The following is a 67,732-nucleotide window of genomic DNA, read 5'->3' on the forward strand; positions in this document are numbered from 1 at the left end:
CCCTAGCCACCGCCGCGGGCCAATCCAACAGAGTGCGCTCGGCCGGCGGCCCGCTCCGCGGTCTCCCCCTCCTCCAGTCGCGACCCGCACGTGCGCCGCGCGCAGGGGCTCCCGCGGAGGAGGCGCTCGCAGGGCCCCGTCCTCCCGCCCGTCCTCTCCCATCCTCGCAGGGGCTCTCCGCGCAGGGGCTGGGTCGCTGCCGCCCGCCACTCTCGTCGCCCGGACCCGCCCCCTCCGCCCGTCCCTGGAATCGGCGGCGCTCCCTGGAATCGGTGGCTCAGGACCTGCTTGCCTGCAGAGCTGCGCCACTCCCTAGATATGGTCTGAGGGAAACCAGCCTGTGTGATCTGAATTTCTAGTTGATTCAGTTCATTTAGTGTGGCGCTTCCTATTTTGCTTGGTGCTTTAACAAAACCAAAGCTACTGTTATTTTGTTGGGCTTATGTGAACTATTAGGTGCTGTTACTTTCCCTGTATGGCTGCTTGTATGGACAGCAAAGGCTGATGGCAATGATGCTTGTATGAACATCAATGGCTACTTGTATGGACAAAAATGATGCTTGACATCAATGTTTGCTTGTATGGCTGCTTGTCTATGGATGCTTATCATGTGGAGACGTATGGACATCACAACTTGCAATGATCAGTAAATGTGTTTTAATTTTGTTTGTCTATGCATATGTATTGGTACAGATTTGTGTTCTTGCTTGCAATGGCGTAGAAGGGATAGTAAGGGAATGTTTCATCTTTGCTACTAGGGGTAACATTGTCTTTTCAGCAGTCACTTAACATCCATCTAACAGTTCTGTGAGAATAATGGCACGTAGGGGATGGAGTTAAATTTTTAGTGGTACTGATAGGATGGACTAAATTTTGATGGCACGTAAGTTAAATTTCCAATGGCATATAGGGAATTTACTCAAGAAAATTTAGCTAGGCATGCGTCGCCGGGCAAGATAAGTGAGGTTTGGGATTCCATTTACTGAGAGAGAAGATATACTACAGAGTATAAGAGGCAGCTAGATAGCTCATCTAATGATAAAAAAAATTGTGGTAGGATTAGTTGAGTGATTAGTGCGCATCAGGGCTTCTTTTAAACTAGCACGTTTCACTCCTGTCAAAAAAAGAAAAACAAACAAACAAAGCTTGGATCACTCGCGCACTTTAAAGAAAAGCCATGAATCTACCTATATATACACTATACTGCATTATTACCCATGAACATTATTATGTATATGGCTGCATTCGACCAATGAATTTAGAAGTATAGCTCATTTTCAGACGGGCGCATAAGATTTTCAGACAGGACAACACACATCACGACCGAATCAACAGTAGACTTTGCTTAATTAATCAGGCATCCGAGCCAGGAATAAACTGTAGTGTATGTCTTGGGAGAAACGCGGGGAGACCCAAAAATATGGAGGTTTAATTAGTTGCATGGCGTGTTATTCTTTTCGCCGCGTCGTAGTGCTTATAAACTAATGCCCGCTCACTGTCAGTTCCGATCAGGAGCTAGGGCTTCTAGGCTATAGGCTAGCCATGTTCCGGATGCAACGAAGCCACGCAAGCCCTGCAGGCTTCGCTACGGGATCTTGCATCGTTAGGCCGGCCGCCGAGGAAAGCTGGCTAGCAGTGGCAAGAAGCGATGCAGAGTCAAACTCAAAAGGCCCCAGTAGGGGATTCCCTGATCATTGGCGCCTGAAAAGACAAGACTGATCGTTGGGTGTTTGTGTTTAAACTGGTCATGGAACTGCACCATCTTCATCTGCAAGCTGGTCCAGTCGGAGCCGGCGTCAACGCGGCGGCAAGACGTGTAAAGCGCAATTTTCCTTTTTGAGAGCTCGTAGTACAATTGTACATCCACAATAACGTTGGTATCCTGTTATATCTTGACGATTTTTTTTTCTGAGTTTCGATATGAATGTTGGCGATACTTTTCTGCCAGTACTTATCATCTCAACAAAAACCGAAATAAATAAGAAGCTGGTACATGGATCCATGGAACAGCTCGCTAAAGACTGATCTCTTGAAATCAGGAGCGTAATCGCACGATTTATGTACTAGTTAGTACGATCGTATGATCGCCCGTGTGAGCCACGACCAAATTAACAAGTAGATCTTTGGTGGATTTGAATCCCGAGTCGGTACTAAAATACTGTACGGTCAGATTTGATTCCCTCCTCTATGTTGCAAACCAATCCAACACACATCATCACTGCATGATTGGCTTCGATATCTAAAGTGAACACAGAAATTAGCGCTACTGGGAAATGATAAGACAAGCAGGGTAGGAAAGATTTGAGATGTGCCATCAAATGATAACTAGGATGACACTAAATTTTAGTACAGAAGTAACAAAACATAAAAAAAAATTAGATCAACTTGGGGGTGTTTGAACACTAATTAGGAGTATTAAACCTAAACTAATTACACAACCCCTAGGCTAAATCGTGAGACAAATCTATTAAGCCTAATTAGTCCATAATTTGACAATGTGGTGCTACAGTAACCATTCGCTAATGATGGATTAATTAGGCTCAATAGATTTGTCTCGTGATTTAGCCTAGGGGTTCTGCTATTAGTTTTGTAATTAACTCATATTTAGTCCTCCTAATTAGCATCCGAACATCCGATGTGATAGAGCTAAAGTTTAGCCCATGTCTCCCAAACACCCCCTTAGAAAGAATTAGGCGATTTTTCATTAAGAAGAAGAAATAGGCATCCAAATTCGAGCTAGAGTGGACTCAAACTTGGATGGTTAGGGTGCACAACTACACCTTCCACCCTAACCAGTTGAGTTAGGCTCACTTCCTCAAAACAAAGCATATCAAGTGGAAGGTCGGAGCAGAGTAGATCTCCTGTTTAGAGCGCAGGTGTGAACAATGTGGATCCAGGGGAAATTTTTTTTTGAGCAAAGCCTTGTAAAAAAAACTTACTTTAATGAGTTTTTTTCTTCTAAAACTTATTTGAGCAATTGTTTCTTGAGGAAGGTGTACCAACATGAAAAGTTTTTAAAATAAAAAGTTGTGGAGGGAAACATCATTGAAAAAGAAAGTCAGGAGGAAGGGAACACCAGGAAGCGCGCATGCATCGACTAGTAAGCATATAAAAATATGAGATTTTATAAGGCTTAAGATTATTTTATCATACATGTTGTAAGTTGAAAAAACACGTACATTCATTCACCGATTCGGTTCGATTCAGTCAAAATTAAATCTTCCTTTTTACTTGCACGGCCACATTGCAAAGTTTGAATTAGCGAGTGTGTCATGTGTGGATGAATCCAATTCCGGGCATCCGTCCAGACGGTCGGTTTGGAAGTCTCGTTGGAGGCTGCTCGCCTTTCGGCCCTTTACACGCACAAGTACATGGCTTGGGCTGTAAGTTTATGACCTGCCTCTCGACCGACTGCTGCGTTGACCGGGCCGGTCAAAGGTCAGAACCCTGAAAGGCTTCCGAGTTCCGAGTCTAGAAGATGGAGTAAGAAAAATGCTTTGACTCACCCAAAAACCAACCACCTACGGGCTACGGCCGTGGTAGGTCCGCTGACTCACCCGCGGTGCGCAACCGTGCAGCGGCGCCGGCGCGGCATCCGTGGCCTTTCCGGGTGAAAACGATGCCTGTCAGGCCGTCACACTCACATCGATCAGGCCCCTCCTGTGCTAATGTAATGATCCATTATTAGTGCATATCCCATTTTGTTATCGGTTTGGTGTGCGTCGACTTTGATTAAACGAGAACACCCCTGTTCTGATGAGCTCGTCTGATGGCAACTCGGCAACTCCTCGTCGGTTGACTGGACGCGCTTCCGTCAGGCTATAATTCCTGTGTGAACAGGGCCTGACGTCCTTTGTTTTGTCACGCAACGAATTGCAGTCAGAATTCAGAATCAAGCGAGGAGGATCATTTCCTACCTACTACTCGTATTTTTCAGGAAAAAAAAAAGATCTTACCAACTTCCACGGCCAGCTCCCAAACGATCCCCGATCCTCATGATGTACCCTGTTAGATTCGGCAGATGCCTGATGCCCTGATCTGATGCCGGGGCATTAGCACGGCCCGTGCGACGCCAAAAGGCTAGCGAGCGCAGCTAGCAGAGCAGCGCAACTGGGCTCTAATCAACGTCCTGTCTTACAGCGCAGCTAATCAGACGCTCAGAAAGCGCTGCGGCCGGCCTTATCCTGGCTTAAACCTACAACCCACTAGACCCACTTGCGCGGCTGCAGAAAAGCTAGCGACGCTGTTGTTATCCAGGAAGCGGAAATGGCGCTGTCGCGGGGGGAGAACAGGAGATCTTTGCGAGTTGGGTTGGGCCAAAGAACCAGCGGCCTCGACAGGTAAAGCTAGCGAAGCGACAGCAACTTGGGAGCCAACACAATGCCGCGATGCAAAAGGGGAGGGAGATCAGCCGGCGCGCACGGCTCGCGCTGCTGGCAGTGGCGCAGTGCAGCTGGGGAAGGACGCATGGATGCCCTGGGGCGCTGCATTATTCGAGGCTGATTTGACAGGCGATGACTACTTTCCAGTATTCCAGGACGGAACGAGGCATGGATGAACGGCTTCCAGGAACGCTGCCAGGCCGGGCTGGTTGCAGGCGGAACCTGGGTGTGTGCAATAACATCAACAATTCCCCGATCCTCATGATGCATGGCGGCTGACCTGTTCTTTGCGAGACATCGATGGTAATGCGAGGCCGTGAGCTGCTTCATCCGCAAGCAACCGTGGTTCGCTCATCACGCGAGCACAGTGGCAGATGGCGCGTTAGTGCTAGCAAGTGCCGCTTTACACAGTTCCGTTCGAATGCGGTTGCCATTTTGCTGGACAGTCGAATCAGGCGTCCGTGAGAGTGTGAGACCGAGAGTACGTCCAGGTCCAAGTAAGCAGCACATCCGGTGGAAACGCCTGGTCAGTCAGTCAGGCACCCTACAGCCTCTCAGCTGAGCTCACGGCTACTATACCCTACACTTTTGACGCGGTAGAAAGTCGATTCACCACGTCATCCAATTCCCGTAACACGACGCAGAAGTTTTTTTTTGTTTCACTCGTCGACAGCTGTTTGATTGTTAGCCGTTGCTTTTTCTCGTTTTTTTTCCGGATTACATAATCCCCGAAGACTATATCTTTGTAATTTTCCCCTGCTACTACATCGATAGAAACGGACACCGTGTGCCGATCCGTTCTCAAAAACAAGCAAATTAAAGGTTGAACACTTGAACTCAAGCAGACCGGAATTGCAGCAGAACGGAGATGCGTGCAGGTCCTGGACAAGCGCGCAGAAAATTAAACAAAGTCGCATACTCCTACATGTCCACACGAACCGCCGACCCATGCAAAATGCATGACTCTCGCATGCAGTAGACACTAGAGGGCGGTTTCTCCACTAGAATCCCTTCAGGATTTCAGGAACATACACTCCAGGTACGGAAGTACGGTGGGTGCCTGTAAAACCGTAAGTAATTCACCACTAGAGGGGGAAAAAAAGAGAGAAGTAGCAATGGTTGGCTACACCTATTAGATTTTGCTGATGACTGATTTGATGATGAATGCTAACAAATATTGTGCTCTCTCCGTTCCAAATTATTATTTATTTTAGCTTGATTTTCGCTATATATCTAGACATACATATAACTAGATGTATCGCAAAAATTATAAATTTAAAAAGTTAAAATAAATAGTAATTTAGGATGGAGTGAGTAGTCTCGTGTAATTCCACCACTCAAACACAGCAAGTAACACTCAAAACCACTGCCGCGCGGCCTTATCCCAGCTTAAAATTACAGAGCCACTAGACCCACTTGCCTGCAGAGGCTACAGCTGCATGCAGAACGCGACGCTTACGCCGTCCTTTTCCGGTAAGCGGAAGTGGCGCTGTCAGGGCGATCAGCACATTTTTGGGCTCTCCAAGCTAACGGCTCCGACAGCTATAGCTACGAAGATTAAAGCAGAGCAGCCGCCCATTTTTTTTAGGGAATTACGCAGAGCAACTTGCATTGCATTGGGCGGCAAGCTCCAAACCACGCGATGCATGGGATCCAGTCCAGGTGAGGATCTCAGAAACGATAAACAGCCACAGCTGCTCTCTGACCGCCGTTGTTCAGGGATCAGGCAGGGCTTACGTGGCGTGCTTATTCCGACCTGGAGATAAAACAAATCCAAACAATCCAGGGAATCAGGATGCATGGATGGATTTGGCAATGGACAGCCTCCGGGAACACTTGAACTCCACTTGGGCTGCTAGATGCATGCACAGATGCCCTGCGATTGCAAGTGTAGCCAGCCACGAATTCTGATTCAGTAGCCCCCGTTCAAAGTAATTTATCTGCTGTGGCATTCTTGTTCGAGGATCGAGATCGCTGAATCACCCAGGGGTAGCCGGATAAAAACAACTAACAACTGCTTTGTTTGGGGGCAAACGCCTGGTAAGCCAGGCAGCCTACACATACACGCAGACTCTAAACTCTAAAGACTAGCACTCTAGCAGCCTTTTGATGCAGTAAAAAGTTGGACTCGTGCTGATGGTTTTGTGAGCGAAGAACTTGCGTCATTGAAACGAAGATGGAGTGCTTCAAACTTCTAAGGAGGACTGGAGGACACGTTTTGCTCGGTTTTACACGTGGGATTTTCTTCGGTTCTTTGACTTTGCTAAAGCATAGGAACGAACGAGAATGAGGCCGGCAAAACACTAAGAAAATTGAGGCTGGAAGGGCGAAAGTAGTTGGAACAAAGCCAAAACTTCATACAGCAAGGGACTGATTCAAACGCAATTGTTTCTCGCACAACTGACACAAGTGCCGAACACCATTGATGCACTCATGCACGTGTTTCAGGCTTTCAGCAACCTCATCTGCAATCGGGTTGGACAAGGCCACTATTTGGCCCAGTATTATTACACCACGGAGCGTAGGCCCATTTATTCGGCGTACACCGCGACGGCCCATTTATTCGCCGTACACCGACTTTTGATCCGGGGCCCGAGCGAGAGAACTCATCATCAGAAGAAAACCGATCCAGACAGGGAAAACACGCTCTCGTCCCCGTTCCAGAATTTCCCGGCCCGAAACCGAAACCACCCGCGCTCGTCTCTGCCCTCCCCCGTCTTCGTCTTGGGCGGCGCGGCGGCGGCAGCAGCGGAGGAGGAGGAGGAGATGTTGTCCGGCGACATCCCCCCGAACCAGACCATCTACCTCAACAACCTTAACGAGAAGGTCAAGAAAGAAGGTACCGCTCTCCTCCGCCTCCACGCGCCGAATTCCTCCTAAAACCCTAGGTTCCCGATCTGGGTATTTGCTCGTCGTCGCGCCGCTGAAGGTTCGGTTGGCGCCCTCGTGTGTCCTCTAGATGAACGAGCTTTGAATGCTTTGGAATTTTGGCTGTAGCAGAGTATGAAATTTGCTAGGTTTTGAGCTCTTTTCGTGCTTTAGCTAGAGCTCACTGGGCGAAGTCCCTTTTAACCATTACGGAAATATACTCCCCTGCTGTGTGACATAGAAATATAAGTGGCGTATTCTGGTGCGATTTGATTCAGACTCTGAGAAATTTGATAAAGTATTGCCACCTTTCGCAACACATCATCATGGCACAGTGACCCTACTCAAAGGTCGGGTTGTAGTGTTGATTGTACTGGGAATTGTATGTGTGGCTGAGTAATATATTTGCAGAGAGTCCAAGACCTCCTAATTGTGTTCAGGAATGCCACATCTTAATGTTGTTTTTTTTTGTTAAAGACTGATCCTATGCAGTTATAGTTCGCATGGCCATAGTTTTATTTTGTTAAATTTATGCATGTTCGTGCATCATTTTGACCGTTCCGTACTGCAATGTATGATTATATTCGCTGCAGAGTTGAAGAGGTCACTTTATGCCCTGTGCTCACAGTATGGAAGGATACTGGATGTGGTGGCCTTGAAAACTCAAAAACTGAGGGGGCAAGCATGGGTTGTGTTTAGTGAAATTACAGCTGCTACCAATGCTTTCCGAGGATTGCAAGACTTTGATTTCTACGGCAAAAAAATGGTATTGCACGTTCATTTTAGTTGATATTTTTTCCGCTCCTTTTATCGTGTCATTTTTTTCATGTCATGAGATGCATAAATAGATATATTGTTCCTGGTCATTTGGTTTGTATTTTAGTACATGCTATAGGCCTAAACATGTTTTAAGTTTTGCAATTTGCTCAGGGATTATTGCACAGCTTTTGTCTGATCGACGTGTGGTCCCAGCACCCATATGTTCTCGAGACATGTGGCACATCATAAATGTCCATTGTTGAAGCGAAAAGGCTAGCATATCTCAATACTCTTAGTGAATGTTGAGTTTCATGGAGTGATGTGGATAGGCATGCATTTTTCTTATTATTAGGCCAGCACACCTCTTTGTTTTGATTCTATATGAAATATACTCGCTTCATACAATGTATTATCTAAATGCTAAACAACTAAAGGACAAATCCTTGTCTATTACTCCTGTAGTCCTGTTACTTATTTACTTTATAGGCGAAATGAATCTCTCTCTTACCCAGTAGTTACACCATTTTAAGAAGAAATCAGGCATGGAGGCCTAATAGTGGTGTCCTGTCATGTATATTGTTTCAGAACTAACTTTTAATTTTTCCTTCCCCCGTGCAGCGAGTCCAATACGCAAAAACAAAATCTGACTGTATTGCAAAAGAAGATGGTACTTATGCTCCTAAGGAGAAAAGAAAGAAGCAGGAGGAGAAAGGTAATTCTAATTGCATGCTTCAGCTTTCATGTGCTTGATTATGGTCTATGTGGCAAGTCCTGATGTTTTTCAGAAGTGAGATGTTATACGTGATCAGCAATCCTAGTGCATACATTAGCAATTAGCTCATCACAGGAATGAATTCTACACTAGTTCAATCTGTCACTATGTTTATCTTCAACGTTAGATTATGTTCATTTTAAACATATAGTGGCCAGGGGGTTTAAATTTTTTACATATACTTCCCTTGTATGAGATTGCTAGCTGCTAAGATGCTTTGTATTGTCTCGAGAAGTCAGGAGAGTATACGATGTTCTTTAATCGATTTTGTATCTGTGGCCTGCGCATAAAAAAAACTTGATCAGGGGAGAGATGTCCCCTTGACTTTGTCTTAAGATAGGGGCCCACCAAACCGTGGAAAGCAGGCAGGAACCTCACGCATGCTTGCTTCATCGGCGGCTGTGGACTCATCTGCGCTGTTACAGTCCAGGGAGGTGGGCGCACGACATGCAGCGCAAGGGCTTGAACCTCGGCGGGGAGCGCCACACCTGGGCGCTCTACCATCGCACTATTAGTGCGTCTGCGTGGCCTACACATAAATTTGACCTTTTTTCTTTATTTGAGAGAGCGAGAGTAAACTAAGCCGAATGTCCTTGAAGTTACACATTTATCTGTTTCACTGTCTAAACTTGAGAGCCCTCCATTTTAGTCCCTAACTTGCAAAAGCAATTAACTTAGGTCCCATCTCGTCATTGCAACTATGTAAGTCATAGGAGTTTATGCCAAATAGCCTTCAATACCGTATTGAGCTTTAGGGAATAGGGACCTTAATACTCAAGGATGACCTCTGTTGTTTCGTATATTGGAGCTTGTTCTTAACTTCTTATCCCATAGGCACGTGGTCGGACAACTAGCTACTAGTTGGGCAAAATGAAGCAGTCCTATTGCATCCTACTTCTGTTATTATCCTTCAAATATCAAACTTGTTTCATCCGTTTGGCGTGGCTCTACTTTTGAGTTACGGGTGCAGGACTAAATTTTATTCTCTTCTATTTTTTTTTTTGCATTTTGGAGTTTTGGAAAATGTGCACTCACTATTTTTTTCCCTCTTGTCTCTTGTTTCCTTTTTAGCTGCTGAGAAAAAACGACGAGCAGAAGAGGCACAACAATCTGGTCCTAATGCTTCTGCTGCCCAAAGCAATGGAACTGTAAGCTTGCTCCTGCTTTACAAGCCCTATTCCTTTATCTGCTAATTTGTTATTTGATCAGGCTGTCTCAGTGCTTGTACAAGAGTTGTGTGACTGCAATACAGAATTTTGCCTATCCTACCAGGCTACCAGCCTATGCTTATCTCATGTATTTGGTGTGCTTTTGAATATAAAGGCTGCATACAAATTTTTCATAAGTCCGCTATTGCTCACTGTTCTTTTTAAATACTCCCTCCGTCCCAAATTATTATTCGTTTTGGCTTTTCTAGATACATAACTTCTACTATGTATCTAGACTGGTATATATCTAGATGCATATTAAAAGCTATGTACCTTGGGACGGAGGGAGTATCTGCTAGTGACTTGGGCTAGGACTACTATTTCTGACAGCGATAATAATGGCTTTTCAACATACCTGAATGGATTTACTAGACTTTATGAATTGCTTTTAGTGACTAAGTGCAACTCTAAAACTTAGATGCAGCATCTGACTATGTTCAAGTATTTCTTAGTCATGGAGCTGGTCACTGTAATGGTCATATGTCAACTTTCTTTGAATTTGACCTTGAGGATTGTTTGTTGTCGCTTCCTTGTCTACAATACTTATATTCTAGAATCCAGAAAGGTTCTTTGACAATACATAAAACTCAGACACTCTGTAGTGTTTGAGCCGAACTGACCCAACAAGCAATTTACCTGCTTTGCACTTGGTTGTACTTGACAGCTAAGATACTTATTTATTATTTATTACTGCTGTGGTTGCCATTCTGTTTGCAGTAGAACTTTTTGTCCTGCTGGCTTTGATATTTGTTCTTTTGAAAAAGAAAACAAAATGGAGCAATATCCCTTTTTAACAGGTTAGCAGTACTTTATACTTCCAGAATCTTTGTAGTCCTAACTTCTGCCACCTGGAAGTGCTCGTGAGGACACACTTGCTACTGATTTTCCATGATTAGGTTTTAGTTTAAATAAGCAGGCATACCTGATAGGCTCAGAACTGTAAATAAAGTTTTCAAACATCATGATAGTGGGGATGTTAGATAGGATTTCTAGGGTGAAAAAGATTGGAGTAGGAAGGAGCACATTCAAGGTCAATTTAGCTTCAGGAGTGAGCCAGTGACAATGCCAATACCAATGGTACTAGAAACAGTGGTATCTTTGAAAGATTCAAAGGCATCATTGTAAGTTTATGAATTATAAGTCCACATTCCAATTTTTTCTTTGAGTTTGATTGGTCTACTCTACGTGGTCAATTCGAGCAATGGACGGTGGAAAATAAACTATCACCTGCTCTTAAAACCGAAGTGTTTGATACATAGGGCCTGCTTGCTTCCCAGCCACAGGCTGCCACGCCACAGCCTGTGGCGGGGTTCCCAGGCGCCACACCTAGCAGCTGCAAATGTTGTTGACTGTGCTGTGGCGAACTGTGCTGTGGTGCGGAGGGCTGTGCTGTGGCAGCCTGTGGCTGACAATCAAGCAGCTTCATATTCTTAGGGTGGGACTCTAGTCTAAGAAGGCTTTTTCGTTCCCATATTTAATTCTGTTGGGTATGTTAGCTCACCAGTGTCCCAATTCAAGGATTTCTCCCATCTAGCCCACAAGAATGAACTATCAAGCTCATGCTAATGACCCTTCATCTTACATGATGTGGATTTTATGGGAGATTAGTTAGTGAGATATCATATCCTTGTATTGGTCCAATAATCTTCCTGAGTGATTTGTCATTCTTATGTTTAATGTATCAATGTATATATTCAAACAGGCCCTAGTGTACTCAGTAGCTTTAGATTACCATCTCTCCCGCATGAAATTTCAACTAATGAAATGTTGATGGTGATGTCAATGCTTATTCTAGAGTTTATATAATCTTTACCTCAATGCTAGTTTCTTCTTGTGCCTAGTAATGGTTGATTGAGCTGCTTTGACAACTTGCTTGCAGGGTTACCAAGCCTCTCGCCTGGGCAAGGTTTCACAAGAGCAGCTCCCTCCTAACAACATCCTCTTCATCCAGAACTTGCCGGACCAGACCACAAGCATGATGCTCCAGATCCTGTTCCAGCAGTACCCTGGCTTCCGGGAGGTCCGGATGATCGAGGCCAAGCCAGGCATCGCTTTCGTGGAGTTCGAGGACGACAGCCAGTCCAATGTCGCGATGCTGGCCCTCCAGGGCTTCAAGATCACCCCAGAGAACCCCATGGCTATATCCTACGCCAAAAAATGAGAACCGTTCAAAACCCCCCTGTACTCGTAAGATCTTTTCCGCGCTCCCGCCTTTCGAAATCAAGCTGCAGTACCAGCTTTCCGACCGTGTATTTTTGGAAACAACTCGCTTAATCTAGAAGTTAAACCCTTGCCACTTTTAAGTCAGGTTTGGCCATCGATCTTTACGTTCATTCACCCTGCCTTTTGCCCTTGTCGTGTCTGGTATCGTGCTGCCTATATAGGCGGCGCCTTCATCATCTGCTGCCTGCAGTGGTAGAAGAAGTTGGCCGGGTCATGGGCGTACCCCTCGCTTAACGGCGAAGAGAAAATGATGCCCCTATGCTCCCTGGTCAAGGTGAACGAGCTGTACGTGCCATAGTATATTTGCCAGAATCGGAGGTGTCGCCCCCAAGTAGTTGCGGGCATGATTGTTGAACAAGTATTTCAGTAGTGGGGTGGTAGGTTTCGTGGCGCCCTTTTTTCTAATGGGAGGCGTGCGGCCTTCTACGCCTACTATTTGGCCATTATGGGGGTTGCTGTTGCCTTCGTGGCCCTCATTTAGCTAGCCCCGTTAGGTGTTGTGCGTATGAGTAGCTTTGAAGTCCATGAACGTACGTGCGCGCGTGCGTGCGTGTCCGATCTATGCGAAGCCATGCATCGGCATGGCGTGTTCGTTCGTTGCGCGGGCGGTCGGCCAAGGGAGTAGGCTGATGAGGAGGCCTTTCTGTAGCTGCGTCGTGCTTGTAGAGTCGGAGTCGGAGTACTTGGTCCGTTGCTTTTCGGGATGGGTGTGCGTCTCTGTTGGTGCTCGTCAGTGCTCGCCCGTGTGAGGCCATGTTTAGTTACTCCCAACTCCCAACTTTGACACTATGCAAAAAGAAGATTCCCCATCACATCAAACTTGCGGTACATGCATGGAGTACTAAATGTAGATGAAATTAAAAACTAATTGCACAGTTTTGTTGTACTTTGCGAGACGAATCTTTTGAGCCTAATTAGTCAATATTTGGACAATAATTCACAAATACAAACGAAACGCTACAGTGTGCTACAGTGCTGTAACAGTAATTTGGCACCTCCCAAATTCCCTAACTAAACAAGGCCTGAGCTATGCTACCTGTGCGGTCTGATCTGGTCGGAATAGGTGGACCGTGGGGTTGGGTTGGGTTTTCGTAGGGGGGCTCTGTCGATGGTCCTGTGAGCGCCGTATCGTTGTGGCAAATCAGGCGGGAGATCTTGTAGCCTTGTGTTGAATAGTGATCCTGTTGTCATGGTATGGAGGGGTGAAATCATGTGAGTATGTGACTGTAGGGTGGTATCTCGTGCCTCGGAGGTTTTGGCGATTTGCTTCTTGACCAGAGACGGGTTGGGTAATTTGGAGTTACTTATGTTCTATTCTTCACGTCAACAGTTAGCACGGTAGTAAAAGAGTTTTCACAGTCATACCATGTAGGAGTTTCAGGTAAATGCTCCAAATAAAAAAAGAGTAAATGCCGCGCCCTCCAAAGAAAAAAAAAGAGTAAATGCCGCGCCCTCCAAAGAAAAAAAGAGAGTAAATGCCGCACAGTATGATGTCATGGCGAAGATGTGCATGGAAAGATCGGGATGGGTAGTTATAACTGCTCGCTTGTTAGACCCCCTCTGGAGGATGGGTATGTTCCTTGATAAAATAGTGAGGTGTGTCTACTAAGAGACAAGCGCAACGTAAGCAATTTCCGCCGGAAAAAAGAAAGAGGAGATAAACGTAAGCAGCTTCTTGGCCGTATCCTCGTCCGTGACATTGGAAAGGCGTATGGAAGAAGGTGGGGGAAGATATAAAAAAGAGCACGATGTTGCCGCTGCTGCAAATATGATGGAGCGATGATGACACCTGCCATTTTGCTACGGTTACACAATCCTGTTCCGTTTCACTTGAATCATTCATGATAGTTGAAAAGAGAACAGCCCGGTCAGTTCACTTTGCAGCGGTTCATAGGACCATTCATGAGAATTTACCTTGCGATTCGAATCAAGTCCATTACCCGACGCACGTACGCACGGGCGCGGCAGTAAATGGGCGCGCGATCACAGGCTTCGTTAACGAGTTCACATGCACTCCGCCGTAGGAATGTGGGCCCCGGCGTTCGGTGGGGGCATTCTCCTCGTGGGTCCCACTCGACGCGACCACGGACCACCCCAGCCAAGGAAGGACGAAGCGAGCACAAACAAATTCGAGAGACAGCACGACTATTGCCAAAGCCTCTTCCCCTCCCCCCTCTCCTCTCTCTCTGCTTGCCTGCCTCGTGTGTTGACGCCCCCCCGCAAGTACGAGACAGCGAGCGGGCGGGAGGAGGAAGAAACAAAAGGCAGGCCGTCCTGCCGCCGCGAGCTCGCGGCAACACCACCACCACCAAGGCGCCAACCACCACGTCAATCTGTCGAGACTTCAATTGGCGAGGACAGAAGTGTAAAGGCAGGGGTCTTTGCAGGGCCGTGCAGCGCTCCTGCCCGCGCCGCCGGAATTGGTGGCCGGAGAAGAAAAGCTGCCACGGCAGCGGGCGGCGGGAAGGAGGAGGAGAGGCGTCTCGAGGATTGCAGGCAATGCCCCTGTCGCGGCACACGGTCGGGAACGAGTTCGCGCTCGGCGGCCGCGACCTCTACCGCACGGCCGACCAGCACGACCCCGAGGCCGTCCTCGATGGCGTCGCCATGGCCGGCCTCGTCGGCGTCCTCCGCCAGCTCGGCGACCTCGCCGAGTACGTGCACCGCACGCACCCTTCCACGTTCTCTATGCTCTCCATGATTGCTATTGCCTCGTCTTGATTGTTTGGTTGGGCTTCGGTTAAGTTTGCATTCGATTCGATCATCTTCTTTTTCCTGGACGAGTAGCGGGTTCTTGGTGGTGGCATGCATTAGGAACTGTTGCGTCACGAGTCCTGGGTCAATCGCATTTGTTTGGATTCTGATCGTAGTAGATCACCTAATGCCTTTGTTACGAGAAAAATGGTAGGTTTTAGAATCCTTTTTTTCCTTTTTGACAAAAGGTAGGTGATTGATGTGTTAGGCGTCTGACTTTCAGGTATTAAGCTTGTTGATGACCTTGTCCTGGCTCAACAACACAGACCATTGTTCTGTTATCGCTTTATTTCATAATTGCGCTCAACCACGTCGTTGCCATTATACAGATGTCCTTTTTTCAATTAAAAAGAAAAAAAAAGAGTGGTCATCTATGAAAGAAAGCTCTGATGATTTCTGGCACCTGAAGAGTGAGGCAAGGTCCGCAAGGAAAAATACAAAAATCTAACCAGTACAACCAAAGTTTGACCAGTATGAATGCCGGAAGCTGCATTTGGCATTTGCCGAAACCAAAATTTCAGGCACATGTGGTGACAATGATTCCACTGATCGCCCCCCATTGCATGCCTGCAGATTTGCTGCACAGGTGTTCCATGGTCTGTATGATGAGGTGATGAGCACGTCTGCGCGAGGGCACGGGCTCATGCTCCGAGTGCAGCAGCTGGAGGCGGAGCTGCCACTGCTTGAGAAAGAATCCTGCCAGAGAGACTACCTATATGTTGTTTCTAACAGGGGTGGGTTCAGTATAATTATAAGCTTCTCTTTTGGAGCTCATCCTTCACTGCTTCTCAATTTTCAGAAAATGTGTCCTTTTATTGTTCACCCATTTTTAAAAAACCGTTGTTTGGTACTTTGCTCTCTTTTGCAGGTGTTGATTGGCATTTGAATCCGAGGGTGGAGCATGGGGTTGTGACAAGAGGCGACATGCCTCGCTTCATCATGGCGTCCATCAAGCGGTGCCACGGGCCTCCCAAACTTTTCATGCTTGACAAGTATGTGTGATGAGCTATCTCTAGCAAGATGTGGCTAATGAAAACTTGGACTATGCATAACGTTGCAGTATTGTTAAACTCACAGGTATGATATCGGTGGCGAGGGTGCGTGCCTGAAGAGATACACTGACCCATCGTTCTTCAAGATGGATTCCGCATGTTCTACCGCACTGCAGGAAGGGATTCAAAGTGAAAGAAGACCTCTAAAAGCCATGGTAATAAACACTTCTTTTGCGACAAATAAACACTTTAAAAGTGTTGTCATCACAAGTTCATATGCAGTTTAGTAGAAGTGTGCACTGTAGCTCTCCTTTAGGAATTTTGATAGATCCATTGTAAGCTGGGAACAACAAACTGAATATTTCTTCTTCTTCTATAATTGTTATACATTTTCCACTGTAAATTTAATGCAATCAGCTTCACCAAAGGAGAAAGGCTCTGTTTGACTGAACTTCAGTGATGGGAACATTCAAATTATTTTGTTCCACTCTTGCAGGAGATCAGGCCTAACCTTCAGAATGGCGAGATTTTCCGACCCCCAAATGCAGCTGACACCGCCTCCAAGTACCATTCCTCTTAAACTTTTGAAGTGTATCAGTAGTATGTTCTTGTTCTGCTACATTTTTTTTTTTCTAAAACAACGTTACTCGTATATCTCCGTAGATTGGAGGCTGATTTGTCTGGTGAAGCTATGGATGAAGTTCCTATAAATCGCAGACGACTGAAGTACCGACAGTTAAATGGATCTGTATTTCAAAGCTTCAGACCGCATATGCAGAATCTGTATGAAAAGGCTTCATCAGAGGAGAAACCCCCTGCACTTGATCAATCAGAAGTGCGTATCTCTATGATTGATTCGCCTGACTCAAACACGGAAGAGAGAGACATTATGGTAGACACGTCCGTCAACATGGACAAAGTCAAGGTCACTGTTCGCAAGAACAGATCGATTTCTGAAGAAGCACGTTCTTCAGATGCTCGGTCAGCAGGAAGCAGCAAGGGATACAACTCTGAAGTTGATATCTACGTGGACGCACTGACCACGATGGATTCTGAAGCAGAGACAGACTCAGAGCAAAGAGACCATCGAGACCACCATGCCTTTGCTCGGATGGATCCAGACAATGCATGCTCAGATGCTCAAAATGCTACAGCACCGCGGTCTAGCAGCTTTGAGAAGAAAGACTTGTCAGATGTTGCCTCAACAAACAGAGATATGAGTAACCAGCATGAAGAAGAAGCTATTGTCTCCACACCACAGATCAAACCAGTTGTTGGTGAACATGAGAGGACTAGTTCGTTGGAGGAACTGTTTGAGCAAGAAAAACCAGCTTCTTGGGATCATGAGAGGAGTAGTTCCTTGGAGGAATTGCTCACCGAAGATTTCCATGCTTCAGAATCCGGCGAAAGAGAGCAAGCTACTGAAGAAACGGGTGGCAATGGCAGTGCCACCAATGCTTCATCAAATGGCATGCAAGATATTACTAAGAAGAGCAAGGAAGCCAAGGAGAATTCCAGCCTCGCAACCATTTCGTTCAAGAAAATAGCAAGCAAGAGGTCCAAGTATGTCGGTGGTATGGAGCTGATTGCTTCAAAAGTTGGCATTCTGCCAAGGAAACTCTCCAAGAAGCATGACCCTTTCTGTGATTCCCTCCGAAGCATGGCGAAGCAACTGCTTGAGCTGAAGTATGATGGCACTCAAGATAGTGACTTATATGACTTCGAAGCAAATGGCGAGGGATGCAATGTCAAGTACCTGGAAATGTATGATCCGCCTGTTGAAATTAAGGAGAGTGCTGTGCACAAAATTCCTTCAGATTCACCTCATGATGATGTGGGCTCAAGAAAGTGCCAGCAGGAAGAATTGAACCATGAGTCGGAGCATGATATTCCACCAACTGACAGTCCACATGATTCGGTCCCTGATGATAGAAATTTATTTCAGGATTCCAACATTGTCACATCACCCAGTTCCCAAGAGGAAGAAGGATGTGCAAGTACTGCACCTGATGAGCATTCATCTACTGGAGTGCTCAACCATATGTTGGAACATGATCAAGAGAAGTTTGAGGAACATCCTGACAGGGAAGTGACCGAGGACACTGATACTGAGGTTGTTTCAGAAAATGCATCTGATACGGGTGAAGACTTGAAAGAAGATATTGAGGAAAGCAACAAATCTGATGCATATGCATTGGATGATGAAACTGCTGAGTACATAGAAGAGCAAGCAGTTTCAGATGGCATGAACTCCTCACCGGTTTCATCCAAGCAATCTGATGATCCTTGCCTGATAACTCCACTCACTCTCGCAGATGAAGATGACACAGGGGCATGTAAGATCACCGACAGCTACACCCCTGAAGTGGAGCATATGACACTGTCAGAAACATTCATGGATACTGATCTATCTAAGGTAGTAACCGAGTCAGTAATCGACAGTGAAGATGCCATGCCAGATGATAAACAGTACTATTTACATCTAGAACCTACTTTTGGACAAGGTGCAGTTCTCAGCAGCTCCGAAATTGTTGTCCAAAACGGTCAAGTGCCGCTGTGCAGCTCATCCACGGTGGCTGTAACTCCAGAACTAACGGTAAACACCAAGGAAAAGCATGAATTGCATCCAGTTGTGCATCAAGAACCACCTAATTCGTGCAACAGCAGTACTGAAGTTTTTGGAGATCCACTAGCTCCTGACTCCAGAGATGTTCCACCGTCGATCATTTCAAGCTTTGTTTGGATGCTCAATGGTCCAATGCAGCAGTCATTGAATGTCCTTCCTGCTCAACCAACTTATGGAAGTGCACAAGGAAATGGTTCATCTGAAGATGCACCGCCGCTTCCCCCTCTTCCACCAATGCAGTGGCGAACAAACAAGCTTCAGATGGGGTCATCACCTTTATCTGCAAAGATTGGGCGACCACCAAGGCCAAAACCTCCAGTAAAACACCAAGAAAGCGAAGGCAACTCTTCACTGGATAAAATAAATGAAAATGCAGAAATTCTTCAGGAAAATAGTCTGCATATAGGCTCCAGTTTGCAGAATGAAATGGTGCAGGCAACGGTTCCTGATGATCATGAGGCAAATCAATTCCTTAATAGGGATTCTCAAGAAAATCATTGTGGAGAGGGAGATAAAAAGCATGATGTTGAGGTTTCTAATCCGCTTTCCTCGTCAGAAGTCGAATGCGTGGCAGAATTCGCTTCAGTAAAAAGTGAAAATCTGCACATTTCGCAGTCAAATGAGCTTATAGTTATTCCAGAAGAGGCGTGGTCAGATTTTGGGAATATAAAATTTATACCAGAACAAGAAGGAAAACACCAACTAAGCAATGGAGTTTATGGTTTCGGTGGCTTGTACGCTGCTGGTTTGTCAGCACAAAAGACAAACGAGAAGCATGAAATAGTTGTTGATTATAAGGATATGGATTTCTCATCTGCAGGTTGCAACAAAGCTGCAGATTCAGAAGAAAATAAATCGAATGGTGCTCCTAAACAGGAAGATATGCTGAGTCCTGGCCTGACAGCACAGCAGGAAAAAGGTGAACATGGCAATTCTGATGACAAGGCAATGGAGTTTTCCTCTGCATTAGAAGAGGAACTGGCAAAATCTCCAACTCATCCAGTGCCAAAACCACCTAGATATCCTCTACTTCCAGTTACTTCTCATGACAGAAGCATGGTAAGGTTACTTCATAATTTGCTTTAAGTCATTTTAACGTATTCGCCTGATCAAATATTTTCCTTCTAATTCTTTTTAGCTAAGAAAGGCTCCAACTTTGGTTCAACCTTCAAGTAAGCTTTCAGATGAGAAGAACACAATACTGGAGGAGATAAAGAACAAGGTAAGAGTTGAAGGCTACATTTATGTCCAATGATAACCATTATAGTGCTTAAAGGGAATATGATCTTATCATGCTTAATGTGCCTCAAACGATGGTACTTGTTTCAGTCTTTCAACCTGAAGCCTGTTCTTGCAAAGAGACCAAGTGTGATGGGTGGTCCAAGAACGAACTTACAAGTGGTGGCCATCATCGAGAGAGCCCACGCCATTCGCCAGGTTATTATAAGACGCTCCACATCTTTCTACAATTTCAGTCGATCATAGCTGCATCGACAATGACTAAATGGCGATTCGTTCTTGTAAAACCAGGCTGTTGCTGATGACGATGACGAGGACAGCTGGAGTGAGTAGCTGCTTCCTCTGAGCAATTTGGCTCCTGGTATATTTTTCACGAGTGCTGTGCGCCTGTGCTGATCCAAGCATTCCTACACCTGTTCTTGTATGGAACAAACGATGGAATGGAGAGTCAAGCTTTCATGCAAAACATTTGGTTTGGACCAAGCAAAGGGCAAAGCTCATGGCAGTGATGCCAGGAAATGAATCAAGCTACGCTAAGAGCAGTGTGCCTATGTACTAGTAGTGCCCGTTGCGTTTTGAAGCGCGTCATATGTTTATTAGTATCTTTTGATGCGCTAGCTTCCTGAAGTTTGATGCTCGGTGAGGGCTGTATATTCCTAGGGGCTAGTGTGAAATTTTTATTTTTGTATCTTGATGAGTGTACAGAAAGAAGCATGAGTGTTGGGTTGCCCTATAAAAATGTGAAGCAGCAGAGCAAGCAACTTCAGTGTAGTTTGTACGGATCATCTGGCAATGGCTATCTGGGATTATGAGGTGAGTTGTAGCCGGTGCTGCAGCATGAGGTGCAGCCGGTGCAGAAAATTTGGATTGTGCATGAAGATGCAATCTTCAAGCATTGTTTACTAAAACCAATACTGATTTCTGTGGGTAAAATGCCACCAAGCTATATATTTTAGTTTTTGAAACTATTTAGAAACTATATATTTTAGTTTTTGGTACTTTTAAAAAATTTCTCATGCTTTTACCACACAGATTCCTTCCCTAGGCCGCCATTCCCATCCTAGAAATCCAAAAGGCAAAGAAAGGAAAATAAAGAGGAGAAATAAAATATAAAATCTACCACTATATTCCAGCTCTTCCCTTCCACGCCACCAACTTTTCCACCTTTGGCAACGGAGGACACCTCATTTCGCACAAAAGCCCACGCATTCCTCTCAAATCCGTCTCCGCTCCCCGCCCAAGAAACCCCCACCTTTGCATGGGCAAGCGCCTCCCGGCCGCCGCCGCTGCAGTCGCCGCCGCTGCGGTCCGCTCCTACGCCCGCAGCCTCCGCTCCCCCTCTTTCGCCGCCTCCACCGCCGGGAAGGCAGCGAAGACGCCGCCCAACCCACTGGATACGCCCAGGAACTCCGCCGCCGCGGCCGCCGCTGCGGCGGCGGCCAGCTCCGGGCGGGCCGAGGTGCGGGATTTGGCGGCGGCGTGCGGGCTCCAGGAGGACGAGCGAGTGCCGCTCGCGGAGGTGGTGTCGGACTGCACGAGGCGGTGGTTCCAGGACGCGCTCAAGGAGGCGCGCGCCGGCGACATCACCATGCAGGTGCTCGTCGGCCAGATGTACCGCAGTGGATACGGCGTCAACAAGAACGAGCACAAGGTGAGAAGTTTCTTCGGATTCCGAATTGAAAGGAGTCGCTTTATTTAAAGGTCTTGGTTCTGGATCATTGACCTTCGGGCATATCAGTTCGTGATTGTTGAATGGTTTCACTTTGGATCAGTATATTTTCATTAGATGGTTAGGACTACATAGCTTCTGCCAGCTATGCTATCTTTAATATATTCTGCACCATAATTCTTATGCGATCGATCTTTCCAAGGTTTCTTTAGTGACCTGGCATGAATTTAGGTGGGTTTTTCTGTTGCAATGCTTGCCAGTGGGGACATAGGTTTAATCGACCTTGTGTGTTCAATGGTATACTTGCCGGTAGATCTGCAAGCAATTATGACCTTTTCATTGCATATTTGACCTGTGACATGGTTATTAGCTGAAAAGAATAGAAAGGAAGATCATAAGCTGTGATCTGTAAATCTTAAAATTCCCTGCTTAGTTTGGGGATTTGGGGACATGAAGAATTTAGACAGCAGATTCATCCCATTTGTTGATAAAAGTATAAATTGGCTTTTCAATTGTGCTAATCTTGCTTACAGGCTGGTAATTCCTTTTTGAATGATACCACTTTCTTGTTATCATATATTCGGTGCTTGACATTTACATTCTAGAACTTAAAAGGCGTAAAGAGTATTCTTAGAACAGAGGAGAGATGTGAAAGACCACCTTTCATTGCCCATGAACCGTTTGATAAGAGGATTGAATAAGGCGCACAAAGAGGTGCTCATATAAAGACTGAAGTTTAAATCTCACAAGACTGGATTGACTGTATGAGTCCACCAAACTTTTATTGTGCACTGGAATTGGGAATAGGTTTTACAATAGCACAGAATAGGTTCAGAATCCAAGGGGTGGAAAAAATGAGCTGTTCAAAAAATGAAAACTAATGAGGAAAATGCCAATCCTTGAACCTTTTTTTTTTCCAAGGTTCCTATTTCTTATAATGGATTCTGTGATCTTTCTGTTGTAGTGTTAGAATGTTTGACTGACCAACATCTTCATCATATAGGCAAGGGTTTGGATGGAGAAAGCATCAAGGTATCGATCTACAGTCTGGAAAGTTAGCAATAAACGCCCAGGTTTGCAGCCATATTCCACCTTCATTTTAACGTTTCCAGGGCTCTTTGGTGTCTTCATCGTGCCAGCAACTGTATAGATGTGTGTGGTCTTCTACTCTTTTGCCTGACAGGTTCTTGTTTTGCAGGTTACAATGCTAGTGACTCGGACTCAGATTCAGGTGATGCTAAAGAATCATACAAATAAGGAAATCTTGAGAATTGTTAATCCATTAATGGATGGGTAAGTTTCATGTCTTTCTATGTGCCCATGTGATCCAGAGCTTCCTCTTTTTCCTGAATACTAAGCATCATAATCAAGTTACTTAATTGAAAACATATTCGTTAGTTCATTGGTATGCTATACTTTTGCCTGGTAAGCATTTTCATTAGACAGAATGATCAAGAAGATATGATAGCTTGTTATAGACCTTTTGCATGTCCCATGCATTTGAGGTCCCTTTTTTTTGCTGGCAGCTAATTTCCTTGTTACAATGATCAGGGTTTAGGGGTTCTGCAACATTGTTCTTATTTATGACCAGAGTTGTCCTATCTGAGCAAAACTAACAACATTACAAAGACCTGGAAAGCATAACTTTTCTTTTCCTTCGTTCTGGTGAAACTTGAACATTTTCCTTCTGTTATAACCCAGAAAGGCAAAGGCCGTATATCAAATTTGATTCTGGTTTCAATGCTTTATAGTGCCTTTTAAATCAGCATTATGTGTTGCTTGTTTTGTTTCTACCATTTGGTATTTGGTTGAGAAGATCCTTTTACTTTGCAGTATCTCCACCTGCACCTGTGCCTGCACTTTTGGCATGACTACAAAACCAGCGAAGCAACACAAACTACCACTTGAAGCTTCAGATATGCAGTTCTGTCGAGGAATCTGGTTGTGTCCCTGTTACTTAGCATGCTCGCTAGATATTGATGTCAGTTTCTTTCTTTTCCTTTTCCCTTTTCATTCTGTGAGTTACACTGTATTGTTATGGTTTATGGGGTTTCTTTGTTCCGGCCTTTTTTGGTTTGTGTAAATCTGCTTGCCATCAGAAAATTACAATTATCGAAATGGGTTTACACTGAGTATACAAGGTATGGGCAGGATTCTATTGCATGCCGTGCCACTAGTACATGCATTTTCATCATGGATATTTGTCTTGTTCTATGAATGAGCATTCAAATATTTGGGGATTTCGAATTGAATTGTGGCTAAACATTGGCATATGTCAGGCCTCTGTTGATCCTCAAGTGTCTTATGCTCTACAATGGTACAGGTGTAGATGATCTCATGGCATGTTCTTAGTTCTTCATAGTGGTAGTCTGAAGCTTATTGATCAAATGATAATATGCCCTGCAAGCCTTGGAAATCATTTGATCTACTAATTAATCCATAACACCCAGATTTGCAGCCATCCGTCGTATAAATGTGATGCTGGGTTTTAAAAAGCACCATGTGATATTAGTTTATAGTTTATAAGGTAAACCACCATGCCAACTAACAAAAGGTTGAGATGGCCGAGTTGGTCTAAGGCGCCAGATTAAGGTTCTGGTCCGAAAGGGCGTGGGTTCAAATCCCACTCTCAACACACTTCTTTGATTTGATTTTTTAACTGACGTTTCAACATTTTATTCTTTTTTTTGGTCGAAGTTTATTTTCTCAAACCTATCATATGCGTATTGTTTTGGGATGGAATTTGGACATCTTCAGTTGCACCGAAGGTTAATTTTTTTTGCTTGGAAAGGCAATAATTTATTTTGACAGGAAGGGCGGCAATCCGCGTCATTGCGCGTGACTTGATTGGTAAAAGTTCAGTTATCATCCTGGCAGATCCGTTTTATAACTCATGAGATGCAGAAGAAGCTGAGTTGTTGGCTCGTCGGGAAGGCCTGCACCTTGCAATTATGAGGGTGTTTGGATACTAGGTGCTAAACTTTAGCAGTGTCACATCAGATATTCGGATGCTAATTAGAAGGACTAAACATGAGCTAATTATAAAATTAATTGCAAAAACCTATGCTAACTCGCAAGACGAATCTATTAAGCCTAATTAATCAATCATTAGCAAATGGTTACTATAGCACCCCATTGTCAAATCATGAACTAATTAGACTTAATAGATTCGTCTCGCGAATTAGACTCCATTTGTGCACTTAATTTTGTAATTAGCCTATATTTAATACTCCTAATTAGCATCCAAACATCCGATGTGACAGGTGCTAAACTTTAGTATGGGGTATCCAAACACCCCCTATATCATTCTGGAATAAGATCGTATCAACGTTGGGAAGGCGAATCATGGACGGTTGGCACTGCCGATGGAGGAGATTAGCGCTCTCGCTCAAGAGAGTTTGAGATCGTCCCTTGCTCAAGAAATCAAAATAGGCCCAGGCATGTGGTTCGTCTGCCTACTTGCATACGGACTGATCAGCGTAGCGACCGATCCAAGTCTTGCACTATGGGTATCCCGTATCCGAGTCCGAGACAAACGGTGACGCGTGCAAATTAATTAGAGGCCCTGATGCAAAGCAGACGCCGCTCGACGAGGTGGTGCCGCCGGCGTTCGTGGCGAGGCAGGACGACGGCGCCTACAGCCTCAGCGAGAGATGCCGAAGCGGTTCATGCTCGAGTACATGGCCAGCAAGGACCGCGACATCGGCGGCAGGATGGGCGTCATCGAATTCAGGGACGCGCGGGACACCGCCATGAGCGTGCGCTCCGTATGCTCCATGCCGAGAACGCCGCCCGCGCCGCCGCCGGTGTGGCCGGACCATCGTCTCGATCTTAATTTATACTCTTCTGTTCCACAGAGTACTACAAATTAATCAAAGCTAAGCTAGGGATACAAATTAATCGAAGCTAGGGACTTCAATCTCCATCTTTTGGAGATTATTAAGTATAGTGGTTAAGTTACAAGTTGAGATCGATTCCCGTGTTTAAATCCTCTTTTGTGTCGTCGTGCAAACAATTAATCTCCTTTCCGGTTCAATATCGTAGAGATACAGTAAATTATCGCATCCGTAACACGACCGAAATTTGTTGCCACACACCGGGAACTCGGACAAAATCACCTCTGCGCTCTTCTCCGCGGCCGGCAACCGCCATCGTGCGTGCCGGCAACGACGGCATTCCGACGACTCCGGGATGCGCTGGGGTCGGGAGAACTCCAGCCCTCCCCGCTTGAGGCCGTCCGGTTCTCTGATTCCCATGCCCAGTTGTCATTCCACTTGTTGGCCACTTGCTTGGCTACCATTTTCTCCCCAACAGCCGTAATGTTTGTAGCAGAAGAGCACTCCCTGGAAGGCAATAAGGGAAGCACATGTCATTTTAGCAATATATACACCCTACTACCACATTCAGACAACAACATTTTCCTTAGCTCGCCGTACCCAATTTTCAGCTGAGTTTTGTAAGGTTTGTAGGTACACCACGCATTTACCAACGTAGGCATTCTATGGGATTAAAATACTGATATCAATATGGAGTGTAGTCAAACCTCAGTTGTTGGATCCCGGGAACAAGGTTGGGAGTAGGGGAAATTCTTTCCTAGGTTCATCTTGGAGATTCAGGTCCCGAGAACAAGGTTTTGTATCCAATTTCCCACCACTTGGTAGGTTTTATAGGTCTGCTGATACCTGCATACCGGCAAATACTTCATCACCATATCTTCCAATGAAGCAAGGTTGCTGGTAGGGCAACAAATGTCTTCACCTGAAACAACCAAAATATAATTATATAGATTGAGACAAAGTGCCTTAGACCAAATTGATTACCACAAGGATGGAAAACCACTAGCATGTTATAGGCATGAAAACCTGATCCAAAGCTCTTAACATCGTCTTACGTTACCTTTGTACATTTTGTATGACTTCCTTTCTTAATGAGATGACACTCAGTTCTCCTACGTTGTTCAAGAAAAAAAACATCGTACTGTCTGGTCTTGCTGCCATTATCTGCTGAGTTCCAATGTCCGATGCACATGTAAAAGCAAAATAAACTTTTGTAGGTCCCACATAAAATACTTAACGTGACATCACAATGAGTGCTAATGGAAACTTTTTTTAAAACACAAATGGAAACATTGGCAATGAATACAGCACATACTTCACCAGAAGTCTCCACATGAACAACTGCCATTGGTAAAATGGTGAAATCTGTACACATCCCTTAATACAATTTCTCTTCCTGTGACATCAGAGGTAAATTTCATCCAATTGTGGCAGTCATTGCAGACACGAAGATTCTTAATCACCCGAAGGGGCATACAAGGAGGCAAACTCATTAACCCAAAAGCCACAGCTAACTTCTCACTGTGGACAAAGGAAGTAGGATCTTTCCGTTCTTGCTCTTTTTCATGGAAGAGATGGTAATTATCTTGCTTGTACCCTATTTTGGCTATCCTACCATTTAGATCAGCCAAAAAACTGTATATCTGATCAGCCAAGGGGTGCAACCGATCACCTGCATAGAATGCATGAACTGCACTCTTTACTTCAATCCAGCTACTACCTGGTTCTTTTTTTACTCCTCTATCTTTCATCATCTTTCTGACCTGATCCCTATTGGACCACTTTCCAGTAACAGCATATGCATTCGAAAGGAGGACATACGATGCCGAATCATGAGGCTCTAACTCCAGGAGATGTTTGGCTGCAAGCTCCCCAATTTCTATGTTCTTGTGTACTTTACAAGCACTGAGAAGGGTTCTCCAAACCATTGCATCAGCGGCTATTGGCATTTCCTCAACAAATTTCCTTGCACGGTCAAGTTGACCAGCTCGTCCAAGAATATCCATGACACAAGCATAATGGTCAGGTATTGGAGTAACTCCATACTCATTAGACATGGATTTGAAGTGACTAAGGCCTTCCTCAACCAAACCCACATGACTGCAAGCAGCTAACACGCCTATGAAGGTAACATCATTTGGTTTTAGACCTTCTTGTTTCATCTGATCAAATAAATCCAAAGCTTCTAATCCACGTCCGTGCTGTGAACAACTTGTGATGATAGTATTCCATGACACCTCATTCCTCTCAGACATATTAGAAAACTCCATCTTGGCATCTTCAATACTGCCACACTTTCCATAGAGTGAAATCAAAGCATTTGAAACTTCAGTTTCAGAGGTGTGTCCTGTCTTAATAGCTCTACAATGTACTTGTTTCCCTTGTTTTATATCTGCAAGGTTAGCAGAAGCACTTATAGAGGAAACAAATGTGAACACATTGTACTTGGCACCTGATTGACCCATCTGCTTGAATACCTTAAGAGCTTGTTCATATAGACCGCTTTGTCCAAAACCGGAGACCAATCCATTCCATGTAATCTCATCCTTATGTTCAATTGCTCGAAACAAAGAGAAAGCTTCTTCGCTTCTTCCACATCTTGCATACAGGTTTACCAACGTGTTCCAAATTGAAATATCAGCTGAATAACCAGACACGTAAACCCGAGCATGAATCTGCAAGCCCTGGCGCATTCCTTTGAGTCCAGCACAAGCACTTGCGGCACTAGCTAGTCCTATGTTATCCGGCCAAATTCCACAGTCCTGCATTTCTTTGAATGTTGCAAGAGCCTCTTCACAAAAGCCATGCTGCACATATCCAGCAATCATGGAAGTCCATGAAACCACATCTTTTTTTCCAAGCATTTCAAGAATTCTGCGAGCTTTATCAAGCCACCCATATTTGGAATACATATCTATGAGTACACCACTTACATACATGTCAGATTCAAAGCCAGTTTTTATGCTTAATGAATGAATCTGCTCTCCAAGTTCAATGTGACCACTGCAAGTGCAAGTCCTTAAAATGCATGGGTAGGTGAACTGGTTGGGGCGTATACCTGCAGTTTGCATCTGACAAAAGATTTCAAAGGATTTTGCTAAATCATTGATCTGCCCATACGCCACAAGCATTAAATTCCATAGTACCACGTTCGTCCTATCACCTGAATTGAAGATCTCATGGGTTGTTTCAATGTCACCACATTTTACATAGAGATCGAGGAGTGAGCCTTCTGTTATGTAATCCAAAGACATACCTGCTTTCAGTAAATATGCATGGAGCAACTTCCCGTTGTGAAGATCCCCCATAGAGGCACAGGCTGCAAGGAGACTAGCAACGGTAACACAATCAGGCCTCAACCCTGACAACTGCATCTCATAAAAAATTTCCAAAGCACGCTCACCATGTTCACACTGAGCATGTCCTGAGATCAAAGTATTGAACGTTACTCTGTCACAGAACAGCATGTCAGAAAATAACCTCTCTGCTAGCTTAAAGGATCCATATCTTAAGTAGAAAGCAATAAGCGCATTCCCCACAAATGTCTCCGAACAGAATCCTTGCTTGTAAACTTGGGCATGGATCAGCCGACCTTGCGCAGAAAGCCCTGCTTTAGTGCAGGCACTGAGCACACTAGACAGAACATACGGAGTGGGAACAACTGCCGATCGATGCATCTGGCGAAACAACCCGAGAGCTTCTATTCCCAGACCATTCTGTGCATAACCAGACAGCATGGCAACCCACGAGACATGGTCCCTGGCAGAAAGATCGTCAAACACCCGCCTTGACCACCGCAGGAGCCCATTCTTCGCGTACAGATCGATCAGCAGGTTGCCTATGAGACGGTCAGCCCCAAGCCCACGGACGACTGACGTCGCGTGGATCTCCAGCACGCGCGGCCAGCGATAGCCGCGCAGCCTGCACGCCCGCAGGGCGCTCGCGAGGTCCGCAGAGACCAGGGCTCCGTGCTGCCGAGCCTTCGCCGCGACGAGCGAGAGGGTTCTCTCCGTATCGTCATGCGCGACGAACCTGGCGAGCGATCGGTGCAGTGAGGCCGCCGCTTCCCGGCGCGTCATTCCGTCGAACACCTTGCCTGCGGCACTATAGAGGTCATCATCCGCTGTTTGCTCGTGAGGGTCGCGGAGTTGCGCGCGAGTGCGGGAATAGACGATGCGGCGAGGTCCGAGACGGTGGGCGGCGGAGGCGACGCCAGCGGCGTGCCCCGGGCCGGCGGAGGCGGCGGCTAGCTGCTTGTCTGCCTAGCATCCATCCGTGCGGCGCGGCGGGCGGGCAACAAGGAAGAAGGGAAAGTAAGCTCCGCCTACGCCTGGACCTGGTTCCTAAGGCAGTGTTTGGTTGGATGGACTCGAGGGTGAATGGAACATATCATCCTTGGATGGATGGAGAATGGACTGAGCCCTTGTTTATTTCACCCCAACTTCCAACTTTAGCACTATATAAAAAGAAGATTCTCCATCACATCAAACTTGCGGTACATGCATGGAGTACTAAATGTAGATGAAATTAAAAACTAATTGCACAGTTTTGTTGTCACCCCCAACTCCCAACTTTAGCACTATGCAAAAAGAAGATTCTCCATCACATCAAACTTGTGGTACATGCATGAAGTACTAAATGTAGATGAAATTAAAAACTAATTGCACAGTTTTGTTGTACTTTGAGAGACGAATCTTCTGAGCCTAATTAGTCAATATTTGGACAATAATTCACAAATACAAACGAAACGCTACAGTGTCGCATTTATGGCAAAATGCCAATTTTGCCACTCCCAAATTGGCAACTAAACAAGGCCTGAATAATTCCGAATGGTACGGTACAATCTATTTGGTTGGCTGTATAGGATTATGTATAATTTTTGTTTGGTTAGCTGAATGGAATTGTATGAGCTGGTACATGTTTGGTTGGATGGATGGTTCCTCCAGCAATTTTGAATGTCTACCATAGATATTCACCAGTTATTTTTATCACAGGAATTTGGTACACATGAATGCGACAACACACGATAAGCGAATAAATTAAGAAAGAAAAGTCACCATTGAAATATATTATGATAAGAGTTCCCTACTACATACAGTTGATAGTAGCATACATACGGATGGACTATACAATGGCTAGCACACATATATAACATACAACAAAAGAGTATTGTTGCATAGAGACAAAAGCCACACTGTCAGACTACTGCCCCATAGTAGCACACATAGGTTTTGTCCATCCATAGTGATCAGACCAAAAAAACCACACCCAAGTTCGATCATGTCATTCTGCTATGCCTAGCCATCACCAAAATACCACATCACTAGAGTTCAGACAGGTGATTCTTGATGTACCTAGCCACCCATATCATTTTGCTAGAAAGGTTAGGCAATGCATAAAATGCTCGTGCAAGTGGAGGATTATCACACATATAAGCATAGTAGTGATCAAGATTTGCCTCATCGAAACCTGGGATGCTCTTCAGCTTTGCATACAGCAAGGTCAGGTTCAGCCAGCTTTTTTATTGACGAAGAAAGCTCTCCAAGGCAGCAAACCAAGCAAGGTAAGATTTGATCACAACACTAGTAGTACATCACATTCACAAACCAAGCAGCAAAACGTTCAGTTCACTATTACATAGAAAGCACAACATATTAGTCGCCGTAGTGGTTTTGACGATCTGCCCACATTCTCTCAGCAATCATTTGTCTCTTTTCTACCATTAACATATGGTCATTTGCTTGTTCACGTGCTGTCCTCCGTGGATTTGGTGTCCAATTGTTCTTCTGGTAGGATGAAATGATCGGTCCCTTGAGAAAGAACCCAATTGGCCAATTGGGAAGGATGCAGCGAGCTAGGACAATATCAACTTGAGTTGGAAAAGGGAAGAATGGAGTTGCATCATTAAGAATTTTGAACCTTCTCTTCAATGATCCAAAGGACGCTCAGCTGTAACACGTAGTGTCGTTGTCAAGATTAGCGGGTCAAGACTTAGACTAGTAAATTTCTTTTATGCGCGTAAGGCTTCGGATGGTGGTGTGGGAGACACGGGGTTTAGACTGGTTCGGGCAAGGGAACGCCCTACGTCCAGTATCGGGAGCTGCTCGTGTTGCCCACGCGGGGTTCTGTAGTAGGGGTTACAGGAGTGCGAGAGAGGAAGCTGATCCCAGGTCTCTTGGGTGTGCACTGATGCTCTAAGTGGGTGTGAGTGTGTTCTGTTGGCCTGGAAGCCTTATGGTGTCTCGAGTTGTGCGTTCAGCCTCCCCTGTCTCAGGCCCCCGATTCCTCCTTTATAGCGCAAGGAGGCCACCGGAGTTACAGGTGAGACCGAGTGTGGGAAGCGGTAAAGAGATAAACATGGCTAGGTAAAAAAATACAACGCGAGGGGGGGAGCAAGTTCCCAGGTCGCCGGCGTCCTCGCCGGCCTTCGGCTTCCATCGGCGCGTTTGCCGGAAGAGGGTGGCGGCCACTGCATCCTGTCGATGGCTTCCTCGGCGACTGTAGCCGTCGGACGTGATGATGGCGTTTCGTCGTGACCGCCGTGTCCGTTGGGGGAGGCGGCGGATCTTGCCGTCCTGCTGACGGCCTGCGGAGAGCGGACGTCGCATCTCTGCCGCCGGGCGCGCGGGGCACGAGAGCGGGCGAGACTTCCTCCTGCCCTGGGCGGTGCAGACCATGAGTACCCTGTGGACAATCGGAGAGGGTCGCAGCTACTGTAGCAAGTACTGTGCGGCCGCGCATGGGTACTTGCGACGGGTTGCGTGGGGGCGCGGAGATCCTTCCTTCTGACAGCTTTGCGGCACATTTATGGTGGAATCGACAGGGGGACCCACGAGATCCGCGCCCGAGGCGGATACTTGTCTGGTGGGCTCGGGTCAGCCCGACCTCCTATGCTTGGGGTCGGGCGAAGCGGAGGCCTGCGGCGGGGGGTCGGATGCTCCCGACCCTGGACCTGCGGTCGGGCGAGGCGGAGCTTGGTCTCACGGGGGTCGGGGATGCTTGACCCCAGGATACCGAGTCGGGCGAGGCAGAGCGTGATTCTCGTCACCCGTGTTGGGCCGACGGCAGTCGTTATTCCCTTAGGCGGGCCTGGGCCTTCGCGTCTTTGCTGTTTCCATGGGCTTCGAAGAGTCGTTAATATTTTCCCCCGACACGTAGGGAAGAATGTCTAAGATCAAACAATTCCTTTTCATTTTGCACAGGATTGCTACCCCACTCATTTAAGTGGTACTGAACACCACGGAACAGAGGCATGAACCCAGGCTTCGCTCCATATCCGGCATCAACTAGGTAGAATTTTCCTAAGATGAAACCACAGAGTGATTAAATTGTTTCAATAGATTATTAGTGAGGGTATTAACAACAAAAATAGTTTTATTACCTTCCGGTACTCGTTGACCATTCACTCTCTTTAATGCATCTGATAATACCACAACATCATGTGCAGTCCCTTCCCACTAAGCTAGCACATATGTGAATTTCAAATCGAAATCTACATCTGCCATCACATTTTGTGTTGCAAACGACTTCCTACCACGAAAGGCTGCCTCCATAGATTTACTAACAGATACTCATATATGTGTCCTATCAATAGCTCCAATACAATCCTATATGGTAATTATATTAATGAATTAGTAACCTGGAAATTTCGACCACATACATCCAAAAACAAATTGAATTGCCATACCTTAAAGTACGGATCCCATCTTGGATTGCCTGCAATTTTGGCTGGGGACCGAAGAAGGTGGCCGAATAAGCTCATTTCTTAGCTCCCTATGGCACGTAGGACTAGGTTGAAATATCTGCTAACGGTTTCACCTGACCTAATGAAATTAGTCCCAACTAGCTTATTTCTTAGGTTGTGTCCACCTGTATTCAAGAACATGACAACTTGTTCCTCGATGCATACATATATAATACATATATAGTGTCTTGGAGCAAAGAGCGTTCTCTTAAAACTCGACACAACTCAAAGAAAGGATCTCTCTTAAGCCTTATCATTTTGGTGCAGGTCGTACCATCCTTGTAAATTCTTGTGTTCAGGTAGTCAATCCTTTTCTTATCCCTTTCCTCCATTGGAGCATATGTAACACGTTGCCTTTCTTTTCTCAGTCTAGACCGAATAAACAAAAGCACCATACAGGCAGCTAGATATGTAGCAGCACTGATGAGTACAATTTTTTTCCGTCTAAGCTCCCTGTCATCCATCTACATTACCCAGGGAATGCAAACATTATATAAGATTTCATTTAAAAATCAGAATATAAGCTCATCAAGCAACACACATGCTATCACGTGATGGTTCTATTGGAGGAAAGCATATCAGTTTGCTATAAAATAATCTCCAGGACATAATCGCATCTATATACTAATCAAATACATAAGAAATCAATAGAAGCACCTGGAACCTGTAATGCAACGAATCAACACATTCGTTCGCGAATCCCCTAGTATAACTTCAGATTTGAACGGCGCAAATGCATTCTTGGTCTTTGAGCCAACCAAATCAAGAACCAGACCCGGACCCAGAATGAGGGGCGACGAGCAACCAGATGTCCAGATTGACGGGCGACGAGGAGGAATCTTTACCTGCGTGAATGCGCCGCCGAGGGAGAACGACCAGGCTCCGGTGGCTGCGACAGGAGGGAAGGCCGAGTCGGAAAGAGGGGAAGGGGTGGGAGGCGAGTGGATGCGAGCGAGACGCTCCGTCCTGGACGGCGTCGTTCGAGGTTTTTTCCTGTGCAGAGTTATGTCGACTAGCTGCTTGACCACCACTAGGATTCGCAGGAGCAGCTTGTGCCTTATGAGGCTTGATGTATAGTTCAATGAAGTTATTTTTCTTTGCATATACCAACATTTTTTCAACAGATTGATCATTGAATATGATCAATATCATTTTCAATGTCAAAATCAGGGATCGTATGAAAAATTTCATCTCTATTTGGAAGGCTACTTTTTTTGCCAAGTCTACTATGTCAAAAAAAAAAAGATGTTCTCTCACTGTCAATTCTTCTAAAAATTGACACTTCGCCTCCTTCATAAAAAAGTGCTCCTTCTTTTGAAAAGGAACCCCTGTGATGAATTTTGATAGTGATGAAATCACCCTTCATTCCGTGTATGTGTACTATAAAATAAAAGAACCCAAAGCATATTTATGAACACATCTACAATTGGTAAAATAAAGATGTGTAGACCTGGACAGTACTACTTGATTAATCCTAAAGACACTATAAAAATAAATCAATCAAGATATAATATTGATTTGATGATGACTTTGTACTCTAATCTTAGAATTCAATCGTGAGCATCAGAGAGGGAATGAAACATTGGCCAATAGCACAGATGTAAGAAAAAGTATGCAAATTTAAAATATTGATGCACGCACTAGCAAAATGTAACAAGACATTCTTAGATTAGGCACATGGACTTGATCTAATGGAGCAACCGATCTAGAACGGGTGGCCTATCAAGGGAAAAGAGAAATGAAAAGATAATAAGAGATCTGTACCTGCAGCTTTTTGTCTCCACTTAACCGCAAGGATCTGCAAAGAAAAAGGCAACCCCTTGCTGTCAAAATCTGAGAATACAAAGAGATACTCCTCCATCCTTAAATAACTATAGCTTTTGGTTTCCGTGCCACAAGTTTAACTGGATTGGTAGAAAATACGTGCACTATTTGTATCTTCAAATTAATTTATTAAAAAATTAGATTCAAATATCTATCTAATGATATTAATTTTGTATCATAAATATTAATATTTATGTATATATATATATTTAGTTAAAGTTGTTTCTCGGGAAGAAAAACCACAGTTATTTAGGGATGGAGGAAACAGGCGAGAGGAGAAAAGGAGCCAGAGATCAGAAAAGCAGATGTGTCGCTTTATGCTGCCTCAACCGCGTGAAGCTTATTTACAGAAATTGTAACCTACTTTTGCGGAGCTTTCGCGCGCAAATTAGCGATGCAGTTGCCGCCGGGAGGAAATTTTGGCACGCTAAAGCAATCTCGTGGCAGCAGATTTGCCGCCAAACTCGATTAAGTCAGGGGTATTCCAGCCATTGCGCACCAAACTTCCTGTCGCATCCTGTTGACGCCAGATTTTGACACGTATGGAATCGGCGTCAAGAAGGGAGAGAATTAACTGATGCGGCGAGGCAAGGAGGTCACGATTGGGAATCGGCCGATTGGTGCTACAGTTGGAGATCGGCCGATTGGTGCTGCAGTATTTCGGCGGATGGAGTTGGTAGAGGTTGGCCGATTGAGAGGCTGAAGCAGTTGGGCCAATATGGGTTTAAAGTGGATTATGAAGATAAAAGCGATCGGCCCATAGGTGCGCGACGACCAACTCCGATATGAGTTATACTTGTAAATATTCGTTTTCGTTTAAACTTAGAGATAGAGTCCTAGTCGGTTAAGAGATTGTTGTAACAGGCTATAAATAGTCATCTTTAGAGATCTGTAATCATCATCAAATCAATACAACAATCTACTATTTCTTCGTATTTTACTTTCAAGTTGACGACTTTGTCAGTACTTTTCTTCTTTTCACGAGTTCGTACGGATTGGCGGGGCTGCATCAACTTGACCTCCGGCCGATTCTGTAAGTTCTGTTTATCGAGTAATATCTAAGCTTTAACTTCGGGCGCATCACTGTCATTTCGTTTAGATTTATTCATCAAGTTATCGATATTTACTAGAATATTAGGTTTTACTTGTTGTTCTAGTTTTATCACCAGTTATCCAACTTGAAATTAGAGCTTTCGGCTTACTTATATCTTGTTGCTTAATCTACTGCCTTTTTGCATAGCCGATTAGATCTGTTCCTAGTGTTGCTACTGTAGCGTTGTTTAGTTTACTCTAGCAGTATTCTTCACCAACGTTACTTGGTAATCGGCTGTATTATAGCCGATTTCTTTATTACAGCAAATCGGCCGATTCGCTGATAAGCTTTCTCGAGATCGGAACTTTAGCTGATCGCAACCTCTGGGATCTGACACGTTTCTTTCCTTGCCAATCAACAGGTCAGATTGGCTGGCACGCCGCGCGAACCGCACCAGGGTGATCACCCGAACAGGAGTTAAGCAGATTCTCCCGGATCGTGTGTCCGACGCTAGAGATTCAATCGGCCAATCTTTAGCGCCAACACATCCATATGAATTACCAGACTTCCCCAGGGAAGAGATCCGTGGGAATTCCTCCCATCAACTCCCTATCCCCATCCTAGTTTAATTCCCTATCCTACAAATTAAATAAAGCCCCAAAACTTCCATTCCCTCTCATCAACTCCCTCCAACCAAACGAGCCATAAAGGGAATATCCAATCTCTAGACAGTTCGGTCGTGGACGAGATCGTTCGAGGCCAACACCCAAACGGTGGGACGGGCGGCTCCCAGGTGGCCATCCAGGACAGAACTGTGCATGTATGGTTCCGTCACGGGAACCAAACGCCGCTTAAGGGCCTGTTCGCTTCAGCTTATAAGCCGGCTGAAAAGCCGAAACGGCTGATTTATTGTGAGAGAAAAATACTGTTTGGTGGCTGATAAGCCGGCTGAATAAGCTGAAGCGAACAGGCCCTAAATCGACACATTAGGCCCAAATCAGAAGTGGGAAAGCCTGTCAAGCGCGGCCTGAAAAGAAATTAGCTTTATTTGCCCAAGCGCATGCGCTTCCAATTTTTTCCCTCTTCTTTTCTTAAAGTCAGATTTTTTTTTTTAGAATCTATTTTGTTGGGGAACTAGAGCGTGCCCACGCTACTTGTAATCTAGCTAGGCAACTCCCGCGTGTGTTGTAGAGCTGGATACGGGAGGAAGGAGTTGTTCTAAATAATAAAATTAGAATTAAATATCAATAAAGTTGAGATGGCCGAGTTCTAAGGCGCCAGATTAAGGTTCTGGTCCGAAAGGGCGTGGGTTCAAATCCCACTCTCAACATTGATTTTTATTCTTTTTCGTTTGCTGCAAATCAAGCATTTATATGGAAGGTAATAGTTCTTAACAAGTTGAGAATACGTGTCCAAGAACTGCACGAGACACCCAGGCCCAAGCATTCAACTGCCATCTTGATTTATCCGTGCAATTTCATATCTCAAGTAGGGATAATATGATTACAATTCGAGTTGCGTAATCCAGCAAAAGAGAATGTAGGCAAACATTCTTAGACCATTTAATCAGATTACAAATACCAGTTCTCCACACTAAGATACTACTAAACCACATCCCAAAGGCAGTTCTAGTGCTACCGATAGTCTCACATGTAGAGGCCCTCCGGCACACCTTCTTTCTTCTTGAACATGACCTTTTCTTTGGCCTTCTTGAAGTCCACATGCGTCACCTAATGCAACGGAAAACAGATAGCAGATCATGAGGATACTTTTAGTTTTGTGCCTTTATTACTATTCCAGACTATTAGAGGAAGGCAAATCTGGTGAAATAAATAGTGTACATATCAACAAAATGACGGCTACAGGTACAAAAATCTCTGGTGAAATAAATGGTGTACGTATTAACAAAGTGCCGGCTACAGGTATCAACAAAGTAAGCCAGGTATATATGCCTTTCCAGGGATACAACTAATAATCAGCTCAAGAGAAAAACAAAATAAAGGCTCTATTTGGTCTAGAATGTTGTCTTACCTTCATACGACGCTCTCTCAAAGCAAGCAAGCCAGCTTCAGTACAAATTGCTTTGATGTCGGCACCTGAAAACTCATCTTTTGACATGATAAACTCTTCTAGGTTTACGTCATCAGCCAAGGTCATCTTCGATGTGTGGATCTGCTCAACAAAACAAACCTCGGTAAGAACAAAGCATGCCTTCTACCAAACGAATAGGACTCAGATGCTTCCGTCACACAGTAGCACCTGGAAGATGCGGCGCCTGGTCTTAACATCTGGTAAAGGGAATTCAATCTTCCTGTCAATTCGACCTGGTCGAAGCAAGGCAGGGTCAAGACTTTCGATGCGATTCGTTGCTAGAATAACTTTAACATCTCCTCTTGAATCAAAACCATCCAGCTGATTTAACAACTCCAACATAGTTCTCTGAATCTCGCGCTCTCCTCCTGAATGAGCATCATACCTACAACAAGGCCACAAACACAACTCAGATCAATTCATTCCTGAGAACCTTCACCAATGATTTTTCCATTAGCAAAGAAAATAACCCCTGTGGTAAACTATCATATGTGGTACAACCCACCTCTTTGTGCCAACTGCATCAATCTCATCAATAAAGACAATTGAAGGAGAAAGGTCATCAGCCACCCTGAACAATTCTCTTACAAGCTTGGGACCATCACCAAGGTACTTTTGGATCAACTCACTCCCAACAACGCGCAAGAATGTTGCTGATGTAGAATTGGCAACGGCCTGTAGCATATAAACTTTTTTTAAGCATCCACAAAGTGATTCCATTTGTAGGAAGGGGTGCAGCAATCTCATACTGAAACTTGGAAATATCCTATGCTAGGGAGGTAAAAAAAAAAGGACAACAGACGCTCAGTGGGTTTGCTTCTTTACTGATGGGTGAAGAACTCATGGCAGAAGAAGGCATCAAAGTTAAGATTTGAAGTGTCCTAAAGGAAAAGAGCGCAAACCTTAGCAAGTAGAGTTTTCCCTGTTCCAGGTTCTCCATAAAGTATTACTCCCTTGGGAGGCCTGATTCCAATGTCCTCATATAGCTCAGGATGTGTTAAGGGAAGTTCAACTGCTTCTTTGATTTCTTGAATTTGAGCATCTAAGCCACCAATGTCAGCATAAGACTCCAAAGGCGCCTTTTCAACTTTCATGACAGAAACCATAGGATCAACTTCATCTTGCAAAATACCAACCACAGACAGAACCTGAGAGAAACATTTGGACAAGCTAGTTAGTACAGAAACTTTGAGAATGTCACTTAAAGAATGAAGAGCCACAAATGTGTCTGCTAAAGCAATCAAGAAAAAAGTCAAAAACAATTGCTCTATATATCAAGGCAAGTATCTATGAGGCACTAAAATGCATAGACACTTAAGCGTACATAAGTGAAGAGCCATATATTGTTTGTGCCATTAATCCTCCAAATTGCAATACTAAATTCCAAATACTTGTAACCCCAAAAATTGTCATATCATGTACATTGCGCGAAAAGAATTCCTCCTTAGCACGTATCAACTCAATTAATGGTAATTCAGACCACAAATTTTGCAAGTGATCTGTAGAAAGCAACCAACATATTCGACAAATATGTAATATATAGCCATAACCATAGATAGAAAGAAGTGGTCGATTATCCTCCAGCCCAGGGATTGGTCACCTTCATAGTTCATATGCCTAGATGAACTAGCAACTATTTAAAAACATATAGAATTACTGGGAATTCTCTGAAGTCACAGTTGTGCACCTATGAAACAAGCTAATAAGCCAGAAATGCTTTTGTCCAAATTTCAAGGTTTGTCCACATTACACCATACAGAAGCATAACAAACCCAATATTCTCACAGCATAGCAACAAGGTTAACCAGCCCAGACAACTAATTATCACTTGTTTATCGCTAGCCACAAAGGAAATTATAATCTTTCCATTAAAATTTCAACCTGAGTCCCCAATACCAGACCGAATCACTAATTGAAACGTGCAAAAAGCTTCCTGCGCCGAAACTACTGCCTCAATTCCAATCCCGCACCGCAATCCATCAGATCAATGCAAGGATTTCATATTTGTACCTTGTTGTGCATCAGTATGGCGCATCCAGGCTCGAGCTGGTCCTTGTCGACGAAGGACATTACCCCGACGTAGTACTCGGGCCCCACGGACGAGGAGACGATGGCGTGGCTCTCGTCTATGATCTCCTCGAGCGATCCGACGCTCATGGGGGTGCCGCGGAGGTCGTCGACCTTGGATCGGTCCTCCTCCGTCTTGTCCTCGCTGGGGCGCAGGCGCTCCTGGCTGGCGACGAACTCCTCCTCCATGAGGAGGTAGTCTTTGACGCGCTCGAGCTTGAGCAGGCGGAGGCGGCACTTGGAGAGCGGGGCCACGGCGGGGAGCCGCGCCGCCGCCTCGGAGCCCTTCTGCCGCTTCTGCCTCCTGCCGACACGGGAAGGGGCGGCGGGAGGCTCGTACTTCTTGTCCTTCTTCCCGCCGTCGCCGGGCTTGCGGTCGCCCGGGAGGCCGCCCTGCTTCCCCATCCCGCCGGGAGTGCCTTGCCCCATCTCCGGCGGCCGTGAGTTAGGGTTTGGCCCGGTGTGGCTTGGTGAGAGGCGGGGTGATGGAGGGGAAGGGGAAAAGGAGGAAAACCAGTTTTCCTTTCTACTCGAGTTCTCACGCCAGGGTAATATATCGGTGGTCATGTGTTTTCCTATCTAGCGTGTTTTCGTTTTTCTCCATATTTTCCTCTCGAACACGTTTTCGCCCAGGGAGGAGTAATTCCGAATCTGGTACAGATGGTACAAGCAACTATCGGATGTGCGGGATTATTGCATCCCGAAATTGTTTCAATTTTTAAAAATAGATGTGTGTAATATATCTAGAGAATCATCCGAAAACGAAACGATCCCACGTCACCTCCCCTAGGTGACTTGGCAAGCAATCGCTCGCGCCTGCCACCACCTAGCTAAAACCTAGTTCTTGTGACCGCCACCTTCACGAAAATAGATTGGTGTAATATATCTACGTTTCAACATAATGATCCTACCAAAAACGAAATGACCCCGCATCATCTCCCCTGAGTGACTTGGGGGAGGGGGGAGGTACCGCCCGTGCCCGTCACCACCTAACCAAAACCTAGCTCCGGTGGCCGCGCTCCTCTTCCTCCCTATTCTCCCCTTCTTCATCAGCTTCAAGTCATCAAGGTCGCCTACTCGTCGCTGGTGAGGGTCGTCTCCGGCCACCACACACCGGATCCAATCTCCCTAGTTTGGATCTGCGTGCTCCGGGTGGGGGCTGTTCTCTCTCTTGCGGCTGTCAACCGCCGCCTTGGGATGCACGCCTCTGATTGACGTCGCACCTCTTCTGGTCATCTTCAGGGTAGGGGCAGCGGGCGGCCCTTCGGTCGCCGCCATCGTGTTGCGTGGCCGTCGCACTAATCCTCCTTGGCTGCCTGGTAGAAGCAGGATCTGGTCACTGGTTGCCATGCCTAGTACACTTCTTGGTGTGTTGGTGCTTGTGCAGGTATGGGTGCTCGGTGGCTCACGCTGGTGCGGCTGTAGCGACGGCCGATAGAGGTTGGTCGTCGTTAGGGTGTGCAGGTTCGTTACAATTTTCACAAACAGGCTCTAGGTAAATTTGCACAAAATGAGTTAAAGTTCCTTTGGACATGTTTTTGCCCAAAACTAGTTGCGCACCAAATCAATCGGCACAATCATAGAAGAATAGGAAGTCGGTGTCAAGTTTGAGACGTCAATTTTTCAACAAAAGATCACAACACCATATACTACAACACCAAAATACCATCAGCAGAGCATACATCGTGCCAAACTAAATGATTGTTCACACAAAACAACAGCAACTAATGAAGTAGCACTCCATATCACACACTAGCTCAGAATAGCATATATAACCGAAACTAACTTTTGATTAGTAGCCAAAACACACAGAGAGTACGAGGAGCATGCCAGCATAATAGCGAGCACGCATTCCTCTACTATCTCATACCCGCAAGGGTTGACAAGGGGGCAGTGCACAAAAGCACTCGACAACAAGTCATTATACGTTGAGCCAGTTCGGTGGGGCAATTCAAGCACCTAGAAGTGTCTGCCCCACCAGCACCCAGGTGATCCTTCACGTGGTGCTCCAAGCTGAATGTGACGCGGCACTGAAAATTGGAGAGTAGAAGAAAAAAGTTGTTCAACATTCAATTGGTTGTGATCCAAGGAAACCGATAATGCCAGAAGCATTCCATTCTTGGTTATGCTACATAAAAAATGACCATCTTAGTAGGTGAAAGTTAATTTGGTTTCAAAAAATAAGCCAATCACACAACTAAAGAAGATCACAATTCGATAAGTCTAACTATCACATGTTTAGAAGATTTAGAAAGTAATTCGTGTAACCTACATCACAGTAAGAAGATAAAAGTTACATTTTTAAAAATTAGGGATACCAACTTATTCAGAATTCATAGCTCGTTTAAAAGTTGAAAGAGTGATACTCGTCAAAGGCACAACAATAAGTCAAAAATGCATCTTAACTAGATGAAGTAGATAACATTAATTTGGCTTAAAAGCATAAGCCAATTGCATAGCTAAAGAAGGATACAGTCTCTAAAAATAGCCACTTTGCATTTATGCATCTTTCTAGTTCACTCAACCTATACCATTAATGTTTGTCATATTCGCGATGCATTTCACGCCAAGAAGAAAGAAGTTACAATTTTAAAAAACCGAAGATCACAACTTATTTATAATTCATAGCCCATTTAAAAGTTCAAAGAATGCACTCAAATGAAGCTTATGAATATTGGTCAGGGATCCTCTGTTTCAGGTGCCACAGAACCTACAATATGTATTGCATACAAATCTAATGAACACTAGCCACTTCACAAGAAAGCTAAGCTGCTGAGCACAACTATTATAGATCCATCACACATTACAGAGACGGGAAGAAGAAAAACATGTTGCACTGAAAAAAAATTCAATGACTTGACTAACCCTATGACCTTCCGAGGAAGTGGAATGGCTGCCTCTTGGCTCCATGGTGGCCTGCTTGTTGGCGGAGGCACGGTGGTCATGGTCTCGCTCTCCCGTGAGCGCGCTTCCCCCACCGTGCAGGTGTCCTCTGCTCCAGGTGCGTGCTTGTCCGTTAAGAGGGCGGAGTTCCCAAGGGCGAGGTCCACCATGAAGGGCTTGTCGCCACGGCTGAACTCCCCGCCGAGCTCTTGGCCCACCGCAGAGGTGCCATGGCTGCAGGCACGGCGCGAGGTGTGCATCTAGCCCTGCTAATTGGGCTGACATCCAAACCATAACCACACCTATCTATTTTGCATGCAAAGAAAAGGCAACCCACCCCACTATAACCTTGCTCCCGCAGAAATCAAACCCCACCAATCCAATCCTCCTCCGACTACTTATATTATAACAAACTATTGCCCTAACTGAGGTTTCAACCCATTAAGAAGCCGTTTCCCACCACAATTTGTTTACTGCATAAATTTGATAGTGTTATATGGAGCTGCGTAACATTAGACCATGCTTGCACTAGCTACTCTTTCAAGGTGTTACGCAACCCATTAAGAACGCACATGAGTAGTGGTGTGTTCGTTGCGAAGCTTACAAAGTACTCATCCAACCCCTAGCAGGGTTAGACAAATAAAGAACCTGGTCACACTAGTGTAAAAAAAGACCCAAGTAAATAAGAAAATAAACAGGAAAAATCCCCCAAAAATTATAAGCACCCGGTAAATTACATACTCAAGAATCCACACTTTCTGAGGCTAGACATCAGTGTGATCATAACATGTGTACAAGAACATGCTAGTAACGAGGCTTCAGATTAATTTTACATACTCAATAATTAAAAAAATCAAGGAATGATATTTTCCAACCAATTTTACATTCCAAGTAATCATTGGTTGATAGTAGCACAAATGCACAATAGAAACTGAATCCGGCTTAGAATGTGGGTGCCACCCAAGGTTACAGCAACACAGTTTAAAAAACTGCACCAACAGCTTCGACTGACCAATGAACTTTGAAATCGTTTAAAACCTGCGACAGCACGAACAAGTCGGGCGCGCAAGGTGCCCCTCCGGAAGCTGCTGCGCGCGGCGTCCGTGGCGTGCGGGGTGCAGTTCGGGTAGGCGCTGCAGCTGTCGCTGCTCACTCCCTACGTGCAGGAGCTCGGCATCCTGCACGCCTTCGCCAGCCTCGTCTGGCTCTGCGGCCCGCTCTCCGGCCTCCTCGTCCAGCCCCTCGCTCGTCGGCCACCTCTCCGATCGCATCGCACCCAGAGCCTCCCCGCTCGGGCGCCAAAGGCCCTTCATCACCGCCTGGCCAGCCACTGCCAACGATGCTGCCCTCCGCATCGCCACCAGCCGGCGCTGCTGCTGTATGCTTGCTTTTAGTTATTGCATTTTCTTTTTGCAATTTGTATGAGAGGGAGAGTCGATGAAGAGAAAGCAGAGAGGACCGGATGAGTGGATAATAGCGATAGAAGAGGATAAGATTGTACTGCTTGTGACGGTGGATGGACTTGGTGTATATACAAATCTAGTAAATTTCTTTTGTGATTATTTAACTTTCTTCTCTACATGCATCTCGACTTGTTTGTAGGAGTACTAACACATTTGTCTATGCTATGTTTAAATCCAAACATTAAAATTTGGTTAATGATTTAATAATTATTTGTGTTTTGTGAATCAGTTATTTACATGTGAACCAGTGAACAACACAGTATTTTATGATCAATTTGCATATCAACAATCTCTCAGACATTCAGGGCATTGCAGATATTTTTTACCAAACCTACAGTTTCATAGTTCTTTCACTAAACGGCTTTCAACTTTTTCACAGCTCACAATAGCTTCTTTCTCAGCTCACAGCCCTCAATAGTTTTTCTACAGCTTACAACCCAACCAAACACACCCTTAGTTGGTCTATACATATGGGTCAATGAAAGAACATGGGTTGATGAATTCATATATGTAACCAAAAGAAAGTGTGCTACTACTATCATTTGAGGAAAGGCTACTGAACTATCTTTCAGGTTTGGCACTAAAATGTGATGATAACAGAGAATGAAGATGGCGCTGTACGCTGAAGAATACAGTTCTAGCCGTGTCAAACTGTGTTTTCAAGGTTACTGCTATTCAACTATCGGACGTATGTCACATTGGTACTCATAGATTAAAACTAATAAGCCATCAAAATCCAGTTTCCAGTTGCACATTACCCATAAGACAACATCCATAACTAACTTGTCTGATCCCTGGTGTTTTATTTTTGCAAAAGAATAAAATCATTGCTAACAGGAAAACACATCCTAGAGTCAATACTCTAGATTGCAGCATACTGAAAGGAGAATGTATTAGCCGATCATACCATTACCATCACAGCAATGCAATCTATTATCTAGATTGCACATTGCAGCATACTGACAAGAGAATCCGTCCGTCGAATTATTGCAAATAGCATGAGCTTGAGATCAATCGGTGGGTTGTTACTTTGATTTTATCCAAAACCAAAACCTGACTCAGACGCTCTAACCTACGCACGCATGTTCATCTGAATATTCTGTTTCGCATCCATGAGGCTGGAGCACGCAAGATCCGAACGGGACCCTATTGCAGATCGATAAGCAGGTAAGCTATGTTTCTTGTCCTTACAGTGGCATCCCTAAGGGATGTCTTACTACCCTTCGAGTCCGATCTCAGGGTAGCGCTTAGGCGGGGGCCCCATACCCATGGGGTTTAGTAGTAGATTTATCGAGGGATTTACCTCGATCAATCGGGGTGGCATCCCAGAGGGATGGTCTTGTCTTATATTAATGGGAATTCCTCCCTTTGGTCGGATACTTAGATCATCTATTTTAGTGGTGCCTTTGGTCACCTCTAAAATTATAGGATTGGCAGGTGAAATAAGAATAAAAGAATTTCTCTCGAAACCCGGTTGGGTTTCTAGCTCGCTCGAAATCAAGATATTGGAATTGGATTAGTTAATCGATTCATAACTGCCTTTCGAGCACAACCATTGGAATGGAACAAACAACTCGCAGGGAAGTACAGTTAAGATGATTCACGGGGTCGGGGCCTGAAAGACCTGAAAAGGAGGTAGCCGAAGAGCAAGATCTTGCGGCACCCGTCGGCGCAGTTGCGGAGCTCCAGCAGAGCGCGTAGTCCGCGCAGTTGAAGTGGCGGAGCAACACTAATGGCAGTTTTTTTCTTTTAAGAAACAACAACTAATGCCAGTTGCCAGCAGCAGGCTCGTGGCCGAAGCGCCGGCCCAATAAAAGGCCACCCATTTGGGCCCAGAATAGAAACTTCCGCACCGTCCGTCGGGGGCCGGCGGCGGCAGCCGCAACGACTTGCCTGGCGACGGTGGCCGCTGGCACCCTGCGGCTCCTCATCTCCATCGGCGTGGGGGCGCCACGACTGCGGCGGGGAGGCGACGAGGATGGACGTGCTCGCAAGCAATTTGGACGGCATATATGATGGCTTACAAGTTAGAAGGGGGCCAAATCAACAAGCCCCCGAAGGAAAGATGCAGAAGAATGTTAGACAACAAGTCCATCAACGTAAATCAGCTTTGCGACCAAATCAACGACGACATCGCCGCCTACAACTGCAAGCTGGCAAAGTCGAATGCAATTTAGTCACTATCGCCACCTGACAACAGCGCAGTCCTGAAGGCAGGATGACCAACCTCCCTGTTACTTATGTGTTTTTATTAGTTTTTTCCCGTTTAAACTAAGTCGGTATCTGTAACTATTGTCCCACGGGGATCTCGTACATATCTACTGCTTCCTTCTATAATGAAACGGCAGAGCACCTGCCCGAGCTTGCTCGAAAAAAGTTAGCAGGGGGCTTCAGGTTCATGGGCCAATCAGCAAAGCATCCAGTGTAGTGCGTGTTCTATGTACGAATACGGGTTTGCTGTCTTTCAGGTATCCATGCGGCGGTTGAAGACTGGTAGTCAACCAGCAACGAAAAAGCTTTGCAGGCACTAGAAGGGGGTTTGTTCAGTCATTATTCTTGTGGCATATGCCCCCATTTCTTTTTTGCGAATCTTCTTCTTCTTCTTTTTTTCTAATCGGCATGCCCCATTTCTGTATGAGCTAAACAGAGGATCAGCTGACTGAATCAATGAAAACTGGCCACATTCAGGCTGCCATTCTCAGAGAGTTCAAGACCAACAGGGTAGTGGCCATTTGGTAAAGTCTCAAGTGCCAGTTTCAAATAAAAAGTTGGAGCTAATCAGGAAAAAAAACATATACAACTAATATTAGATGAAATTTATATAAACCACCATGTGATACCGGACAATTAGCAATTTAGCCAGAAGATTTTGGACAGTAAGATACGCAGCACAAAGTTGCAGCTACATGCTATACAATATGGGTAACAAACATTATGCTCTTCAGAGGTATCAAGGAAAACTATGAGCCCTGAAATAAGCATACAGCTCCACTCCTGCACATGTTCAGAAAAGCTAAAAGACGATAGCAATATTTTGGGAAGGAAAACAATCGTATTCCGGCATGCTGCGTATAATTCTATGTACACACATGGAAGCTACGGCAAGCAACAACAATCACCTCCGGACACATAACACATGGCCTTCAAGTTGAAGAGAACTACAGAAGCATGTTTCTCTTCCTCGGATTAGCAATCCATAATGAATAGACCACATAATGTGTTTTGCTCTTCTACAACGATGATGATTCAAATATACGTTTGTTTGGATAGCTTGTATCCAGAAACCACGGCTGACAAGGCAAGAGCTGCAAATGCAAAAAAGGCCATGCTGATAGCTGCAGCAGTTGCATCTGTGAAAGTATTGACCACTGCAGATCTCATGCGGTTCGTGATCGGGACGGCAGCCGATAGCGCAGACATCAGCAAGTATGCAACTACCTGCAAATGCATTCACAGGTCTCTGTTAGCTAAAACATATACCATCCAACATTGCAATCAGTTGCTTTTAAAGAAGATTATGGTGATTAACAGTTTCCATAAAAAAGAACTGTCTTCAAAGATAAGTTGGAGCCCTCAAAAGGAAAGGGAAAAAAAGCACAACGGTAAAAGCTCTTTTCTTGTTATCTTGCCACACTGGAAATGGAATCATGACATGAAATAGATAAGCTCCTGAATCCTGACTGAAGAATCTAAGAAGGAATAAGCATGACTTTGTGTTTGATAAAAAAGAACAAACCCGTTGTTAGTTTAACTGATTAAGAATACACCACATGAGTGAGTAACAATTTCATGTGCTACATGCGGGCATTTAAACTTGTTATTCTAACTTTCTTTAACTAACAAAATTTGCGCATCCGCTAGAAAGTAAATTCAAGTTCCACCAAATCTACTTCTTAGTACCCTTATTATTATTATTATTATTATTTTGGGGGGGGTACTTTTTAAAAAATTCCAGAGTTTTAAAATGAGATTTGAGGTCTAAAGGTATGGAACAAGCAAGACAAGTGGAACTGTAAATAGTCATATTATCTGCAGAACCTGATAAAACAAATATGCTTAGCAAAGAAGTGCAGGTCCAAGACAATCGTTATCCTCAAGGGCAGCCTAAGTGGACATGTTCTACACCTAGAGTGCTTCAATGCATTTAAGCATAATCCATTGGACATCATGAATAAACATTTGACATGTGGTACTGTATCTCCAACCAACTGAAGATTCAAATCATACTCCCAACTTCGAGCACAGTCCAATAGTTGGTCCAACCGCTCCAATGTCCCCATACCAATGCCATACTGGGCAGCACATTACCATCATTGCTGCTGTTAGCCTGTCATTCACTGATACTAGTATATATATTGCCCAAATTATTGGACCATTATTGAGAACATCTATCCCACTATCGTTTCTTTTTAGTTTCTCCCAAAAAGAACCAAAAAAGGGTTTTAGGTTATCTAGTAGAATATGTGCCTGGAAAAAGGAACATCACAGCGCTCTAAAGACCATTCTGGGCAATCCAACATTAAAAGGTGATGTGCCTCTTCTTAGTTGTGCAAGTTAGTCATAGTATGGTTATATTAAATGCTCAGATGTGCAGAGCAACTTCTGGAGAGAATTTTAAGGTACTACTGAGTTGATGCGTCTCTTCAGCATGGAAGTAGAATGTCTATACTGGAACCTTTACTCTTAACACTTTATAAGTTGTACTCGGACTTTACCCCTTCATTCATATTCTTCCCCCTTTCCCTTCACTGAGCAGGAATTTTGACCAGATCGAAAAATCGAGACATCAGACCTTTGTTGGTGAGCAAAACAACTATTACTAAACAAGCAAGCTGCATATCTACAGACTAACAGTTGAAAGCAATCACTCGCCTGATCACCGACGAAATCGAGAAGCCTCGCTGACGGCGCGGAGACGGGGTCGACGCCGCCGCGCATCCGGAACGCGTGCCGCGCCGCCTGCGCCAGCGAGTAGAGGAATGCCAACGCCGCGATCGCGAGCAGGTACCTAGGGCGAGGCAGAAGACGCAATAAGCCCCCAAAATAAAACCCGAATCGAAGAGCACGCCGAAATCGAACCCAGCAAGCAGGCGTCGGGTCGCGCACTTGTACTCCTGGTAGCGGTCGAACTGCATCCAGTCGCCGTGCTGGTTGGACGCGACGAGCACGAGCGCAACGAAGGCGAAGACGGCCGCGGCGGCGTGCAGCGCGAGGGGGCTCTTGTCGAGCATGTCCTCCCGCCGCCACCGCGCCACCACCGAATCCACCACGCCCCCGCCTCGGACGCGGGAGGCCGCGCCGCCATCCGCGGTGGAGGTGCCGTTGTGGGGGGCGTAGTCCGGCTTGTCGGCGTCCGGCGGCTTCTCTACGACCGCGGTTGCGGCGGCGGCATCGGTCGTGACCATCGCCATCGCTTGCTGGTATACCGGCTGCGCAGCCTCGAGGATGGTAAGCGAACTGGGACTCTGGGAGGGGAGAGACGGGAAGGGAATAATATTAGCGAGGGTGGTGAGATTAAAAGTAAACAAACAAGGATAAAGTGCTTTGTGTGTGATGCCGGGAAGGCACTTGCAAGGCACTTGTGCATTTGCAGAGGCGGAAGCAAAGCGCGGTTATTATCGCGACTTCGCGAGGAGACCACTGATCAGCAGAGGCTCGAAAATAATTCTTTTTCCTGAAAAAAAATGCTCGAAATAATTACCGGCACCAGATAATCTCCATCGGTGGGTGCGCGCGGTCCCACTGGTCGGTAAGTAAAAGTTGATTTGTGTAGAGCGTCTACCCACGGAGTATTGTGGTATGACGTGTCAGTATGCCTGGCGTCTAGGGCGATACATGGAGCAGAAGCCTGAATGACATGTGGGGTCCCCAGGCAGAAGTGTCTGGAGTTGTATATGGCAAAGGTGATGTTGGATTCTGTCCATGGCTTTAGTTTTATTGGCCTTCCATTTTGACTGCCAGATGGATACCGTCAATGGACCGTGCTGAGTTCTTTTCCTCTCCAATTGTAGTTTTACCTTTTCTGTGGAATAATAGGCGAGTAAACTGGGCGCTTTCTTATACAAAAGGAAAAGCTGCGTGTCTTCGAACAAGAATTTGAAAGTAACAGGTGAAATACGTGGCGGTCTTACATGGGTTTCCGTGTGCCAAATGCGCCATCAGTCGTCGTCATCAGATTCCATTTTGTCGATCTCGACAAGTTTGCTTTGTGCTACGGCCCGCTGTAATGCTGCAGTAGGCCCATGGGTCACTGGTTTAGTTTTCGGCCCAATCTCGGTCACGTCAAGATTCTTCTTTTTTCTCAAAGATCACGTCAAGGTTCGTGAACGCTTTGGCGGTGGACCTTCGATTCAGTTTCTCCACGCGTTCTACTAAACTCTAGCGTGCGGTCACCCGTCACCGTCACCGTCGTTTGCTCCGCCGCTGAGTCCAATCCGACAAGTGTGTCCTCCTTTCTTCTACAGTTTCAGAATTCAGAGGGAGATCGTGACGGAACCACCGACCAGCCAGGTGGAGCCGTGGAGGCGGGCAGCTTGGCAACGTTGATGTTTGACCAACGGTGGGGCATCAGCGTAAGGGCTGTGAGGCAAATATAGCCCGTCGACGGCAGGAGGTCAGGAGCCGTCGGCGATGAAAGAGGGGCCGGTTGCTCTGCAATTACGGAAGAAATTCACCGACGCACGCCGCGTAAAGCCGTAAATCAAAACGGTCCGCATGCGTAGCTCCCCGCCCCGGTCCAGTTTACACGCAGTGCCAGGTGCTCAGCCGCGCGGCGGCGCTCGCCTCGGTCTGTGCGGGCGCGCGGCCAGCGACCTGGTGGGCAGGGAGGCCGGCGCGGAGTGGTGGACGGACCCAACGCCCAGCGGTCACGCGGTTTATATTACGAGACCAGCCGGTTTCCGCTTTCCGTCGTGGTCCTTCCAGAGTGTCAGTAGACAGCAGTGTCACCGGTAGCCTAGAGAAATCGCCGCGGCACGGAATGGATTAATCACTTCCGGGCTCCGGCACGTGCATAACCGACTTTAAGTTCCTAGAGCCTGTTTGCTTCAACTTATAAGCTGGCTGAAAAGCTGAAACAGCTGATTTGTTGTAAGAGGAAAATACTGTTTGGTGACTGATAATGTAGTGTATATCACTACATTATCGGTGTTTAATCACGCTTAAAGTTGCCACGAATCGGCTCGATACAAAACACAAGCACAAGTTAAAGCGATGCAACTGGACATGCACCGATGCGCCTTTCGCGTCCAAACTTTACAGGTAGTGGCACGGTTCGAAATTATTGCATGCCACTACCGAAGAGCTAACCGCTCTTCTCCTACTCTCTTCGGTTACGCTTCTTCAATCTCCGATTCCCATGGAAGCCCGCAAATAAGCTCGGGTCCCATCCATCCCGATCCCGGGCATGGCGCTTTCCACCTAGGCCCCTCCCGTCCACGGTTATCCCAATTCCCAAGCCCGGGCCCTCCTCGTCCGCTTCTGTTTCCATTGAATCGGCCGCCTCCTCGCGCGATCAGTACCGCTGCCGCTGAACTCAGTTCCGATTGGCTGACGCGCGGGGGGAGGCATGAACCCGGCGGGGCGCGTGTCGTTCACGCGCGCCGTCCTGCTCCTGGGCGTCGTTGCGCTCGGGCTCTGGCTCCTGAGCGTAGAGCTCGCCGTCGTCGGCGGCGGGGCCGACCCCGCCGTCCGGGCCGCGGTGGCCGGGAGGAGGACCCACGCGCATGCGGCCGTCCGGTCGCCCGACGCGTGGCGCACCCGCGAGTGGCGGCGGGCGGTCGACCGCCACGCCGCCGTCCTCCGCAGGCACCTCGCGGACGGCATGCTCGCCGCGTCCTCCGTCGCCGTCTGCCTCGGCGGCGCCCAGGAGGCGATGGCGCTGCGGGAGCTGGGCGTGGTCGGCGCCGTCGCGGTCGCCGGGGAGCGGGCCCCGCCCCTCGCCGTCGCGGGGGACGACCGCCGTCTCCCGTTCCCGGACTCCTCCGTCGACTTCGTCTTCGCCGGGCGAGCCCTCGACTTCTCCAGACGCCAGGCCGACCTCGCTGGCGAGGCGGCGCGGATCGTGAAGCCGGACGGGCACGGCCACCTCGTGGTCCTGACGTCCGGTGCCAGCGACGCCTACAGCCTCCGGTCCCTCCAGGCTCTCCTCCCATCCCTCCGATTGCTCCGCTCCCGCGTGATCAACGGCGCGGATGGCTCCACGCTCCGGGAACTGGTCTTCCGGAAGCATGCAGGCATCTCCACCACCAGCAGGTCTTCCCCCAACGGCAACAATTCCGCGGGCAGCTGCACGAGTCGCGATCACAAGCTCGAAATCATCGGCCTCGCCGAGCCGCTGATCCAAGAAGAGCCGGCGAAGCCATGGATCACGCTGAAGAGGAACATCAAGAACATCAGGTACCTACCGGCGCTCGCCGACATCGGCTTCAAGCGCCGGTACGTGTACGTAGACGTGGGCGCCCGGAGCTACGGCTCCAGCATCGGCAGCTGGTTCCGGAAGCAGTACCCCAAGCAGAACCACACCTTCGAGGTGTTCGCCGTCGAGGCCGACCCGGCGTTCCACGCCGATTACGCCAGGAGGAAGGGCGTCACCTTGCTTCCCTACGCCGCCTGGGTCCGGAACGAGACGCTCACGTTCGAGATCAACGATGGCCCCGGCAATAAGGGCTACAAAGACGACGCCAGGAAGCCGAACGGCCGTGGCATGGGCCGCATCAGGCCCGGCGCGGGCGCGATGAAGGGGGTGTCGTCCGGCGAGGTGCGGCGCATCCCGGCGTTCGACCTCGCTGAGTGGCTGAAGCGGACGGTGTCGGAGCAGGACTACGTGGTGATGAAGATGGACGTAGAGGGCACTGAGTTCGACCTCATCCCGAGGATGATCGAAACCGGGGCGATCTGCCTCGTCGACGAGCTGTTCCTCGAGTGCCATTACAACCGGTGGCAGAGATGCTGCCCCGGCGAGAGGTCACCCAAGTACCGGAACACGTACGGCGAGTGCCTGCAGCTGTTCACCTCGCTCCGCAACAGCGGCGTGCTTGTGCATCAATGGTGGTGAGCTGGTGATTAGTACATAACTGAAGACATCTGAACTGTCAACTTACAGATAGGTTTCAATCATAGATGGAGGATTTTGGTCCGTGCTCCAATTGGATTTAGAACAGTGGATTGGATTTTTTTTTTGTAGTTAAATGATTGTTTCTTGTAGTTACATGAGGAGAACAATCTATTGTAGTTGTAGAGTGACTTCCGAGCAAAGCTTGCTGGTAAGTGCCATTATTGTCCATGAGCAAATGAATCGTTTTTACAGGCTGATGTTCGCAGTTCATTTTTTTAGCATTATTCAGGAAGTAGTATTAGGCCTTGTTTAGTTCACCCCCAAATCCCAACTTTGACATTATGTAAAAAGAAGATTCCCCATCACATCAAATTTGCGGTACATGCATGGAGTACTGAATGTAGACGAAATCAAAAACTAATTGTACAGTTTTGTTGTACTTTGCGAGACGAATCTTTTGAGCCTAATTAGTCAATATTTGGACAATAATTCACAAATACAAACGAAACGCTACAGTATTGCTACAGTAATTTGGACACCCCAAAATTAGGCAACTAAACAAGGCCTTACTTGACAACACTGTTCTGAACTGACAGTAGAAACAGGGCAACAAGCTGCTTCTTTTGAGTTACTACATGAGTTTCTTTTTTATCGAATACGCAGAAGAGTTGCCTGATGCGCACGCAAGAACCTCAAGTGGCTAATGCTAACTGCAGCAGCTGTAAAGGTTACTATATGAGTTTCGTCCGTTCCTCGTTCATTTTGGAATTGCCCTCGTTTTCTAGCAATTACAAATGTCTCCCAGTGTGCCTTCTCTCCACCTCGCCGCCGCCGGAGCAGGGCACCAGAAGCCCGAGTGCCTGCTAGGAAGGTGGCGGCGGGGGCTTCTCTCACCTGGCCGGGCACCTCCTACCTTGGTCAAGATGAGGCAGCGCCAGCCATGGAGGCGGCGACGACGACCCCAGCTCGGCGGATCCAGTGTCCAGCGGATCGGATTCAGCACCCCCGGTGGCGGATTTGCGAAGAGCGGCTCCACCAGCAGCTCGTCAGCGCGCAGCGGGCTCTAGCGCAGAGGTCAACAGTGCCAAGGCGGGGGAGCAACTCGGCGACACGTGTGGCCGGCGGTCTGACGGGGGAGCGGTGCGGCGGCGGCTTGGCGGGGGACGCGCACGGCTGCTCCACCCTGATAGGGGCATGGCCCAGCTGCGGTTCAGCGGGAAGCGGCGCAGCAGAGGATGCGCGAGTCCTAGCAGCGGCTTCCATCGACAGTGCAGCAGCGGCGGATGTCGATGGTCTGGTGGGGAGCGGCGCGGCGGCCTGCGGTGGTCCGGTAGGGGCGCGTCTCCGAGGTGCGGAGGCCGGCGGGGACGCGACCTGATGGCTCGGAGGTTCGGCAAGGCGGCTGGTGGAGGGAGTGACGCGGCGGTCGTGGTGCTGCGGGAGGCGGCTGCCGGCCTCGTGCGGGCGCGACCAGCGTGCGTGAGGAGCTATGGTCCTTGACGAGGAGGGGGCGGCCAAGGGCGCCGCTGACGCGGTCTCACCCGCGCCCGTCGCCGCCAAGCTGGGCTCCTTCGACGTGAGACGTGCCAGCTACGTGGCCTCCCATGCCTTCAACGGTGACGGCGTGATGTCGTGGCCGGGGTGGTCTGCGCAAGGCGTGTCAGCGACGCCATGGAGGCGTGACAGGGTTGCCTGGCGCAGAGGCGCGTTGGTGGCACCAAGGTGGTGCTGCGGGCGTCGTCGGGCCACCTTTCTCCTCGGCTGAGGAGTTGCGGAGGCAGTGATGGGAGAGGGAGGCGACTGGGCGCTGCGCGGCCGAGAGAGCGCACGGTGGCAAGGAGGAATGCGGCGGCCGGGAGGAGCATGGCAAGCGGCCGCACGGCGTCGACAGGGAGGTGCAGGCGGTGGAGGGCGCTGCGCGTAGGTAGTGATGGAGGACGGCGACAAAAACGGAGGTGGACGTACGACGGCATGACGGGTGGAGGTGTACATGCAGCGGGTGGTGGACATGATGGCGACGTCCTAGGACGTCGTCTCCCCGTTGGGGGCATCATGTTGGAGCTACGATCTTGCTGCACGGGGTTCTCTAGGTGAAAACCTTGTCCAGATTTTGGATGAGCGATGGCGGCACCAATAGCGTCGTACCCTCATTGGAGGCATCATCTCTAGAGAACCAACTTGATTCGTGGCACTACTAAGCCATTGTCATGGGAGGTCATAGCCAAGGGTGGCAACTCTGCCGCGTGGTGAGATGAACGGGTGTTGCCAAACCCATATGCAGGTGTTCGAAGTTATGGTGGTGGCCAGGGGTTGTTGCATGGTTGTCAGATTTGGCTGTTTGCAGTGGACCGCGGCGGCTGACGTTGCCCGGTAGTGATCAGTGCGGTACAGGACTACGTAAGAGGACGATGCTTGCGGTAATGACAGCATGGGATGACTAGGCTTGCAGCGGATCACGGCGGTTTGCTCAGCCTAGCTAGGCTATCTGGTGCGGTACATCGTCGGAAGACGGCATAAGCGACTTCCCTAGCTTGCTGACACGGCGGAAAAAGCTATGTACGAGGGTAAAGCAACGAGGCGAGATCGACACACTGTGGCGGCTTGGCTAATCAGTGGAGATCTTGGGGAGCGGGGCAATATCACTCAACATTCTGATAGTGACAAAAGAAATGGATCTGTGGCATAGAGTACTGCGGCGGGCGTGGTGACGAGAGAGAGGAGTCCAACGGTGGATGTGGCAAGGCCCCCGCGCATTGTGTTATCGTGACGGCGACTGCGAGGCAGCCTGCGAGAGGTCTGGATTCTGTGCTATCTCCCAGTTAGATGGAGAGTGATGTTACAGCGGCACTACGGCGGAAGGTCCTGTATGGTGGTGGCCTTCTCGGTGCGGTGCTATCTGCTTCTCGGTTCCACGTCGACGCTAGGTTTCGCTGCAAGGTTTCGACAACTTCTTGACCGTGTGTATGGTGGTACGGGTTGCGGTAAGGCTTCGGTTCTGTCGCCGAGGTGTTGTGAGGAGGGGAGTTCGGCGACGGTTGATGTCCCAATCCAACTAGCCGATGTGTTGTAGAGTTGAGTTGCGTGTGAGGACGTGGTGTGGCATGCGTTGAGGATCCAATCCAACCTGTCGATGCCTGCGTCTTTTTTCTTCTTCTCATTTTCTTATTTTCATCTAGTCTAGACTTCATCTTTTTTATTAATATAATCGGCAGCTCTCCTGCCTGATTCGTTTAAAAAAAATTGTCTCCCAGTGTGCCACTGCTAAGTGTAGACTGTTTCTAAAATATCTTCTGGTTTGAAACTTTCTTTCTTCTAAATTATTTTAAATCAGTTTAAACTGTTATCAAACTCTCAAAACAAGTTGAACCATCAACAAAAACTTGTCTGCTTGAAATTCAAAAACTTCAACGATCGAGATCTGTGATTGATACGCAAAAATTTCATCAATTCATCATACAAATTCGTTAAAGTACAACCCTGAAACTGAGACCTGCATAGAATTTGAGCAAGACCTGACTGAAACTTGGGTTTGTAGCTCGCTCATTGACAACAAATCCTATCCCATAGATTATGTTGTACAAGATTATTATCAACACTAACCGTAATTTGTATTTATTTTTTCTTTCTGGATTTTTGGTGAATAAATAATTCCAATTTTAGACTTTTATCACAACATGGCAAAATAAAAATCCAGAGCTTGACCAGACGGTTCCGGCTGGTAATCTTGATGCAATGAAATACAGTAACCGGACAATGACTGAACAAACACAAAACATGGATCTTGTACTGAACTTTTCAAGCTCAAATCACACATTCCATTTCAATAGGCGTACATCGAGTATCCAATAATCTTGATCCCTGTTTCTCCTTCACAACCTGTTCGGTAACTCTCACCGACTTCAAAACTATAACCGGGAGCGCTGAGAGCGAAAAATTAGCAGAAGGAGCAAATCAGAGAGGCAAAAGGGGGGTGTTGCCTCTCACCTAAAACTCAAGGATCAGACGTACATGGTGCACACCATGCGCAACCACCATGGCTATTTACATGAGAAAGAGAGGATGAAACAGCTATGTGAGCTGAAAGCGTGAAGAGATGTGGATCTCACGTCACGAGTCATTCGCATCCTCTTCCAGGATGCTGTGAAGGTGCGGCCGCCACACCGTGGAACGGCCGCTCCGGCGGCGTTTCAGGCTGGCCTTGCCCTCCGACAACACCTCCGCTAGGTACCTGTCGCCATTGTCCTTCTTCACCTCCTTATCAGCAACAGCAGCGCTCGGCGCGGTCTTCTGCGGCCGTGCCTTTTTCTGCTGCGGCTTCCTCTTCTTCTCCGGCACCGACGAGGCCGGCACCAGGAAATAGAAGCACCCTCGCTTCAGCTCCGAGTCCGGCGCGACGATCAGGATCCGCCGCGCGCCGCCCTGGGAGCACGGCCTGCTGAGCACGTGGTTGGGGTGCGCCGCGATGACCTCGCCGGCGGTGACCGGGCGGGTGTACTCCTCGATGTGGCCGCTGAGGTGGACGATCCTGATCACGTCGAAGGAGCCGCAGGGGAGCACGCAGGCCAGGCAGCACCGCAGGCTGTTGCCCATGCTGGCTTTCCTTGCCTGCACCTGGAGTTGCTCGGCTCTGCGGCTGCTTTGGTTGCTCGCTCTGAGAAGTGAGAGCTCGCTTCGCTCTTTGGCATGGCCGGGCGGCACTGGTTTTTATATACAGGCTAAGATGATGAAGCTGTTAAACAACTTGGAATATATTATCCTGCAAATTCATAGAGCAAACTAAAGTATTCACAGTACAAGTGCCTCTTCTATATAATATATATGCATTAGTAACTTCTAATCCCATCATCATTAGAGTATGTTGGTTATCTTGGAACTCTTCCTACAGTTCATACTAAGATAGTGTAAACAACTCTGAACTTCAACAGGATTAAGGGGTACGTAAGGGATGCAAATGTGCCTCCATTGGTCCGTACAGGAACTCAAAGGGGAGCTCTTGCGCCCATACAGGTCGGAGTGTGTGCAGCCACATTGAGATCTCACAAATCCGTATGAAAAGATGAGCTGCCATTGGACGACCCAACCTTATCGTCCCAATACTTCTTGTTGGTTTTGAGGTGTTCTCTTTTGGTTACTTTGACTTGAACACTACTCCCTCAAGGCGTTCATTGAATTTGCTATGCCAATGGCGGAAAAACTATCCGTGTTCCGATCGCGGTACGCACAAGTGGCCTAAGATTGGGGTTCCACACATTGTTTGATCCCACAATATTGCATCTTCCCATACATCAATTGGTGAATGTTCGAGTTCTCAGCCATAATGCTAGCGGCATTACACCTTTTTCCTTCATAAAGTTGTCTCCTATTGTTCTATGTTACTAGGTATCCAGGAGAAGAGTCTAACAAGGAAAATACCCTCAATACATCATCATGCTCATATTCATATAACCAGCCAATTGGCTCGTTGCATCCGAGATAGTTCTAACAGTTCAGGAATTGTGCCGATGAAGGATTATCTCATTTAAACATAGACGTCATAGATTACTGTATATATCCTCCAAACAACATGTCACTATCACTAACAAAAGCTTATGGTTAAACTGTCTGGATTAACCCGGGATATAACCATGTGTCTTCCATGGGCTTCATCTAGGCTCAATATGTAGACATATAGATAGGGTATAGTGACCTCCAGCTCCAAATGGCGGCTCAACAAAGCTAACACTAAGCAACGAGACATCACAAACTCGATCAAGATTAATTTGATCCCACCATGCAAACATGCACTTCGAGGTTGCTAACAGCCGGCGCATCTCGGTGAATCGGGATCAGATCGCGACCGTCGGATCTGCATCAAGGGGTCAACAAGCCGGGGACACGGTGCTGACAGCCCTCCACTCTTTAGGGCTGGCTTTCCTCCGCTTGTATGGGACAAAGCGCTGCCAGCTCCATAATTGCAATTAGAATACCTGATGAGCTATAGTTAGTGTTAGTCTCGGTGTGAAAGTTGCGTGTGCTTTGGTACTGTTGGCCTACTAGCATCTCGCCACTAAGCAATGCCGTACTTTGTGTTGCAATAAGGACGTGGGAAATGTGATGCAAGTACTGACTTCTTTTCTGAATGCTTCGAGCTTTATGGATCACTTAAATAACTGCAATAGTACGTTCGTCTTGTATCATTTTACCATAAATTAATCAGATTATATTGTCCAATGATTTAGAGAGTACTTAGTGTAGGTCCTCTATTAATTTCCAGCTTAGGTGTTGTTGAAGCCTCTAAAGCAGTGATCTTCAGGTTCTAGGCTAGCTATAGTTGGTTGTTCACTAGAGTGTCGAGACGACTCATGTTTTCGTCTGGTAAATCAGCGCCATCCTTTTTTAGGCTGACCACCTGACTTAACTTTTAGCATGCTGCTCACAGCGCTTGGCAGTGGTTCATCGCACTGGTGCTGTCATGGCTTCACTGAAACTGCGTATGGTCAACATTGCACAGGGGCATGAGATCCAACCAACAAATTACATTTGCACGTCGGATCGTCCACCAGAAGAGAGTTACACAGCACTGTAACCTCCATTGCAGCATGAGCAGAAATAAAAATATCCTGTTTCAACTAACTTGCCGGTACATAGCAAAATAACCCGCTCTTCAGCTGCACTGCATTGACTTTATTCGTAGAAAAACACAACCACAAATGAACTCTAGATCCAAGGAATTCAAAGGTTGGTTTGCCGAATAGAATGAAGCCAACTATGATAAGTAAACTGCGTATGAACAATAACCAGTAAGGCTCCCAACACTGGTTGTGTTCTCAGAGTTGAAAGAACAAACAAGTACTACCTCTGAAGCTTAAAATCGGACAAATGGCTAGCCATTGTTATTAAAGAAAGAAATTGAAACTGCGAGCACATATTAACGGAATACTGGGAACCTCTCCACCCACCTCTACAAAAAAAGGGATTTTGTTCGCATGCACTTCGAAGTGCTAACTCCAGAGTAACACACATCGTCACATCAAACAATCAGATTGCCTGTCTATCTGACCAGTTCTTGCCGATTCTTCAGCACACGTTGCTTGTGCCGCTGTTCGTAGTATGCCTGCAACGATGTTCAGACAGCTGAATAATGATCCATCCCCTTCGTGTCGTCCTACGCGTCTAGTTAAGCTGCAACGGCAACTCGTCCAAGCTCCTGATCCCCGACAAGCAGTACGTGACGTCCATCCATGGCGCTCGTCCACGTCGAGCTTTCCTGCAGTTGCAAAAAGAGAAACCAACATTCAGTTATCTGCCTGTCTGTGAAGAGGAGGAACAGAGATTGACTTCGTCCCCCTCCACTCTGTAATGCTTGCTGGATCCTCAACCAGAGCGTATCCCACTCGCCAATCCGTTCCCCCGGCTCCCCTCGCGCGCCGCTCACGGTCCAAGCTCCTCCGGTGATGCTGCCGCCGACATCGAGGCGGCGGCACGTCGGGAGCTGGTTGACCTGATACTAGTCGGCAAGACAGCTAGCGCGTGGGTGGACGGCGGCGCATCCTGGCTTGGGCTGCGTTGCAGCGTGGGCTGGCTGCAGGGTGATTCGAGGTCAGCGACTCAGAGGGTTGCTTTCCTGCTCCGGCCGAAGCTTCTTCAGTTCTTTGATCGAAAATGGTGCGAAGAATTAGCAAGATGATAGGACCTGCTTGTGAATTGCATGTCCTAATGGATGTAAAGTCCTCGTCTCTGTTCATGGTGAACTGCAAGGGGAAGGGGAAGGAGTAATCAGATCGATCGTGGGCCGGGACGGGGGGCTGAAATGGCAGCCCATGTCGTCTGGTAGTATTTACTTAGCAAAATAGAGCCCATGACAAACTCTTAAAAAAGAAAGCCAATTATCAATTGAACCCAATGAAACTCGATGTGCAATGCTTAATACTTCCCCCTTTCTTTGAAAATTCAAATCGGAATCCAAATTACAATGCCGAATCGCCAATGCAAACACGTAAGCACAATTACAACGCACACAGCCTCACCATACCACCGCGCGATCATCACGTACACGAGCAAGAAATTTAAAAACCTCTACAGCACGCAGATGGGCAGGTCGAGCGGCGGCGCCATGGTGGCCTCGAGCTCGGACCCGCCGTTCTCCACCAGCAGCGCCATGGCGAGCCCCCCCGTGAGGTGCGCGTCGATATGGCAGTGCACCAGCCACACCCCGGGGTTGTCGGCCACGAACCGCACCACGGCCCACCCGCCGACGGGCACGCCGATGGTGTTCCGGCTCGGCGGGTCCACCAGGTTGAACTTGGCGGCGTCCCGCCGCGGGTCGTAGTTGCCGAACCCCGTGGCCAGCACGTAGAAGTGGTACCCGTGGATGTGCATCGGGTGCTCCTCGGCGGCGAAGATGCCCGTGTCCTGGAACACGATCTGCACCACCGCGCCGTACCTGACGCGGTACAGCTTCGTGCCCTTCACGGGCTGCCACAGCGGGCGCGGGATGTTCTGGGACGTGAAGTCGAAGAACACCGGCGGGAACGACGGGAAGTCGTCAGTGAACACGCCGGGGATGTGGTGGTAGTGCGCCTGGAGCAGGGAGACGGTGTTGGGGAGCTGGAACGAGACGTTGTTCATGCTAGCGCCGAACCGGGTGTTGTTGGGGCCCTGGCAGAAGGGGCCGGGGTGGCAGTTGAAGAGGCCGAACCCCACGGTGGTGAAGAGCTCCTGGGTCACCGGGCCCGGCACCTTCACCGGATGCGGGCTCCGGAGGCTGTTGGAGAAGGCGGTCGCCGTGTTCGTGTCGTTGAACGCCGGCAGGAACGGGAGCATCGGCTGCGGACCGGTGCGGCCTGGGTGGCCGGAGGACCTGGATGACCGGCCTACCGGGCCGTTGAAGGTGTTGCCGCCCATGCCGGCGCCGGCTCCGGCTCCGGCCCCTGCACTGGCTGTGGTGGTGGGGCAGCCAGGGGCGTTCTTGTACTGGAAGATGGCGGTGGCGGTGGTGTTGTCGAAGGGGACGCCCTGGGCGGAGGCGTAGGCGCGCGCGGCGAGGTAGTACCGGCCCGGGGCGGCGTGCGCCGTGACGAGGACGTCGGTGGTCTGGCCGGGGCCGAGGAGGATGACGGTGGTCTCGAACGGCTTGGTGTACATGGCGTCGGCGGCGACCACGGTCATCTTGTGGCCGGCGAGGCTGACGAAGAGCTCGGTGTTCATGGCCGCGTTGATGATGCGCAGCAGGCTCGTCTCGCCGGCAACCACAGGGATGATGCTCGTCTCTGCATTGACGTGACATATGCATGCGTTGCACGCGAAGATAATTAGTTGGTGAGGCTAGTGGAGAAAACATGCATCACAATCTGCTAGTCAAAGCGGGTGATATCATATGCATGCTGAAATTGGTTAGAATGTTTCTACTTTGCATTTGTTTTTTGTTTAATTCACATCTGAAGATTGTCTCTTTGGTTTTGTCAGTTTGTATGGCAGAATATAAAAAGCAACCAGGGATTTATCTGCATGCCGTACGGTAAGAAGAGACCTGTGCTTGATAGATGCATGGATTGCTTCTTTCCAAACCAAAAGTTGCTTTGGTCGGTTTAACCAAATCTGGAATTTGTGTACTAGTGCTTGTTGAATCATTCATTACTGGTGAATTGTTAATTTTCAAAAAAGAAAACTTTCAAGATGTATCTGCACGCCGCTCTTGTTGACAACTTTGCTACTACAAATCAATCGACGCTCACCTTGGCTAGAGCAGGGAAGTAAGTCTCCGGGCTGGCCGTTGATGAGGAGGGCATCGGAGACGTTGGGCGGCGCGCCGGTGATCATGGACTGCCGGAGCACGGCGATGGGGTCCCTCCTCCACCACTCCGCTGCACAAAGACATGTTCTCACGTCAGAGAGAACAACGCCATGGCCATAGATCGAACAGAGGCTAGCACCAGAGGTCAGAGGAGATGATCGTGCAGCACGGGTGCTATCCATACCGAGGATGACGGGAAACTCGCTGTGGGGCTTGGGGAACGGGTAGGGGAGGCCCCTCCTGGGGTGGATGATGAGCGCGCCGTGCACGGTGGCGCGGAGCCAGGAGCTATGGGCGTGCCACCACAGCGTGCCCTCCTGGTCCTGGATGGTGAACCGGTACGTGTAGCTGCCGCCGGGGCGGATGGGGCACTGCGTCACGAACTCGGGCCCGTCAGCCCACCCGTTGCGCAGCTGCCGGAGGCCGTGCCAGTGCAGGGTCACGTTGTACCGCGCCAGGTTCACGGCCTTGATCGCCAGTGTGTCGCCGTTGTACACCTCGATCGTCGGCCCCGGGAACTGCCCGTTCACCGTGATGATCTTCTGGGAACTGCACAGCCTCTTCACTGGCGTCTCCTGGACCTGCAAGAACCAAGGGCCATAAACTATGAGCACCAAGCTTTCACAAATCACAACGCAGTGGTGTGCCTCTAATCGCATCAGGAATTCAAGATCAACAGCACTCACAACGAACTCGTAGAAGCGCTCCTCGGCGAGGGCGCCCCGGAGGAGGAAGCAGCAGAGCAGGAGAAAAGCGGAGGAGCAGAGGAGCTTCACGAGACCGGACCTCGCCATCGCGCCGGCAATGGCTGGCTTGGTTTGCTCTGGTGGTTTGTTGCCGTGGTGACGAGGTGCGAGGCTGGCGACCGTATATATAGAGGCGGGGAACGGGAGACCAGGAGGGGGTGGTGTGGTGTGGTGTAGTGCGGTTGTTTGGTGTTTGGAAGATTAGGTTTTGATTCGCGGCGCCCTCTCCTTTTGGCCTTTAAGGTGGCGGTCAAGTACGATGTAGTTCTGGTTCGCAGTGCTGCTGCTGACGGGGAGTTGTTACACCCACTGGTCTAGCGTAGCGACCACCATTCAGATTTGTAGAGGCTGGGTGTGCTACGGCTCGATTCACCGTGCCCAACAATCATCTTACCAGTTCTTTATATTTCTAAGTGGGATAAGCTATATTTCTAAGTGGGATAAGCTATAGACCACCCGAGTGATTTTAAGCTCTGCTCACTCAAATTTTTCTTTCTCCCCATTTGCACGCTTTCTTCTCCAAGCTTTCTTCTCCAACTTCAGCCAAAATCCGGCGAGATTAGGAGCGTCGGGGTTAGGGGTTCAGGGTTTCCGGGGTGGGTGCTCACCGGCGGTCCTAGAGGGAAGGCTGGCGGTGGTAGGCCGGCCTAGCAGAGGTGGCGGGCACGGGGGCAGTGAGGCGCGGTGGCGGGGGCGCTGCCGATCGGATGGTGGTGGAGGGTGGTTGGGCGGTGCTGGGGCGAGGGGAACGACGACGGCGGTGGCGGTGGGAGATGGCGGCGGGAGAGGCAGGAAGGCAGCCGGCCCACCCGCGCCGGACGGGTGGGGGAAGGACTAGGCGGCGGGTGGCAGGAGGTAGAAGAAAAGGTCGAGAGGTAGAGAGGTAGAAGAAGAAGCGCCGGCCGTCGAATGCAAATCGGATGGCTCTAAAGTCGAGTAAGGGAAACCTCTATTTCACCCGTGTGAACATAGACAGTCCCTTCTAGGTTGCTATTGCGGATATTTCAAGGTCTCTAGTGGTAATCATTCATGCTCCAGATCGAAGCTATTGTAGAAAGGTTGGTTAACTCGATGTGCATTCAAGATGGTAGAGCAGGAAAAGGTTGTTGCTTCTTTCTCCTGGTAAAAAAAGGTTGAAGGGTCTACCTTTTGTCAGGGTGCAGTGCTAGTTCTGTTCAGTTGCCAATGAGAAAATGTTCTTGCTGTTTTAGCAGATGTGGACTGAATTTCATACCATATTTCGGTAACCTTATTATTGGAAAACATAGCTCCAGTGTGAAAGAAGTAATGAATCAATACATTTCCAAGCAAAAAAGAGCAAACAAAAGAACAGCACATGTATCACAAAGAAGATTGGGACTGAAACTCTGAAAGGGACTGCGAAACAGAAAGCAAGAAAGCCTGCAACTCCAGACACCATTTCTGTTGGAAAATGCAACGCCTCATTCTATACAAATCTGCAAGTACATGACTTTGCAGTACCAGAACCTCTCCAAAGCCTAAACCCACACTGTAGTCTGTACGTTTAGGAGTCAGTAGGTTCTTTGACAAAGTCAAGTCAATCTGGCCTTCTTTTTCCGCTCCAACAAACAATTACTCATCTTTCAGCCATTAGGTGACCAGGAGGCGACGCAGGTGTGATATGATTAGTTAGGGTCATTGAGCTAGCACACTCGCTTAGCTTCAATTTTTTGCTGGCGGCAATTAATTAATCTATGCCAGCTTTATCGCCGTACCGTCGGTCGGGGAAGATCCCGAGTATCCGTAAGAAAAAGATGGACTTCTACTAGGATTCCTCTATAATTCTAATAGGACTCATACCATATAATTCTACTATGTCTCCTCCTCCTCGTAACCGACTAGTAATCCCGCCCTCTAAAGTATATAAACCAAGGCAGGGGTCCCTAGATCGGTAGGCTAAGATCTCATAGAACCACAATAGAAACCAAATCATCAAGACCAAACAACACCCAAGAGCAGGACGCAATATACAACACACCAAACAGAACGTACGGTATTACGCTACTCTAACGGCCCAAACCTAAATCCGTGTCTTGTGTCCACATTTTTACCTTCGAGTTCCAAGTTTGGTGATCCCTCACCAACCAATCTACTTTCTCAGGATACCCTCAGTAGGTTGCTGGGTATAAAACACCGACATCTGGTGCACCAGGTAGGGGCGATCGTCGAGATCATCGGGCGAGCTTGAATGACCTCATCATCAAGATCAATCTACTCAACAAGAAGCAAGTCGCCGAGTCGGAGTTCCGAGTAGAAAAATCTACGCCGAGACAGAATCGATGCGCTCCGCATTCCAGTCGAATACCGAGTCGGTTTCCATCGCATGCTGCTGCATGCGGCTCGTCGATCAAGACAGAGGCAATTCCGACTCGAGTTGGGAGATAAGGCAAATAGAGGGACCCACGCCATAATTCCCAGATAACAAAGATCTGTTACAGTCACGCGCAGATTGAGGCACATAATCAGCTCTGACTACTTTCCGTGAAAAGCAATTTTGAGGGATTTGTGCTACACGCACATGGGAGGCTACCACAAAACCTCAAAATTATAGCCTAACATACACAGAAGATGTACGCGAGTACTGCTACCCCGACGTCCGGCCGCAACGAGTCGCCGATGACTACTTCGACTACTCGTCTTGACTAGAAAACTAGTTGAGAACGGTCTACTTCGACTACTCGTCTCGACTAGAAAACTAGTTGAGGGCGGGTTCCACATGATCAACAACTAGTCGGAATCGACTCCGACTAGTTGACTTCATCAACGATCGACACAGCTTCACCGACAATCATCCACGAATTAAGCTAAGTCACTTTTTAATTACTTTATAATTTTTTCGGCTTGTTTTCCGCATGTAGGGCAACGCGTCGAGTACTTTTGTGTACGCCTCTCGACGAAAATTACCCTCTAGAGCTACACTTTGCCAATTATTCCTGGTACATGTTAACCGACATCCATGGGCTTGGTACACCAAATTACGGAGGCTATAGCTGTCGATGTTTTATACCCGGCAACCTACCGAGGGGTATCCCGAGGTAGTAGATTGGTTGGTGGAGGATCACCGGACCTGGAACTTAACGGTAAAAGTGAGGACACAAGATACAGATTTATACAGGTTCGGGTCGCCAGTGTAGCGTAATACCCTACATCCTATTTGGGGTATTGTATATTGCGCTCTGCACTTCGGTGTTGTTTTGCCTTGGTTTAAGCTTGAGGATTTGGTCCTCTATTGTGGTTTTATGAGGTCTTGGGCTACTGATCTAGGCACCGCTGCCATCCTTTATATACTCCAGGAGGCGAGATTACTAGTCGGTTACAAGGAGGAGTCCTAGTAGGATTACATGGTATGAGTCCTAATAAGATTATAGGAAAATTCTAGTAGGAGTCCGCCTTCTTCCTTCCTTACGGGTACTGGGGATCTATCCCTGATAATAGCTACGGGGTTTGTGCACTGAGTTTTGGAAGCCCCACCTACAGGATCGGTACATCAAATTTTGGAAGCAACGGCCACGGGTTTGGTGCACTGAGTGCTGGAGGCTCGCATCGGCTACACCCTAAGAAGGCACAAATCCTATGTGCGGCAACACACGTTCTTCTTGCCGAAAGGCAGAAAAGTCTTAATGGCTACTTTACGCGTAAACGTGCAGTTTTTTTGTTGCCATACCGACTATTTATTTTAAATGTCTTCTCTTAGCAATTTTTAAT

At 47.4% G+C, this 67,732-nt stretch overlaps 9 protein-coding genes, 1 long non-coding RNA gene and 2 other non-coding genes across 15 annotated transcripts; 6 read left to right on the forward strand and 6 right to left on the reverse strand.

Annotated features, from left to right (window-relative positions):
- The first annotated feature begins 7,025 nt into the window (after positions 1 to 7,025).
- On the forward strand, positions 7,026 to 12,322 carry LOC101755277 (U2 small nuclear ribonucleoprotein B''). Its single transcript, XM_004984839.3, has 5 exons — positions 7,026 to 7,221; positions 7,844 to 8,016; positions 8,628 to 8,721; positions 9,853 to 9,929; positions 11,869 to 12,322. Exons 1-5 carry the CDS (start codon positions 7,149 to 7,151, stop codon positions 12,148 to 12,150), a joined length of 699 nt encoding a protein of 232 aa, XP_004984896.1. The 5' UTR covers positions 7,026 to 7,148; the 3' UTR covers positions 12,151 to 12,322.
- A 2,039-nt stretch (positions 12,323 to 14,361) lies between these two features.
- LOC101754872 (protein SCAR2) lies at positions 14,362 to 20,735 on the forward strand. The gene is made up of 9 exons (XM_012843059.2): positions 14,362 to 14,866; positions 15,540 to 15,700; positions 15,835 to 15,958; positions 16,044 to 16,173; positions 16,455 to 16,522; positions 16,622 to 19,643; positions 19,723 to 19,806; positions 19,914 to 20,021; positions 20,115 to 20,735. The coding sequence occupies exons 1-9, from the start codon at positions 14,712 to 14,714 to the stop codon at positions 20,154 to 20,156; spliced, it is 3,894 nt and encodes a 1,297-aa protein (XP_012698513.1). The 5' UTR covers positions 14,362 to 14,711; the 3' UTR covers positions 20,157 to 20,735.
- A 252-nt stretch (positions 20,736 to 20,987) lies between these two features.
- LOC101754474 lies at positions 20,988 to 23,686 on the forward strand. The gene is made up of 4 exons (XM_004984837.3): positions 20,988 to 21,474; positions 22,496 to 22,565; positions 22,691 to 22,785; positions 23,326 to 23,686. Exons 1-3 carry the CDS (start codon positions 21,082 to 21,084, stop codon positions 22,747 to 22,749), a joined length of 522 nt encoding a protein of 173 aa, XP_004984894.1. The 5' UTR covers positions 20,988 to 21,081; the 3' UTR covers positions 22,750 to 22,785; positions 23,326 to 23,686.
- Positions 23,687 to 24,046: 360 nt separating this feature from the next.
- Positions 24,047 to 24,127, forward strand: TRNAL-AAG. The gene has a single exon. It is a non-coding gene; the product is annotated as a tRNA-Leu (tRNA).
- A 1,255-nt stretch (positions 24,128 to 25,382) lies between these two features.
- LOC101753250 (pentatricopeptide repeat-containing protein At4g13650) lies at positions 25,383 to 29,699 on the reverse strand. 4 transcript variants are annotated; one of them, XM_004984836.2, is made up of 4 exons: positions 28,585 to 29,699; positions 26,389 to 28,491; positions 26,036 to 26,250; positions 25,383 to 25,835 (listed from the first exon to the last, which is right to left on the reverse strand). In XM_004984836.2, the coding sequence occupies exons 1-2, from the start codon at positions 29,405 to 29,407 to the stop codon at positions 26,645 to 26,647; spliced, it is 2,670 nt and encodes an 889-aa protein (XP_004984893.1). In that variant the 5' UTR covers positions 29,408 to 29,699; the 3' UTR covers positions 25,383 to 25,835; positions 26,036 to 26,250; positions 26,389 to 26,644. The 4 variants fall into 4 exon arrangements, with proteins under 4 accessions (XP_004984893.1, XP_004984891.1, XP_012704217.1 ...); XM_004984834.2 differs by having other exon boundaries at positions 26,389 to 26,492; positions 26,644 to 29,699; XM_012848763.2 differs by having other exon boundaries at positions 26,389 to 26,495; positions 26,644 to 29,699.
- A 2,924-nt stretch (positions 29,700 to 32,623) lies between these two features.
- Positions 32,624 to 34,087, reverse strand: LOC111255872. The gene is made up of 3 exons (XR_002676017.1): positions 33,918 to 34,087; positions 33,016 to 33,536; positions 32,624 to 32,935 (listed from the first exon to the last, which is right to left on the reverse strand). It is a non-coding gene; the product is annotated as an uncharacterized LOC111255872 (long non-coding RNA).
- A 3,094-nt stretch (positions 34,088 to 37,181) lies between these two features.
- On the forward strand, positions 37,182 to 37,259 carry TRNAL-AAG. Its single transcript has one exon. It is a non-coding gene; the product is annotated as a tRNA-Leu (tRNA).
- Positions 37,260 to 37,370: 111 nt separating this feature from the next.
- LOC101752841 (26S proteasome regulatory subunit 4 homolog) lies at positions 37,371 to 40,616 on the reverse strand. The gene is made up of 6 exons (XM_004984832.3): positions 40,031 to 40,616; positions 38,923 to 39,168; positions 38,526 to 38,695; positions 38,189 to 38,405; positions 37,961 to 38,101; positions 37,371 to 37,659 (listed from the first exon to the last, which is right to left on the reverse strand). Exons 1-6 carry the CDS (start codon positions 40,514 to 40,516, stop codon positions 37,576 to 37,578), a joined length of 1,344 nt encoding a protein of 447 aa, XP_004984889.1. The 5' UTR covers positions 40,517 to 40,616; the 3' UTR covers positions 37,371 to 37,575.
- Positions 40,617 to 47,249: 6,633 nt separating this feature from the next.
- On the reverse strand, positions 47,250 to 50,019 carry LOC101786977 (CASP-like protein 4B1). Its single transcript, XM_004984831.4, has 3 exons — positions 49,540 to 50,019; positions 49,306 to 49,441; positions 47,250 to 47,871 (listed from the first exon to the last, which is right to left on the reverse strand). The coding sequence occupies exons 1-3, from the start codon at positions 49,842 to 49,844 to the stop codon at positions 47,680 to 47,682; spliced, it is 633 nt and encodes a 210-aa protein (XP_004984888.1). The 5' UTR covers positions 49,845 to 50,019; the 3' UTR covers positions 47,250 to 47,679.
- Positions 50,020 to 51,681: 1,662 nt separating this feature from the next.
- On the forward strand, positions 51,682 to 53,844 carry LOC101779612. The gene has a single exon (XM_004986985.2). It carries the CDS (start codon positions 52,001 to 52,003, stop codon positions 53,486 to 53,488), a length of 1,488 nt encoding a protein of 495 aa, XP_004987042.1. The 5' UTR covers positions 51,682 to 52,000; the 3' UTR covers positions 53,489 to 53,844.
- A 3,485-nt stretch (positions 53,845 to 57,329) lies between these two features.
- On the reverse strand, positions 57,330 to 58,132 carry LOC101780011. Its single transcript, XM_004986986.2, has one exon. It carries the CDS (start codon positions 58,076 to 58,078, stop codon positions 57,596 to 57,598), a length of 483 nt encoding a protein of 160 aa, XP_004987043.1. The 5' UTR covers positions 58,079 to 58,132; the 3' UTR covers positions 57,330 to 57,595.
- A 3,244-nt stretch (positions 58,133 to 61,376) lies between these two features.
- Positions 61,377 to 64,091, reverse strand: LOC101786585 (laccase-3). The gene is made up of 4 exons (XM_004984830.4): positions 63,947 to 64,091; positions 63,445 to 63,841; positions 63,202 to 63,330; positions 61,377 to 62,736 (listed from the first exon to the last, which is right to left on the reverse strand). Exons 1-4 carry the CDS (start codon positions 64,052 to 64,054, stop codon positions 61,544 to 61,546), a joined length of 1,827 nt encoding a protein of 608 aa, XP_004984887.1. The 5' UTR covers positions 64,055 to 64,091; the 3' UTR covers positions 61,377 to 61,543.
- Positions 64,092 to 67,732: the final 3,641 nt, after the last annotated feature.

This window comes from Setaria italica, chromosome IX (genome assembly GCF_000263155.2).
Source record: "Setaria italica strain Yugu1 chromosome IX, Setaria_italica_v2.0, whole genome shotgun sequence".
Classification (NCBI taxonomy): domain Eukaryota; kingdom Viridiplantae; phylum Streptophyta; class Magnoliopsida; order Poales; family Poaceae; genus Setaria; species Setaria italica.

Bases quoted from the DNA above. Each gene is read 5' to 3' on its own strand.
- LOC101755277 (XM_004984839.3), top strand. From the start codon at position 7,149: ATGTTGTCCGGCGACATCCCCCCGAACCAGACCATCTACCTCAACAAC. The intron at 8,017-8,627 runs GTATTGCACGTT...TCCCCCGTGCAG, and splicing joins ATTTCTACGGCAAAAAAATG to CGAGTCCAATACGCAAAAAC. The intron at 8,722-9,852 runs GTAATTCTAATT...TTTCCTTTTTAG, and splicing joins AAAGAAGCAGGAGGAGAAAG to CTGCTGAGAAAAAACGACGA.
- LOC101754872 (XM_012843059.2), top strand. From the start codon at position 14,712: ATGCCCCTGTCGCGGCACACGGTCGGGAACGAGTTCGCGCTCGGCGGC. The intron at 16,523-16,621 runs GTACCATTCCTC...ATATCTCCGTAG, and splicing joins GCAGCTGACACCGCCTCCAA to ATTGGAGGCTGATTTGTCTG. The intron at 19,807-19,913 runs GTAAGAGTTGAA...TACTTGTTTCAG, and splicing joins TGGAGGAGATAAAGAACAAG to TCTTTCAACCTGAAGCCTGT.
- LOC101754474 (XM_004984837.3), top strand. From the start codon at position 21,082: ATGGGCAAGCGCCTCCCGGCCGCCGCCGCTGCAGTCGCCGCCGCTGCG. The intron at 21,475-22,495 runs GTGAGAAGTTTC...TTCATCATATAG, and splicing joins TCAACAAGAACGAGCACAAG to GCAAGGGTTTGGATGGAGAA. The intron at 22,566-22,690 runs GTTTGCAGCCAT...CTTGTTTTGCAG, and splicing joins AGTTAGCAATAAACGCCCAG to GTTACAATGCTAGTGACTCG.
- LOC101753250 (XM_004984834.2), bottom strand. From the start codon at position 29,407: ATGACGCGCCGGGAAGCGGCGGCCTCACTGCACCGATCGCTCGCCAGG.
- LOC101752841 (XM_004984832.3), bottom strand. From the start codon at position 40,516: ATGGGGCAAGGCACTCCCGGCGGGATGGGGAAGCAGGGCGGCCTCCCG. The intron at 38,696-38,922 runs GTTTGCGCTCTT...TATATGCTACAG, and splicing joins GGAAAACTCTACTTGCTAAG to GCCGTTGCCAATTCTACATC. The intron at 37,660-37,960 runs GTAAGACAACAT...CCGTTGCATTAG, and splicing joins TGAGAGAGCGTCGTATGAAG to GTGACGCATGTGGACTTCAA.
- LOC101786977 (XM_004984831.4), bottom strand. From the start codon at position 49,844: ATGGCGATGGTCACGACCGATGCCGCCGCCGCAACCGCGGTCGTAGAG. The intron at 49,442-49,539 runs GTGCGCGACCCG...GCCTCGCCCTAG, and splicing joins GACCGCTACCAGGAGTACAA to GTACCTGCTCGCGATCGCGG. The intron at 47,872-49,305 runs GCGAGTGATTGC...ATGCATTTGCAG, and splicing joins TCGATTTCGTCGGTGATCAG to GTAGTTGCATACTTGCTGAT.
- LOC101779612 (XM_004986985.2), top strand. From the start codon at position 52,001: ATGAACCCGGCGGGGCGCGTGTCGTTCACGCGCGCCGTCCTGCTCCTG.
- LOC101780011 (XM_004986986.2), bottom strand. From the start codon at position 58,078: ATGGGCAACAGCCTGCGGTGCTGCCTGGCCTGCGTGCTCCCCTGCGGC.
- LOC101786585 (XM_004984830.4), bottom strand. From the start codon at position 64,054: ATGGCGAGGTCCGGTCTCGTGAAGCTCCTCTGCTCCTCCGCTTTTCTC. The intron at 63,842-63,946 runs GTGAGTGCTGTT...TGGTTCTTGCAG, and splicing joins AGCGCTTCTACGAGTTCGTT to GTCCAGGAGACGCCAGTGAA. The intron at 62,737-63,201 runs GTGAGCGTCGAT...ACGTCAATGCAG, and splicing joins ACTTCCCTGCTCTAGCCAAG to AGACGAGCATCATCCCTGTG.